We start from the raw sequence: 71,212 nt of genomic DNA on the forward strand, positions 1-71,212 counted from the left end.
CTATTAACAAAATAACAATAATAATAACACAATAACAATTAAAAAATTATTAACACAATAATAATAATAATAACACGCTGTCAAAAAAATAATAATAACACATTAATAATTAACATTTTAATAATAACACAAGAAAATAATAATAATAATAATGGACGTTGTAAAAAAACAAGTTGAAGAAACAGAAAAAAAAGAAGAGTTTTTTATTTTGATTTGCATATACAGTACTAAAAAAAAGCAATATGAATACGATATGAATACGAAATCTTGAAGCATATACAACACCCTTTTCTTTTGATTTGCGTAATATACATATAGTATGAACAATATTGACTATCGATTGCCATTAAAAAAATAGGTAAAATTGATTGAAAAGTTGTAAGAGAATGAACCTGGTAGTGGTTTGTGTCTTGTTCGGCAGGAGAAGAAAAAGTCTTTGGAAGATTATGAAAAGTTTCAAGGGTTTGGGTGAGATTGTTGGAGGAGTATTTTATGTGTATTTCTAACTTAAAAGTCTCTCAAAATCCATTCCACAAAAGAATCCATCAAAATCTATTTACTTTTGAATACCAAAAGACATTTTAAAAGTGGTAAGAAATCTCAATTGAATACCAACAGATTTTGTTGCCCTGAAAAAAAAAATCTTTATTGTCTTAATTGAATACCACAAGATTTGTTTATATTTTATAAAAGTCTTGATTGAATACCACAAAACTTTTTAATCATAAAAAAGTCTTTTAAAATCCTTTGAAATCTTAATCCAATACACCCCCTTAAATGTGTATTATATAGACATATTTATCCCTATTAATATTTTTACATAATTCAAAACAAAAAGATAAAGATATCATTTTAATTTTCTTGATGGGTCTTACAAAGTTTTTGCTCTTTTCTCTAAAAAATCTCGTCACTCTAGTGAAGATTTTTTATTGTGTGTAGGTTTCACCACACATTTCTCTCTTCTCTCACTTTTCTCCTTTTTCAAATAATATAAAACTTCATTCTCTCTCATACTTCTTATTCCCCTAATCTTTCTCTCTAAAATAATGATTTACAAATGTACGTACGGAAGAGATGTGATCGTCTTATATATATGAATCTTAATATTTTAAAAAATTAGTCTTTAGTTTTCTGTAAAAAATGTCTTGGGTTTTAAAAAAATTTATAAATACTTAAGAGAAATATTAATAATATTTTTAATAGATTATTTATATTAATTAGCATTAATTAAAATTTATTGAAAAAATCACAAATTTGTGAATTTCACTTCATATTCAATGAGTTAAAAAATATGTTGTTAACACTCATTTAATAAGAGAATAAGATAAGAAGATAAAATAAATTGTTTTTTTTTTCTCATAAATTAAATCTTAATTATATTAGTTAAAAATATATGTACGAGATTGTATTTTTTTTTTTCCATGGAAACAAATAATATGTATTATAAATTATGTCTGAAACTGAGTCACAAGAAGTGCAAGCAGTTCCAGTCTTGCAGACATGAGTAGAAAATAGAGCAGATTTTATACATCCATAAAATTAATTATTAGGACCTTTTTCTATGTACATAGTTCCAAAAAGCTACCCACCCTGAAGATCGTTTCCCTGGTCCTTCCATAATCTACACTTTAAACCGTCCCTTTATATATACCTTTTACCAGTTTTATTTACAGTAGCCCTCCCTGTTATTTGATTGTAGACCAACTTCACCTCCTTCCTGTTATATATATCAGTCATCTCCCACAAAACAGAATATTCCTTCGAAAGATGTATGAGATTGCACTTATATATAATATAGAATAGATATATTGGTTCAGTTTTATTCAATTTTGTATACTAAAAATGACTTTAGAGGATAGGATAGTGATATAATTATTATAATGAAGTGTGAACTACCGGCCACTGTCTCCCAATAAATCATCTTAATTTATTTGGTCAGCTAGTTTTCTCCTATTTTCTAACCGAAGGTGGCATCTGTTTACTTTCTACCATGCTTTTAAATTCTCTGTTTATCCCATATTTTCAATGTTCGCCAGAGCTAGAATAAAAAAATTGCAAGTGGCCAGCTGCCAATCATTTTTTAGACAAAGAAATAACCTAAGAAAGTGGAGGAATGGAAGGCTAAGTCCATATAGTATTTTTTCTGAAGTTAATTTGTTGTTATTGCATTTGAAATTCTTCTATTTTTTTACATTATTTTGAGCCTTCAAAGGGAAGATCGGAACAACATCTTTTATGGCAGAGGAGAGATCAATGTAATGATTTACTCCTACATGAGAAGAGTTCAAGCCAAAAAATTAAGAATTTTTTTTTATAGGATTCAAAAATAGAAAAATATTAAATGTTATAAGGGCAAACTTTAAAAGAGATTTATGTGATGTACTCAATCTATATATATATATATATATATATATATATATATATATATATATATATATATATATATATATATAATTATGTTCTTTTAGCTTGGATTAGTGTATTAAGTAGTACTCTATGGGTGTATGTAGTTTGTTAATATACATTTACTTATTTTTTTTAAAAAAAAATAGGTTAGTAAATTAAAATTATAATTAATTTTAAAATATATGTGGGTGTAATTTTTGCTAACGTACTCATTATAAAAATAAATAGTTATAAGTAGAGAGAGAATTTAATTATGTGTCTGCAAAAGAGAAAAACAAAATTAGTGGGGTGTAGTTGGTTGCGAGTCCCTCAAGAATCTGAATTGACCCAAATTAATCTAAATAGTTTAGGTTGGATAATCTTGTCTTGGGATTAGATCCAAACTGAACCAACTAAATTTGTTAAATTTTGAGTTGGATCATGGATTTTAATATCTAAACCCGCTAACCCATTAATTTGTATTAAATTATTATTTTTATTAATATATGTATTATATAATATGTTTTTTTAAAAAATTAAATATTATTGACTATTGATTATATAAACTTATCAACCTGAGTTGAATAAACATCAATGCATCTTTAATCTTCAGGATTAACGCGATAAGAATTTTATTGATTAAAACAACTTTAGATAGATTTCTAAAAATATTTTGAAACTATTTATAAAGAGTAGGCTTGGTAATGTCCATTAGTTTTGATAAAAAAAAAATTAAAATTCATTCCCATTATGCTTATTGAAATTCTTCTCTCAAATATGATATACTTAATTTTTCATCCTATATAAATAGATAAATAAATAGAAATTAGTGAAGTGGAGTAAGATGAAATAACATATAAAAAAATCTATAAAAAACAGTTATATTTGATTCATTTAATAAAAAAATTAGCTTATAAAAAATATTACGTTTAAAAAAAAGATAAAATTAAATATTTTAATCGTTGACCAATCTAATCCAAACTATTTACAAATAAATTAGTTTAAATTGAGTTCATTTTTCTTCTTACAAAATTAATCCATTCAAATTTAATTAGATTAAGATGATGGATTTAACTAAACTGATACGTTTACACCCCACTAAACAAAACTTGCGCACTTAACTCCTGTTCGTCGTCCTTTAGCATTTGGAATAAACAGCGCACTTAACTCCTGTTTCAAATCTTATATTCCAAATTAATATATAATTAATGTTATTTTTTTATTAGCACAGTCAAATTCAGAAATTTAAACTAGTAGGCATTTATTCAACCTACCAATTGAGTTAAAATTTTTGGTTAAAATTAATGTTATTTATAAATTAATTTTTCAAAAATTATATGTGATGAGGTAAGGAAGAGATAAAAATAAATAAATTAAAAACGTATTCCACAAATTATATTCTATATTTTATTTCACAAGTTGATATCAATAATTGTCTAGGGTAATACCAATATACTACTTAATATATACTTCTTTTAACATGTTAGTTAAAATTTATCAATAATTATAATATTTTAAATATGATTCGTTAAATAAAATGATACTTAAAATTATATAATTTTTAATAAATTTTAACAGTCTCGTTGGTCTAACTAAAGATGAGCTTAAATTTTTTAAGTGAGATTTTAAATTTGAGACTTATAAATATAAAAAAAATATTAGAAATAGAGATCCTATTAAAAATAGCAAGCTAAGTTTTTTAGCGAAATTTAACCAACAATAAAATCATTAGATATTTTGGGTCAATAACATCATATAATTTTTTTTAAAAAAAAAAAACATAATGCTCTCAATTTAATCAAAAGGATCGTTTCTAGACTTAACCAGGCACTCTAGTCTAAAGAGGATATTATGACTTGAATTGCAGGATGCTAAACTGCAGATTATTGAAAACCTGAAAAATGTAAGATTAACATAAATATTATGCACTAATAATAAAATTAAACCTTTGATAGATAGATAGATAAATCAATCAAAAGTGCATGGAAGACAGAAAACATGAAAAATTAAATTAATCAAAGAACACTCTCCAAATTGATGAGTTTTCTCATTGAAGTAGTATTATGTTATAAATTAATTGCTCATATTTTTCTCATCTTAATTAATTATACCAAAATAAAAATATATATGTAAACTCACACATATTGAGCAAAAAATAAATTCATAAACTAAAACTAACATCAATGTATAAAAGAGACGCTGTTACATTGTACATCAACTTTAATATCTCACAAAAATGAAAATAAAATCGCAGACAGATAAACACATACTGAACAAAAATTAAATTAATAAATTAAAACTAATATATATCAATGTGTAACAAAAGACACTTTTTTTGCAACCTATTAAATTTAACGTTTCACCTAGAATTTAACACAACATATATATGATTTATTACGTGGTCAACATTTAACACGTACGAGAGGATTAATAATTCTCAATCTTAATAATTAGAATACGGTAGATAAAGCACGCACGTTTAACCTATGTTCCCACTTCTCAGTTAATTAAGATGACTCGAAATTCAAAGAATGTCACTTTCAACCATTGGTTGCCAAGGGTTAGTAATTAAGTACTTAATAAATTATATTATGCATGAGCAATGCATTCCTAATTGTTTAATGAAAAGTGATCACGGTGGTTTTACTTCTAATGAAAGCTTCATCCACCTAATTAACTCGCCTTTCAGTATAAACATAACATCAAACATTTAAAACTGCAAAATCATATATTTTGCACTAAGCATTTCCAAAAACGTCATACATATGTCTTTTCTAAGATCCACCATGTCAAATGATCATTCTAAATTAACCTTTGATGAGCTCAGATGGGTGATTAACATCCGCAAAACTCTTGAAGAAGAGGTTGAGGAGGATGGTGAATTTGCTGTGTCCATCTTCAGCGTGCCAAAGCTCCTTATGGCAAGTGATCCAGACTCTTATGTCCCTCAACAGGTTGCAATTGGTCCCTACCATTATTGGCGTCCAGAGCTATATGAGATGCAAAGGTACAAGATTGCTGCAGCAAAAAGATTCCAGAAACACCAACAAAGCTGCAAGTTAGAGAATCTAGTTGACCAGTTGAACAAGTTGGAGCAAAGGGTTCGAGCATGCTACCACAAGTTCTTGGACTTCAACGGGGAAACGTTGGTGTGGATGATGACAGTTGATGCCGCATTCTTGCTTGAGTTCCTTCAAGTTTTTGCCATGCAAGAAGGAGCAAAGGTACAAAGGGTTTCCTCCAGCATGTCTCATTTGGTGGACTATGCTGGGAAGAAATCAGCTCATAATGCAATTTTGAGGGACATTGTAATGCTTGAGAATCAAATCCCATTGTTTGTGCTGAGAAAGATGCTGGACCTCAAATTCTCATCACTTGAAGCTGCAGATGACATGCTCAGCTTGATGTTCATAGGGCTGTTCAAAGAGATTTCTCCTTTCAAGATGATGGAGGAGTATCCAAACATTGATGTCTCGGAGAGTGTGCATTTGCTAGATTTCTTGTATGATCTGATAGTACCCAAATTAGAACAACAGCCAGACACAATTGAAGTTGAGCTTCAACAAGAAGAACAAAAGGAAGGAAATAATGAAGAAGCAACCTCAGACTCCAGCCATGTTAAGCAATTCTTATGTGAAGTATGGAAGCTGCTTTCAAAACTAAACAAAGGACCAGTGAAGATGGTCAAAAAGGTAATTGTGTCTAAACCTCTCAAAGTCTTTGTTCAGTTGCCTTGGAAAATCGTGTCCAACCTTCCAGGACTTAAGGTTCTGAAGCAACCTCTTGAACATTTCTTATTCTCTCAAGAAAAAGCAGATGAAAAGGGAGAAAGTGTGAATTCAAGCTCTAATACTCTCATGAAAAAACCACCCTCAGTGGAGGAAATCACTATTCCTTCTGTCACAGAACTCTTGAATTGTGGTATTCGTTTGGTACCTACTAAGGGAAGCATATCAAACATCAGTTTTGACGTGAAAACAAGCACGTTTTACCTTCCCACAATTGGTTTGGATGTTAACACTGAAGTTTTCCTGAGAAATTTGGTTGCATATGAAGCATCAGTTGCATCGGGGCCATTGGTTATAACCCGTTACACTGAGTTGATGAACGGGATTATAGACTCGGAGGAAGATGCAAAGGTTCTCAGAGAAAAAGGGATCATTCTGAACCACTTGAAGAGTGATAAAGAAGTGGCTAACCTGTGGAATGGGATGAGCAAGTCCTTGAGATTATCAAGGGTGCCATTATTGGATAAGGTCATTGAAGATGTTAACAAGTATTACAATGGTAGAACGAAGGTCAAAATTTGGAAATTCATGAAGGTTTATGTGTTCAGTTCTTGGCAGTTTTTGACATTCCTAGCTGCCATATGCCTCTTGCTCTTGATGGCTTTGCAAGCTTTCTGCTCTGTCTACACTTGTAGTCGCTTTTTCCGATCTGCACTAGATTCCCAGTGATTGATATGCATGATGTCAAGTATTCATAAATGGAGTCTATTTTGTATGTGATAACCCAAATTCACGATGCGGTGTTGGTTGCTACTGAAACGTATCTTTTGTGATGATGAAGCTGATTCGTCTTGTTTCAATATTTAAAGTTATCTCAAGTTTATGATTATGTTATCTTGTTTTTTAAATTCTGTATTTTGTATCTTTCTGATCTGCAGAATTTTTTATATGTATGTTCTTGTTGTAATTGACAACTTGATCTGTTTAATAAACTTGGCCAACCACTACCCAAGTTAGACTTCAGTTATTTACTTATGGCGTTTGCAATGAAGGAATATTCCTTTCATTACCTAAAAACCCCGAACCCAAATTAAAATTAATGTTAGATTGATAAGTTTATCATTTTTCTAAATTAAATTTCTACATCAAACAGTACTGATGCGTAAGCAAGCAACGATAATGACATAAGTTAATGGTTTTTTACCCACATGCATTAATGTGGGGAAGCATAATGAGTAATTAATATAGATTATTTCCAATGGTTAAGTGCTTGTGATCAATATGTGGCTGCCTATTTGTCGGATTTGAGAAATATTTTACTACAATCATTTTATATGCACAGACTAAAATAGAAACTATTTTGTATGCTTCTCTCTATCAAGTTAAGATAATCTAATTTAAGTGTAAATAAATTCTGAATAATAAATTAATCTTATAGTCAATTTAAATTAAAGTTTTACGTGAATATTTCAGAATTTTATCAGAAAGTTATACCATGATTAAGATGGTTTAATTAAAAAAAAAAAGATAATCCATTTTTCCTTCCTCATGATAATAAACCTTGTTTTGGTTGAGTAAAAAAAGTTATTACAGGCCACAAACTATTATGACGTTGTGTTAGCGACTTTTCTTATCAAATTGTAGAGATTTGAGGTGCAATTAATTAGTTTAATTTTCGAATCATACAATTTGTAAATTTATAACCTAATACTGAACTAATAAATTTATAACCTAATACTGAAGAATAGTTTATAACAGTTATTTGTAGTCACTTTAGTCTACAAATACCTGAACATGAATTAAATGGTCAATTGAATTAAAATAGTACTTGTAAATAGTTATCGATTAAATTTCACACAGGCATCAATAGCTAGAGCTAGAGCTGAACTGATCGCACTCAGTTTCTTTTCTTTTTTTTTTTGAAACAACACTTTTTGTGTTGTATACCTATAATCTATAATTTATAGCAATAATAAAAAGATATGATCCTTATTTGGTCTCTACTTTATTTAGACATTTTTATCCTTAATTTAATTGCTAGTATTACAAACCACTGCTATTTTATATCAACCTCTCGTAACGTACAGTAACATTAATAAAGAAACTCCACCAACTATATATGTAACATTGTGGAGAAGTTCTGGCTGCTGGATCAGTTTTGCTTTCCAATGGTTATGAACCGCGATTGTCAAAGGTCGGTCAACGCTTGGAAGAAAAAAGATAATGCTGGTAACAGTTACTTTGATGGTGTTATCTAGGTCTGCTCAAGAATTGTGAATCTCAGCTCCACCAACTCTCTAGCCTTTGCTCATAGATTAGCTAATAGAGCTGCACATTTTTTGTCTCATTTTGCTTTTGAGTGTAAAAACTAAATAGAGCTACAGATAGTGTAAGGCTTTTTGCCATTTCTTCGTGAACGAAATATCGCACTTCAAAAATATATGTAACAAACCCAATTCTAAAGAATAAAAAATTAAATGCGAACATATCTGTCTTTCCTCTAGTATATATATTCATGACAGCCATAAAGTTAATTATTTGACCCCACAATATATCGTTTACTCAAAATTAACTTGTATGAAAGAAAAGCTAAGAAAATAAAATCTCTTTATCGATTTGTTTGATAAGATTGCAAAATAAGTTTAATAATTAGTGATGATTGAATACCTGTAGATGTGCACATCAATTAATCATGTAAGCCGTTTTTCAAAAGAAAAATGGAATAAAGGTGAAGTTGTGACTATTTAATGAAAAAGCTATATCTTGATGCTTAGATGATTAACTAATTAAATAGTGAATACTTCACTCTAAGTTTCTCACCACATAATTCATTCACCGCACTAGTTAATTACTTTTTTAAGAAAATAAAAATTAATCTAGTTAGAATAAAACTCGTATTTTATAAGACTGTTTGTTATTTATGTGAGAAATTTATTAATAAATAATTGATAAATATTTCTTTAAATATTCTTTTGAATCTTAAAACTTGTTCTAATCTTAAAAAGTTCCAAAGATTTAACTCAACCAAACTTTCCTTGACCTAAAACAAAAAGTTTTTTGTTGGTGAGAAACTAAGATGCACATTTGTTGAAAAAAAAAGTTATGACACACATCAACCAAACCTAGTACTATTTTTTTCATTTTCTTAAAAAAATTCCATATATACTAATAAAAAAACAAACATTAAGTTTTGTCTTTATAGGTATTGACTTAATCTAACAAAAAATGTTAATTCTGTTGTTGCTATTGCACACAAAAAAATATTGTACATTGACACAAATAATAAGAACTATTAATTCCCTCTTTCTACTCTACTCTACTCTATCTATCTATATTCCCCATGCCATTTTATTTAAACTTTAACATTTTAGCTTTAAATAATACTATGATCAATCACTCATATTAATATAATCTTTTGTATCACTTAAAAAACATACCTTATCCCGTTCGATATGATCAAAGAATGAGAGATATTAGTGTTGATATCATCGCTCAAGTAGCAAACGCGCGGCATGATATATCAATCACAACATGTCTTCCAATAAAACATCCTTATTAATTTGCTCAGCCAATTATACAATTTTGCTCCTAGCCAAATGGTTGTGATCGTTGACATTTTAATTACCATTATTTAAAACTAAATATATATCTTGCCCTTATACAAAACGTAACCCAGACCAAGGGAAAAGCAGATATAGTTGAAATGTTCAATACTTTTTTAAAAGAAAGAAATAACATGAAAGTTGGAATGCTCATTATGGGTTATGTCATGAAATGGACCCATTAATTACGAGAATTATATATATCGACAACAAGCCAATACTTAAACTTTATCTAAAAGCAAGTGGCTGGTTACATATTTTACCAAAAAAATAAAAAGGCAAGTGGGAGGTTACATATTTCACCTTTTCTTCATGTCATCAAAGGAATCTTTCAATTAATAAAACTATTAAAACGAAAGTAAAGCTCAACGTGCAAACCAAACTTCACTTTTTCCCTTCATTCCACATACTGTTTCATTCCTGATGAAGTGATTGTACTTTGCTCGTTTTTCTCATTCATTGGCCATACTGTATATTATATATTGTACAAAAAGTAAGGTAAATTAAACCTACGTAACACTTAAGAGATCCACATTTCTAAGTTAAAGCGACTTAAAATTTCAAAGATCAATGCTAGTGCAACTTGCCGGTGAAGGGCAATGACTTTCAAGATTAAGCACGAGAAAAACAATTGTTTGAGGGGAATAAGTGAATCAAGTGATCAAATATAATTCGCATGGTTCTTGTATATAAATAACAATTTCATGTTATTATGCCAACAAAATATTAAAGCTTCATCTTCTTATGTCCTAAGTCCTCCCTCAGTACCTAAAGATAATTAATATTATCTAAAGATTAAACACTGCCATTATTTGCATTTAGGTTTTACATTGTTATCATACGTACATGTCTTCTCTGAAATCAGTTGTGTCTCTTGACTCTAAGTATAACTTTGATGAGCTCCAATGGGTCATCCAAATCCGTAGAACCCTTGAAGAAGAGCTTGGTGAAGATGATGAATTTCCCGTATCCATCTTCAGCGTCCCAAAGCTCCTTAGGGCTTGTGATCCAGCTTCTTATATTCCTCAACAAGTTGCACTTGGCCCTTACCATTATTGGCGTCCAGAACTGTATGAGATGCAGAGGTACAAGCTTGCAGCAGCAAAAAGATTCCAGAAACAATTACAAAGCCACAAGTTTGATAATATCATTGACCAATTGACCAAGTTGGAGCAAAGGATTCGAGCATGCCACCACAAGTTCTTGGATTTCAACGGGGAAACGTTGGTGTGGATGATGGCAGTTGATGCCTCATTCTTGCTTGAGTTCCTCCAAGTCTTTGATTGTGCCATTCAAGATGGAAAAAAAGAGCCTAAAGGGAAATCATATCATAATGCAATTTTGAGGGATATTGTAATGCTTGAGAATCAAATACCAATGTTTGTGTTGAGAAAGATGATGGAGTTCAAATTCTCATCACTAGAAGCTTCAGATCAGATGCTGAAATTGAAGTTTATAGGGCTGTTCAAAGAGATTTCTCCTTTCAAGATGATGGAGGAATATCCAAACATTCAAGTTTCAAAGAGTGCACATCTGCTAGATTTCCTATATCACATAATTGTCCCCAATATATTAGAACGCCAAGATACAATTGAAGTTGAGACTCAACAAGGAGATGAAGAAAAGGAAGGAAATGAAGAATCAAACGCTGACTCCAGCCAAGTTAAGCAACTCTTTAGTGAACTATGGAAGTTGCTTTCTAAATTAAACAAAGGACCAGTGAATATAATAAAAAAGTTACTTGTATCTAGACCTATGAAAGTCTTTGTTAAGCTGCCATGGAAAATCATAATCAACCTTCCAGGTATTAAAATTCTGAAACAACCTCTTGAGTACTTCTTTTGCTCTCAAAATGAAGGAGAAAATGAGAGTTCAATTAGATGGTCGAATACTCTCATGATCAACAAGCCACCCTCGGTGGAGGAAATCACTATTCCTTCCGTTACAGAACTCTTGAATGCTGGGGTTCGTTTCTTACCCACTATTGGAAGCATATCAAACATTAGTTTTAATGCGAAAACATGCACGTTTTACCTTCCCACAATAGGTTTGGATGTTAATACTAAAGTTTTCTTGAAAAATTTGGTTGCATATGAAGCATCAGTTGCATTAGGGCCCTTGGTTATAACCCGTTACACTGAGTTGATGAACGGGATTATAGACTCAGAGGAGGATGCAAAGGCTCTGAGAGAAAAAGGGATCATTCTGAACCACTTGAAGAGTGATAAAGAAGTGGCTAATCTGTGGAATGGGATGAGCAAGTCGTTGAGATTGTCAAGGGAACCATTGTTGGATAAAGTCATTGAAGATGTTAACAAATATTATAACGGTAGAATGAAGGTTAAAGTTGTCAAGTTCATGAAGGCTTACGTGTTTAGTTCATGGCAGATTTTCACATTCCTAGCTACCATCATGCTCTTACTCTTGACGACCTTGCAAGCCTTCTGCTCTGTTTATACCTGTAATCATACTTTTAGTGTTACTTCAGAGTGATTATGTCGATTTGCACATTATTTTTATTTGTCTCTTTTTTATAATAATGATATGCCAATATTTGTTATAGTATAAATATTTTATTGACCCTTTTTTTGTTTCTGTTTTAAATTTTTATCACACTATAAGTACATCTAGACTTAGAACTATATGTATATGAATCACAAAAATTTAAAACTTCTTATCATTTAGAAAAAGTCACATTACTCTGTGTGTTATTTTCTAATTAATCTTGACCATTTATAACTATATCTGAGGTTATTCAATATTTGTTTTTTTTTTTCAGTATCAACCTAAGAAATGCTTTCTAATTTCATACACTTCTTATAAATTAACCGGTCATGACTACGTTTTTTGTGTTATTGCATGGCTATCAATTTTGTATATATTTTATTCGTTGAAAGTGCAACATTAACTAACTTTAGAGGATTCCAATTCCGCAACCCGTAATACGTTTTCAGCTTTTCTAGATAAAATTTGAATATAAAATTAATTATTCCTGTGCATTCGACCAGGTTTAAAATGTTAAAACTTAAAAATGAAAATTTTAGATAAGATTCAATCTTTCCATAATTTTACTCATTTATGTTTTAGCAATGATTTTTATTTTACTTTTAGATATTGATTCCTATATAATCATTTGTATTTAAAACTGATCCTACATAGACACGACAAAATTGAAATCAGCCAAATCCCGTAGGTAAACGAATTAGAAAAAATATTTTTGTCCAATAAGAATGTATAAATTATTTTACAATAAGCATATTCTGATTTCAGTGAGCCTTTGGAATCTTACTCACCAAAAAAATTCCTCTAACAAAAAGAAAAATATTTTACAACAAACTAAAAAATAAAAGAAAAGAAAAGACATATATAATAAGATAATGGTATAATAAAAAAAATCATATATGAAAAGGATTATTAAAAAAATATTTTATAAATAGTGTGACTTGTCGACTTTTAAACTACAATTAGCACGGAAAATCCTATAGAAACGCATTCAAACAAATTGGCCGAAACCAGAATTTGAGTTTGGATTATATATGATACACTCCATGGATACTTGACTACTGAGAGAGATGCATAACAAGTGAAGAGAAATGACGTGATGTGTGATAAAAAGAAAAAAAAAATCAAATAAAATGGTGCTGGCTAGATTGATGCCGAAGAGAAACGATGTTGAAAGCACCGGTTACTACATCAGTGTGGGCTAGAAACGATGTTGAAAGCACAGGTTACTACATCGGTGCTGACTAGAAACGATGTTGAAAGCACATGCTATTACATCGTTACGGGAGAGAAACGATGTTGAAAGCACATGTTACTACATCGGTGCTGGCTTGAAACGATGTTCAAAGCACAGGCTATTACATCAGTACTGGAGAGAAACGATGTTGAAAGCACAGGTTACTACATCGGTGCTGGCAAGAAACGATGTTGAAAGTGCAGGTTACTATATCAGTACTAGCGTAGACACCTATAGAAATGAATGTAATTCTACAACGGTCAATTTTGGACCGTTGTTGAAAATTTGTAGTTCCAACAACGTTACATACAATAACGGTTAGCCACTCTTGTTGAATCTCATTTTTGACCGATGTTGAAAACCCGGTTTCTAGTAGTGGGAGCATATGAAACTAAACTCTCAAATTGAGAAGAAATGAATAAATTAAATAATATATAAGTGAAAAGTTGTATAAATCATGTTTCTTTCATCTAAAGACTCAAGACTAATGAATCTAGTTCTGCTTAATTCCAATAAAAAAAATGGGTTAAACGATCCCATCTTCAACAACCAATAGAATTTAGAAAATGGTTAAATTGGTTTTTTATCTCTTAATTTATTATTTTGATTTGATTTGGTTATCAAATTTTTTTGAACTCAATAGAGTCCTCTAATTTTTAAAAAGGATTCAATTTAATCCTTATTGTCACCTATTCCATCTAGCATCATCAAGTTTGTGCCCATATGTCCACTTAAGGGAGGGACACCATCTGCCATGTAAATTCCACCATTAACAATGTTGACAAAAATGAATGATAAAGACCAAATTGAATCATTTTTAAAAATTAGAAGATTAAATTAAAAAAAAAAGATTATATCAAACCAAAATAATAAATTAGGGGACAATTAATGCATTAACTATCATTTAATGCATCTTTCTTAATTTACAAGTATTTGAAAATATAAACATTTTTTGCATATAAATAGACACATGATTTTATTAAAAATGAGATTGTTTTATTACATTAAGAAGAGAATATGGTTTTAACAAATCTCAATAAGTAAAAAGATATATCACAACTTTCATTCAATTAACGCCACTCAAAAATTTACACACACACAAATATTTATATATAAGATCATATATAAAAGAATAATACAAATATATAAATTTTTTATGCAATTTTATTTCTTAAAATTTTTCTTCATTTTATTTTTCTTTCTCATTACATCACATTTTTGTCCTTTACTAATTGTTGACAGTGAATTATGCACTTGTTTCAGCAACCATAATCTTATAAATATTTGAGAAGGAAATTTTTTTTCTTTGAAGGTTCTCTATCCTTCCAATAGATTATTTACCATAGATCAATATGTTAAATTTTTAAGGTTAAATTTTATAATCTAAAATATATAATTATAAATATAATCGAACAAATTATAAGACATATTAAATAAGAAAAGATGTTATGAAAAGAAAAAGGGACACCGAAAGATGAAATGTGACTAAATTGTAAAAATAAAAAAATATTTGAAACTTTTTTCTTTAAATTTGTTTTACAACAAACTATCGTAAATAGAAAAAGAAATATATATATATATATATATATATATATATATATAATAAATGGTATAATAAAACAGAAAAAAATCATCTATGAAAAATATTATTAAAAAATATTTTTTAAATAGTATGACTTGTCACCTTTTAAACTATAAGCACGACAAATCCTATAAAAACACATTCAAGCAATCGGCCGATCCGATCGAAACCAGAATCTGAGTTTGGATTATATATAACACACTCCATGGATATATACTTGACAACAGAGAGACATATAACAAGTGCAGAGAAATAACTGACGTGATACGTGATATAAAGAAGAAGAAAAAGTCAAATAAAATGAAATAATGTACAAATCGACGTAATCATTCGGATGTATCACTAAAAGTATAATTACTAGTATAGACAGAGCAGAAGGCTTGCAAGGTCATCAAGAGCAAGAGCATGATGGTAGTAAGGAACGTTAAAATCTGCCATGAACCAAGCACATAAGCCTTGATGAACTTCACAACTTAAACCTTCATTCTACCGTTATAATACTTGTTAACATCTTCAATAACCTTATCCAGCAATGGTTCCCTTGACAATCTCAACAACTTGCTCATCCCACTCCACAGGTTAGCCACCTCTTTATCACTCTTCAAGTGGTTCAGAATAATCCCTTTTTCTCTGAGAATCTTTGCATCTTCATCCGAGTCTATAATCCCGTTCATCAACTCCGTGTAACGGGTTACAACCAAGGGACCTGATGCAACTGATGCTTCATATGCAACCAAATTTTTCAGGAAAACTTCAGTATTAGCATCCAAACCTATTGTGGGGAGGTAAAACGTGCATGTTTTCGCATCAAAAGTAATGTTTAATATGCTTCCGTTAGTAGGTAAAAAACGAACCCCCGAATTCAAGAGTTCTGTAACAGAAGGAACAGTGATTTCCTCCACCGAGGGTGGCTTGTTCTTGAGACTACTATTTGAGCTTGAATTCTCACTTTCTCCTCCATTTTGAGAGAAAAGGTACTCAAGAGGTTGCTTCAGAACCTTAAATCCTGGAAGGTTGGACACGGTTTTCCAAGGTAGCTTAGCAAATTAAGACTTTCATACGTCTAGATACAATTATTAACTTCACTGGCCCTTTGTTTAGTTTTGAAAGCCTCTTCCATAGTTCACTATAGAGTTGCTTAACTTGGCTGAAGTCAGCATTTGATTCTTCATTTCCTTCCTCTTCTTCTTCTCCTTGTTTAAACTCAACTTCAATTGTATCTTGGCCTTCTAATATATTGGGGACAATCATGTGATATAGGAAATCTAGCAGATGTGCACTCTTTGAGACTTGAATGGTTGGATATTCCTCCATCATCTTGAAAGGAGAAATCTCTTTGAACAGCCCTATAAACTTCAATTTCAGCATCTAATCTGAAGCTTCTAATGATGAGAATTTGAACTCCATCATCTTTCTCAACACAAACATTGGTATTTGATTCTCAAGCATTACAATATCCCTCAAAATTGCATTTTGATAAGATTTCCCTTCAGGTACTTTTGTTACATCTTGAATGGTACAAACTTCGAGAAACTCAAGCAAGAATGAGGCATCAATTGCCATCATCCACACCAACGTTTCCCCGTTGAAATCCAAGAACTTGTGGTAGCATGCTCGAACCCTTTGCTCCAACTTGGTCAATTGGTCAACGAGATTGTCTAACTTGAGGCTTTGCAACTGTTTCTGGAATCTTTTTGCTGCTGCAAGCTTGTACCTCTGCATCTCATACAGTTCTGGACGCCAATAATGGTAATTAAGGGCCAAGTGCAACTTGTTGAGGAATATAAGAAGCGGGATCACAAGCCCTAAGGAGCTTTGGGACGCTGAAGATGGATACGGGGAATTCACCATCTTCGTCAAGCTCTTCTTCAAGGGTTCTACGGATTTGGATGACCCATTGGAGCTCATCAAAGTTATACTTTGAGTCAAGAGACAACTGATTTCAGAGAAGACATGATATATGTATGATAATAATTAATGTAAAAACTAAACGCAAATAATGGCAGTGTTTAATCTTTAGATAATATTGATTATCTTTAGGTACTGAGGGAGGACTTAGGATTTAGGACATAAAAGAGGATGAAGCTTAATTTTGTTGGCATAATCCCATGAGCATTGTCATTTATATATAAGAACTATATGAATTATATTTTATATCACTTTCCCTCAATCGAATTAATAGTATGTTTGAATGGAGTAAATCAATAGGAAAATTTATTTTTTCAAGAAATTTAAAATGATTCATGATAAAATAGTTTGTTTGGATAGAGTATTTGAAAGAAGATTTAATTTTTGGTATTTTTATGAATCATTTTGATTGACTAAAATAGTGGAATTTCAAATTCTCTCAAAAAATATAGAATTTGAAATTCTTTTTTCGGAGATGCTCACTCTAACTCACGTTCTTGCTCACGACTTTTTCTCGCTCAACACTCACAATTACGGGTGACCAAAGTTTTTACCGCCGATATCGACATAAGTTGTTTTTCATTGATGTTGGTTGAGATTTTTTCGGTCAGAATTTTTTTATATGATGTCAACCAAAGCTATTTTTTGTCGATATCGGCTAAGATTTCTTTTAGATGATGTTGGTTAGGGTTATTTTCTAACTAACGTCAGTCATGAGAAATTTTTGCTAACGTCGGCCAAAGATTTTTTTTTTTGCCGTTATCCTCTAGGTTTTTTCAGTTCATGTTGACCAATGATTTTTTTTGTCGACGTTGACTAGATTTTTTTTACTAACATCGGTCATGACTAACTTTTGAGTAGACACCTGTTAGGGTTTTTTAGCCGACATCAGCTAGGTTTTTTTAGCCAACATCAGTCAAAGCTATTTTTTAGCCAATATCGGATAGGGTTATTTTTTAGCCGATGTTAGCTACGGTGTTTTGGCTGATGTCAACTAGACTTTTTTTGCCGACGTTAGTTAGAATTTTTTTGCTGACATCGGCTAGGGTTTTCTGGCTGACATCAGCCAAAGCTATTTCTTAACCACATTAGCTAAGTTTTTTAGTTGATGTTGGCTAGGGTTTTTTTTTGCTAACACCAACTAGGTATTTTTTCCTGACATCGGACATGACTATTTTTAGTCAACATCAACTAAGTTCTTAAAGTCGACATTTACTAGAGTTTTTTCAGTGGACATCAGTTAAAGTTATTTTTTAGCCAACATCAGCCAATGCTATTTTATAACCGATGTTGGGTAGGGTTTTTTGTCCGACATAGGTCAGGGCTATTTTTTAGCCAACTTTGACTAGGGATTTTTCAGCCGACATCGAGTAGGTTTTATTGGTCGGCATCGACCAAGCTATTTTTTAGTCGATATTGGGTAGATTTTTTTGTCAATGTCTACTAGGATTTTTTAGGCCGACGTTGGCTAAAAATAGCCTTGGTCAATGTCATTCGAAAAGACCTTAGCCGATGTCAGCCAAACAAATCCTAGCTGACGTTGGTAAAAAAATTTAGTCAACATAGGCTGAAAAATAGACTCAACCAACATTAGCCAAAACATATCCCCGACTGACGTCAACTGACAAATATTTCAGGCATACTTTTACAAAAAAATCCTATTTGATGTCAATCGAAGAATAGCTTTGGTTGATGTCGATTTTAAAATATCACTGATTGTGGCCAGGTAAAACAATCCTAGTTAAAATTATCAATATTTTGTATTTATAAATTATTAAAAATTGAAAATATTTTTTAATTAATATTTCAAAATTAGATTGTGTTTACTTTCTAAAAAGTTTAATATTAAAATTTCATCGATTTAAAATATAAAATTAAAATTTTGCATATGGAGGAAATTGAATTGCTCTATCCAAACAAAGAATTTACAATGAAAGAAATTTGAATTGATTTATCCAAACCAAGTATTTGAAAAATGAAAGAAATTAAAATCAAAACAATTCAAATTTTAGACATTTTAAATTCTTTGAAATTTCTGATTCCAACACAAGATAAATGTTTTTCTCGTGCTTGATTGTGATGGTCATTTCCCACCGGTAAGGTTGGAATAACAATATTTGTTGAAATTTTAAGTCGCTTTAACTTAGAAATGTGGTTCTAGCAAGTGTTAATTTACCTTCCTTTGACAATTCATATAATATTTAAGATTGCTAATGAATGAGAAACAAAGTACTTTCGTTTTGCATTTTTTTTTCACAAGAAGTCAAAGAACCTTTTTTTGGAAGGCAAAAAACTTGTATTAATAGAAAACAATTACAAGTTGTAAAAAAATTAATAGAAGTATTTGATAAATTTAGACTTTATTTGGTAGAGATAAAAAAAAAGTAAAAATAGGTAATAAAATAATAAGTAATAGAATTGTTTAACAGAAAAGAAATAGAAAATATAAGAGAAAAGATTGAGAGATCAAATATGAATGACAATTAATAAATAAAGTAATACAAAATGAATTTCATTATTTTTAAACTTATTTATTCCTCATTAGATGATGTTGGATTATTTTCCTCTATTTAACTTTAATTTTGTTCTTTAAAATACACAAGGCAAGGTGTAAATGAATATTTTCTTTCCTATAACGTGTTCGGAAGAAAAGATAGAAATAATATTAAAAAAATTGTACTTTTTTATGGAACCTACTCTTATTTTTAAGTTGTAATTTAATTAAAAAAATTCATTCACTAAATAAATAAATAAGTCATTCTGTGCGAAAAAGACAAACGAGTTGAAATTACTTTAGAATTAATTTTAATTTAATTCATTAACATTATAAGAATCTAAGTATGCGATGATATCTATCTATGCAGTGATAATTTTGGACAATTTTGCCTAGGTTTGGTTTCGGTAAGAGCAGTGTTAATCTCTGAACCTAAAGGTTAGAATTGGACAAGCAATCTCTAATAAAAATATAAATATTTAGATTCTGTGATTTGAGTGTATTTAGCGTGAAGATTGATTTCACAATTAGGCTGAGAAAACCTCACTACTCTGAAAGCTCCAATTTGGAGGAGGCGTCGCCTGAAGAGTCCTCTCTCCGCCTTCGTCCGTCGTCGTCGATCATCGCTTATGACTGTACCGTCTCTCTGTTTCTGTCTCTGGTTTATTCGATTCGATTCGATTCTGTGAATCCATTGAAATATAGAATTCTCTCTCTCTCTCTCTCTCTCTCTCTTTGATTATCGCTGATTTTGATTGACGGCCTCGCTCTGTGTAAGGTTTTTGCATCTCAAACTCGATTTTTTTTTGGACGCAAACGATAGTGTTTGTGAATGATAATGACGATGATGGAATTGAAATTTCTGACCAGTGTTGAATTGCCTGATGTATGTGTTTTTGAAAATAAACGGAGAATCTGCATGGAAATGATAGTTAAAGTGTAATAGATTATGAGGAAGAAGCTGAGGTTTGATGAATTGATTAAGGGAATTGGAGTAGAGTTAGTTACTTGAGATGATACAATAAGTGCAAATTGACCTAATGTATTTATATGATAAAATAAGTGCAAATGAGTTCTGTGGAAACTCTTCCAAATGTGCCCCATGTCTTTTGAATCTATAGCAGTTTTTATTGATTAACTTTAGAGGTTTTGGAAATTGGAAGGAGCAAGGATGCCAAAACTTTATGCTTGTAGTTCGTTTGTGTGCTCATAGTTGTTACTAGCAAGCCATAGCCACAATGGAGATATAATGTCTCTGGTATGTATATGTGCCCCCTTTACATCCTCTTAAAATCTGATTTGATTCAAACATTCTTGTACACGTGCTTCAGGTAATTTGAAATTGATGGATTCCAACAATTGGAGACCTAATCAAGGTACTAACCCCACTATGGATACAAGTGATTGGAGAGCTCAACTACCAATTGATTCACGCCAAAGAATTGTCAACAAAATGTAAGCTTCAATTTCAATACTGTATCCTTGAGGTTATTTGAATAGTTCTTTTACCAGTTGTTGCTTATCAAAAATAAAATTAATAAATGAATATTTAATCCCAGTTGTATGATTTCATCAACTTTTTACAGCTAATCATATTGTGTCTTTTAAGGATTGGCCAATATTATTAACACCTCCATCCTTGCATTATCTAATTATGAAACTGTTGATCTTCATTTTGTAGAATGAAGACATTAAAAAAACATCTTGCTGTTTCTGGTCCTGATGGATTGCATGAACTTCGGAAGATTGCTCAAAGGTTTGAAGACAAGATTTTTACTGCTGCAACAAGCCAGGTACTTTCATTGTTAAAATTGAGGAGCCTCCATTTCATTTATTGTTACCTTTTGCAAATATATACGATAAAAAAGATTGATGGTTTGACACAGCACTGGTGTTCTCTCTTTTCAGCCTGATTACCTACGGAAAATATCTTTGAAGATGCTTACAATGGAGACTAAATCCCAAAACACCTTGGCTAACAATATGCCACCAAATCAAGTTGGCCCTAGCAATAAACCTCCTGATCAAGATTAGCATTTAATAGCCTTTCGTTTGGTGATTATATTCTGATGTGGTACCAAAGTGTCTCAAATCCTAATTATTTATGTATAAATATTGGGAGCAGTGCATTCAGCTCTCCTAAAGTTTGGGATGACTTTAAATTTCATGGTGTCACTTTACAATGCCCCAAAGTTCAAGGGAGCCAAATACACTTTAGCCTTATACATTTGATTAAATTGTCATTCTGTTATTTTAGTAATTATTCTGATTTTCTGAACTGTTCATGTTTGTAAGCTGATTATATTGAGACTATATAATATCCTTTTGCTTGAAATATACTAAGTGAATCAAGTTTTGACTTTATTGGCCATTCATATTATCCTTGTCGTTTGTCTCCTTGTCCTTTGTCTTTTGAATTGTTGTGTTGACCTTTTCCGTTTATTAAAATCCTAACATATTGATGGTATATTGTAATCAATATTTTATTTACTTCTCACCCAGGCAAATAAATTTTTTCATAGGACTTGTTTTGCAGTCTCAAGTTCATAATCTTGGGCAACAACATTCTATTCCTTTGCCTGGTCAGCTCCAGCCACATCAGCAGCTTCTATCTCAAAATGTTCAAAATAATGTTGCGTCGCAACCTAACCTTCCACCTGTATCTAGTCTAGCCCAGACTCCCAGCCAAAATATTGTCCAGAACTCCAATATACAGAATATAACTGGGCCAAATTCAGTTGGGACCACTATTAGCCAAAATTCCAACTTACAGAATATGTTTCCTGGTTCTCAGAGACAAATGCCCGGAAGGCAGCAGATTGTTCCCCCACAGAATTCACAGCAATATCTTTACCAACAGCAGTTTAAGCAGAAGCTCCAGCTTCAATCTCAGATGCAGCAGCAACAACAAAACCTTCTGCAACCAAATCAGTTGCAATCATCTCAGCAATCTATTATGCAAACTTCATCTGTTATGCAGCCATCCATGATGCAAGCATCTTCTCTATCTAGCATTCCACAGAATCAGCAGTCTACTAATGTTCAGCAGCCAACGCAGTCCATGCCACAGCAGCAGTCACAAGTTATCAGGCATCAGCAACAACGGACTTCTATTGTACATCAGCAACAAACAGCAGTCACTCATCAGCCAAGCTTACCTTCACAACAGCAACAACAACTTATGGGGCATCAGCCAAATACAACAAACATGCAACATGCACAGATGCTTGGGCAACAGAACAATGTTGGTGATATACAGCAACGAAAGTAAGTCAATTTCCCTTCACCGGTAAGGTTGGAATAACAATATTTGTTGAAATTTTAAGTCGCTTTAACTTAGAAATGTGGTTCTCGCAAGTGTTGATTTACCTTCCTTTGACAATTAATATAATATTTAAGATTGCCAATGAATGAGAAACACGAGCAAAGTAAGTACAAATACTTCATCAGGAAGGCTACAGTACGTGGAATGAACAAAAAAAAGTGAAGTTTGTTTTGCATGTTGAGCCTTACTTTCGTTTTGATTGTTTTATTAATTGAAAGATTTCTTTGACCAGAAGAAAAGGTACAATATGTAACCTCTCCCACTTCTTTTTTGATTCATATGTAACCTCCCATTTGCTTTTAAATAATGTATAAGTATGCTTGTTGCCTATAATTCTCGTAATTAAAGGGCCCGTTATTTCATGTCATAACCCATGATTAGCATTCCCACTTTCATGTTATTTCTTTGTTTAAAGAAGTATTGAACATTTCAACTATATCTTCTTTTCCCTAGCTCTGGGCTAAAGTTTCATAAAGGGTGCGTAAGATAAAGTTTTAAAAATGGTAAAATGTCGACTAGTAACCAATTTGACTAGGAATGTAGTATAATTGGCTGCACAAATAAGGATGCTTTATTGAAAGACAGTGATTGATATCACGTCGTTTGCTTCTTGACGATGATATACCAACACTAATATTTTTTTTTTCAATAATTTTAATAAAATGTATTTCTTAAATTTTATTTTGGGAGGGGGGTCCTTTATTATTAGCTATTTAAACTCAAAGCATCATTCTTTAATCTTGTCGAACTCCAAGGTATGTTTTTAAAGTGATACATAAGATTATATTTCTTTCGTTTAAACTTTAACATTTCATTTTTTTTACATGTATTATTAATTTATTAGTTTTTATTTAAAAAAATTCAATTAAGAAAGTTATTATATTTATTAAGTGTGGTATTTTAATAAATGATTGAATATTATAAGTAATTTGATTTTTTTTCAATATGTTAATATGAAAATTGTATTTATATATAATATTTTTACATTTTCTTTTACAGTAAAGAGAGAATATATATATATATATATAAAGTAAGTTTATTGATTTAATACATAAAATGAAATTTTAAATTATTAGAAAATATTATATAAATACTACTAACTTTGTTGACATTGTTCTTTATTTTAATGGCGAAGTATAATAATTGGGATTTGCGAATGTGGATAGGTGCTTGTAATCGATCATTGCATAGCCGATTTGCTTTACTTGGATTCTTTTCCAACATTCACGCGGCTGCGAGGGCTGTAATCCTCAGGTGCCTAAATAATGTCATGTACGTGTAAAACTTAATTATGTGTATTTTATAGAGATTTTAGGTACAATTAATTTTTTAATCACAATACTATTTTGCAAACGACTATTGGTGTTAATTGATAACGCCCCCCATAAATTGTACCGAGTCAGAAAAGTAATAAAATAAAAGTAAAGGACTACTTTTTAAAGAGTGAATTTAATATATATTGTTTCACTAAGTCAAATTAATTGGATATAATTCAAATTGAAGAAGATTCTAAAATATAGGTTTGTTATCTTTGTCTTTAAACTTGTATGAATTTTTTTTAATTCTTAATCTAAATTTTGACCGATAAATTTCTTAAAATTTTTTCCATTATCACTTCTAGTTTCTCTTGTCAAGTAAGTTAAATTAATCAAAGACATAATTACAACGTATTAAGTGGAGTTTGTTAGGATAATCATGTTTAATTCTTTTCTATAAAATTTTTTTTAAAATTTTTCATTAATTAGTTTAACGTCTTCATTTTATTTTTCACTTGAACTTAAAATTATTAGCTATATATTATAAATGTGAAATCCCTTAGAGAAATATAAAGATAACTCAAATAAAATTTTACTTTCCCAAGAAAGTTTTCTCTTTACATAGAAAGTGGAATGATAATCCCTCCCATATTAATTTTAAAGTACTGATACGATTAGATTGCGGACTATATATGGTAACCAAAAACCGCGTCCTGTGGATTGGACTTCCGTTTACTGAACTTAAGACGTACGTTAGCAGATAATGTTGAGTTGTTCAGGAAATGGTATTTCTCTTGTTTTCTTTCTCCAGATTTCCTTGACACAATATCCTCTTCTCTCTATTGGAGAACATCTTTAACTTCATATGCATGAGACATGAATATATAGGCCCTCCTAAAGTTTTGCCATAAAAACACAACACACTTAACATTCATATATATATATATATATATATATATATATATATATATATATGCATCCCAATTACAATTGCACCACCAATGTTGTGATTGGGAAGCTACCATCACTATCACGCTAATTGGCCATAATTTTGAAATTAACACAACTCTCCGTCTCAATATTAACCTCATTCCATCGCTTATTTCAATTTTTGTTGTCGTTATTTCATAGACTTTGTTCTCTCCCTGCCATGCAGACAATTTTTGGTTCCCAAAAGGTTCGTTTTTTTTTTTTAGATTAAAATTACATCTATTTTTTATTTTGTCCTATAGAAAGGGTTTTGATTGCGTTGTTCCTATGTTTACGTAGAGTGTTTGAATTTTAACTTTCTCTTTCCTCTTATTACTTTCCTGTTCTTTTCTTAATCATGATTATGGTTAATATATATGGGAAAATGTTTTTGTTTATCGTAGGATTCTTCCCAGCTAAGGGATCACAAAATAATGCAAATAACTCAACCATATAATTAGCAGCCGAAAGAACGCGCAGGATTGACCCTAGTACTGATTTCAATTACTATGAGGGTGGATGGGATATTACCAATACACATTATTTCCTGGTGTGAACCTCTTTTAGTGAGTAAAGTGCAACTTGCATCGGATGTAGTTTCTCTAATATGCAACTTGCACTTTAGGGAGTAAAGTGCCAAAGTCTTAACTATTGGTAAGATTGAATGGTAAATTATGATATCTTATTTAAACTAGGATGTAGCTCCTCCAAAGGGGTATTTTATACTCGAGTGAAGTGTACTAATGTTAACAAGTATAATGGGTACGTTACTATTACAAAATATCATTTAATTAATTCACCTTAGATTTTAAAAAATACAGTTAGGAAATTAAAAAGAAAAAAACTGCCCACTCCCAAATGCATGTCCTCTTTCTCTCGTATGTGATTTGCTACATATGTCTCTTAGGTTTTTAGTAAGTATATTAAGTCACACAAATAATATAAAATAACAGTTTAAGTATTGTATCCACAGAAATTTATATAATTTACATAATATTCGATAAAATAATAATACTTACTAACTACGGTTATCGAAATGATGGTGATTTTATTTGGATTGGAAAAATGTAAATAACAATAGCATAAATAAACAAATTATTTTTAACATTTTTACAAATACATAGAGTGTGATAAAAAGATATAAAATAATAAGAAACAAAAGAGTTGAGCTTGATTTCACTAAACTAACTTCTCATGCAAACAAAGGTCATTCTTCTAATTCAAAGTCCAATTATTATTATTAACTCACAAAAATATCTTACTCTCAATCCATTGGATGAAAAGAGCCTAAATCCCTCAACTAAACTATCAATCCCTTGAATTAGATTAGTCAAGTAACTTGCTTTAGGAATAAGAGTTAAAAGATGACTAGCAAATCTTGTTTTATTCCTAGACACAAAACTCATTAGTTGTTTTATCCTATCTCTAAGTTTAAATGTATTTTTCAATGAATATTCAAACCACAAAATCAAACAACAAGTGATCAAGTCAATACAAACATTAAGCATAAAAGAAAACACATAATAATGAACAATAAACATAGATTCATAACTTGAATGTAAACATAAGAGTGAATTTAATTATATCAATTCCCACAAAGAGTAAACCTAATTACATAACTATAAGACGAAAAAAAATGCAAAAAATGAAAGAAAAATTATGCACAAAATGATAAAAGTTGGTAGGAAAGTCATAGAGAGCGATTGACAGCTTCTCAATCCCTCACAATGTCCTAGTAGTTCCCCAAACTAAAACTCTCAAAATCGTAGGATCTTTTATCCTTTGTTTCCGCCTCACTTAAGTCACATCAACACTCTCATGTCCGGCTTCATTTTTCTTACGTCTAGCCTTAGGTGGATAACAAGCAAATGTGTTTTTCTAACACTCTCAGGTCTAGCCTCAAATCATTCGAGCCTGGCCTCAGCTAGCAAAGAGAAAAATGATGGCTTTATTTTAAAATATGCTCCCAAAGATATGAGATTTGAACTCTCAAAGTTATTTTTTTCAAAATCTTCCATTCTTCTTCTTTTCCTACAATAAAACATCAAAAGCTAATAAAATTTCTTAAAAATTATGGACATTAAACTTTCTCTTAATTAATAGTTATATTAGCATAAAAGTGATTAAAACAAAATTCTAAGTAATGAAAAATATAAGATAAATACTAAAATATGTAAGCATATAAAGTATTTATCAACGCCCATCTTTGTTGCATACTCCAATCTCTCTACTTTAGAAACAGCACAAGTAATTTTTGAAGTTAAAAACAAAAGAGGACAATTTTGTGGTCGGAACTCAGAAAGTACATGGAAATTGGAATTATATTACAAAAAGGTTGAAAAATGCAAGATTGTGCAAAACAGAACCGAAGTTAGAATCCAAGCAGTAAAGACTGCCTTTTTATAATAAAAAGAAAACTAAGTTGAAAACCTGTCACAAAAAATAGCAGAAGTTACATTTTAATAGCTTAAACATTTAAATTAATAAGCATATGCAAGCCACTCACCCCAACGTATGGAAGAAAACACACCACTTGTACGATAAGTGTTATTATAATTCCTAAAAATAACCCTAATTATTGAAGAATCAAAATGGACTTATAGAAATATTTGTAAATTATTAAGGAAAGGTAAGAAAATATGAGGGATATAAACTGAAAGTATGGTTACGATTATATTTATAATTTAACGTGAAACTTAATTAAAAACTTAAAAGTATTGGGATCAAAATAACAATAAGTAATTAAGTTCAGAAATTAAAATGATAATAAGTTAAGTTTAGAGACTAAATGAAAAACTTTTAAACACATAAATGATACATGATAACTGTCAACTATTACGACATTATGAGATATTACATAGACATATATGTTAAGGTTAATGGAGATAAGTTAACGATAAAATCAATCTGTTATACTTTTTACACATTCAAAAATTAAATTTAAAATTTTTTATTTTTTAAAAATTAATTTATTAATAACATTCTCATTACTAAAAAAAATCATTCTACAACGAGGGATCTACTATAGTTATGCAAAAAAAATCTTTAAAAAAAATGGTGATATTTTTCTAATTAATAAGAGTTGTTAATGATGATTTTTGGAATAAAATAAAGAAAATTTAACATTGTAAATAAAAAAATAACAAATTTTTTAAATCAAATACAAAATCACACTAAGAAGGCAATGACTTTTGACACTTTTTCTTTCATACAATCTTACAATACTACACAAGATTACTAAGGCTCTTTACAGTATTTTTAAACTCTGAAAATCCTTGCCAATAAATTGTATCCTACTTAATTAACACGTATTAAAAATAAATATGGTGTAAAAAAAGTTTGGATCGCTGGATTCTTTTTGGATACGATATTAAACCAAGACTATTTATAATTAAATTGTTTTTGCATTAAATATATTACAAAATTGTGTAATAAAAGATTTAAAATGTAAGATTCCTTAACTCCAGTTGATCTAAGTCTTATTACCAAAGTTCAAACGCGAGGAATATATTATAATTATTGAATTCAGCAAAAAAAAATATAATTATTGGATAACCACTAAAAAATATTACAAGTCAACGGATCTAAATCAATTAATTAAATAGGATGTATAAAATTATACAAAAGGGACCACAAGAAGCATTATTGGTAAACGTACAAGAATAAAGTGTCCTTTGGTGTTAATGATTTGGCATCAAAATCTAGTACAGGTTCGTTTTGCTGACAACATATTACAATTATTCGGTTTGTAGTTAATGATTTTCCCGCTATCATGGATAGAATCTTCTAAAATTATGTAATACAGGAATAGTATTAAAATTTTCAATTATATTTACTTCCATTTTCTACGTAAATTTTTATATCAACAAACAAATCCTAAAGTAAAATATGAAAAAAAAAAGTATATGATGGATCATGGATGAAGTAAGAATTACGTATTAAATATCTATTTATTTTCTTTTTTTTACTGAAATCTATTTATTTTCTTTTTTTTAGGGAAATCTATTTATTTTCTTTTATTTTCTAATTAACTAAATAAATGAAGAGAAATATTCATAACTTTTATATTTTTTTAGTTTTTTATTTTTTTCACAGTCTAAATTATCAAAAAAATAATTTAATTTCGAGTCGTTTGCTCTTCTCTGATACTTTTTCTTTCTATGAATGTTTCCAAATATCTCTATTGAAAATCAAAGAATCATACCTATAACCTTTGTCAAAGCAAGGAGAGGTTAGCCATTCTTTGCCCTCCAAGCATCCTCCACAAGTTTATGGTATTGGTTATAGACAATCCAAACAACTTCAAATCTTTTGGGAACATCATTCCCCATTGAACATTTGCCAAAGGCCTTATTACGTTTTTTTTTTTAATATGATTTGATTCCCCCCATAGATCCTATGCCAAGTGAATTCCATTTAGTGATATGCAGATCCATTAGCCCACACTAGTAATCCAAAGTTTTAGCAAAAGCCTCTACTTTGGAAGAAGAAAAAAGACTACCTCTCTGCTCATTTGGAGGGATATATAGTCTTATTAAAAGATAGGGACGAGAAATGCTCTAATGTTGCAAAGATACTTCCGGAAAGAGAAACAAGCTAGTTGTTGGTGTAGGACTCATAAGACCCAGTATCAGACCCTTCTTGTTTCGAGTATAATCACAAAGGTGACAAAAAACTGATTAATATGCGATACTGAAAATTATTGTTGTTATCACTCCTTGTAATAAGCACCCAAAGGTCCTCTCATATGCCCAATTTGCTCCACAATAGGAACAAGAGTGTACCCCAACTACTTTCAGAAAATGTTTTTTTTTTTTCATATTGGGCATGGATTTCCATTATAAGCAGAAAAAGGTAGAATATTTTCTGACCAAATCTCACAAATGTCTTTTAGCTCTGTTAATATTAGCACCCCGCATGTTCCAAGAAAAAGCATTGTAATATCACATAATTCGTTCATCATGATGATATGGATAGAAAAAATCGATAGCAAATATTGTAATGCTATTTGGTGGATGTTTTCATTGCTACAGCCTAAGAACACAAAGCATCATTAACTCTTACTATAACTTCATGTCCATACAACAACGACAAACTTATATATATATATATATATATATATATATATATATTCCTTTATATCTACGGCGTTAATGTCATTAGTGAATCTATAACAAACATTAACATACATGATCTATATATTAACCCAAAGCAAATTATTCTTTATTTTTCTTTTAAAATTATTATTACTTAATAATATATTTTTTATTGGTAAAAATAGAAGACATGTATTAAAAGATTTACAATAACTCATAATGCTTAATCAACCAAGTTAGACCCTTTAGTATTATTTATAATATTATGGCATACATTTAATTATATATATCCATATATTAATGTAGCATTTGTGCTAAATTATCATTAAATTATGTAATATAATAAATTTATTAATTTTTATAATAATTATTTTTAAAAATATATCAAAGATGATTTTTAATTAATTGATAATATAAAAAAATTTAAACTTAGAGTGCATGTCTAGTAAATTAATAGAAGTATTTGATAAATTTAGGCTTTGTTTGGTAGAGATAAAAAAAAAAGAGTAAAAACAGGTGATAAAATAATAAGTAATAGAATTGTTTAGCAGAAAAGAAATAGAAAAGATAAGAAAAAAGATGGAGGGATCAGATATGAATGAAAATAAATAAATAAAGTAATACAAAATGAATTTCATTATTTTTAAACTTATTTCTTCCTCATTAGATGATGTTGGATTATTTTCCTCTATTTAACTTTAATTTTGTTTTTTAAAAGACACAAGGCAAGGTGTAAATGGATATTTTCTTTCCTATAACGTGTATGGAAGAAAACATAGAAATAATATTAAAAAAATTGTACTTTTTTATGGAACCTACTCTTATTTTTAAGTTGTAATTTAATTAAAAAAATTCATTCACTAAATAAATAAATAAGTCATTCTGTGCGAAAAAGTCAAACGAGTTGAAATTACTTTAGAATTTATTTTAATTTAATTCATTAACATTATAAGAATCTAAGTATGCGATGATATCTATCTATGGAGTGATAATTTTGGACAATTTTGCCTAGGTTTGGTTTCGGTAAGAGCAGTGTTAATCTCTGAACCTCAAGGTTAGAATTGGACAAGCCCTCTCTAATAAATATAAATATTTAGATTCTGTGATTTGAGTGTATTTAGCGTGAAGATTGATTTCACAATTAGGCCGCTGAAAGCTCCGACTTGGAGGAGGCGTCGCCGGACGAGTCCTCTCTCCGCCTTCGTCCGTCGTCGTCGATCATCGCTTATGACTGTACAGTCTCTCTGTTTCTGTCTCTGGTTTATTCGATTCGATTCTGTGAATCCATAGAAATATAGAATTCTCTCTCTTTGATTATCGCTGATTTTGATTGACGGCCTCGCTCTGTGTAAGGTTTTTGCATCTCAAACTCGATTTATTTTCGACGCAAACGATAGTGTTTGTGAATGATAATGACGATGATGGAATTGAAATTTCTGACCAGTGTTGAATTGCCTGATGTATGTGTTTTTTAAAATAAACGGAGAATCTGCATGGAAATGATAGTTAAAGTGTAATAGATTATGAGGAAGAAGCTGAGGTCTGATGAATTGATTAAGGGAATTGGAGTAGAGTTAGTTACTTGAGATGATACAATAAGTGCAAATTGACCTAATGTATTTATATGATAAAATAAGTGCAAATGAGTTCTGTGGAAACTCTTCCAAATGTGCCCCATGTCTTTTGAATCTATAGCATTTTTTATTGATTAACTTTAGAGGTTTTGGAAATTGGAAGGAGCAAGGATGCCAAAACTTTATGCTTGTAGTTCGTTTGTGTGCTCATAGTTGTTACTAGCAAGCCATAGCCACAATGGAGATATAATGTCTCTGGTATGTTTATGTGCCCCCTTTACATCCTCTTAAAATCTGATTTGATTCGAACATTCTTGTACATGTGCTTCAGGTAATTTGAAATTGATGGATTCCAACAATTGGAGACCTAATCAAGGTACTAACCCCACTATGGATACAAGTGATTGGAGAGCTCAACTACCAATTGATTCACGCCAAAGAATTGTCAACAAAATGTAAGCTTCAATTTCAATACTGTATCCTTGAGGTTATTTGAATAGTTCTTTTACCAGTTGTTGCTTATCAAAAATAAAATTAATAAATGAATATTTAATCCCAGTTGTATGATTTCATCAACTTTTTACAGCTAATCATATTGTGTCCTTTAAGGATTGGCCGATATTATTAACACCTCCATCCTTGCATTATCTAATTATGAAACTGTTGATCTTCATTTTGTAGAATGGAGACATTAAAAAAACATCTTCCTGTTTCTGGTCCTGATGGATTGCATGAACTTCGGAAGATTGCTCAAAGGTTTGAAGACAAGATTTTTACTGCTGCAACAAGCCAGGTACTTTCATTGTTAAAATTGAGGAGCCTCCATTTCATTTATTGTTACCTTTTGCAAATATATACGATGAAAAAGATTGATGGTTTGACACAGCACTGGTGTTCTCTCTTTTCAGCCTGATTACCTACGGAAAATATCTTTGAAGATGCTTACAATGGAGACTAAATCCCAAAACACCTTGGCTAACAATATGCCACCAAATCAAGTTGGCCCTAGCAATAAACCTCCTGATCAAGGTTAGCATTTAATAGCCTTTCGTTTGGTGATTATATTCTGATGTGGTACCAAAGTGTCTCAAATCCTAATTATTTATGTATAAATATTGGGAACAGTGCATTCAGCTCTCCTAAAGTTTGGGGCATTTGCAAAGTACTACTACAATCTTTAAAGATGTCTCAATCAATTATCCCCTAAACTTTAGTCATTGCTCTAACAAATTCTTCTGCTTAACCTTTATTAAATCCTTAACAGAGGTGCCATGTGGCAAATTTGAAGCCCTCCATTTCTATGTAATTTGTGCCCTTTATTAATGTATTTAAATTCTATTTTTCTAACGTACAAAATTACAACATACAAAGTTTGATAGCAAGATGTAGACCAATATGGTCAGCTCCTCAATTTGTATGACTTGCTGGAGGATCTCCATCTTCTTGTCAATGCTTCTCCACTTCACAATGAGAGTAAAATCCCCTTTCTCTTTCTATAACCGTACACCAGCTAGCAGGTTCATCCAATGCCACCTTGTGTCACTGAAGAATGTACCAGCAAACACAAATGATCACATAAGAAGCTAAAAAGCAAGTAATTATAACAAAATTTTGCTGCAACATGATGTTTTAGTTGTGACAAATTGTAGGGATTCAAGGCATGTAGATAAAACTTGATAAATCAGTTTTCGATGATGAGAAATGGGAAAGTTAACTTTAATTTGACAATTTGGATCAATCAGTGTGGAAGATGTTCTCATTATAGTTATTTATTTATTATTTATTTGTTTTCAAATTTTGTACTACTTTTAGTTATGGAAATTACTGAAATTAGATAAAATTGAACTTAAATAATAAATCACAGAGATAGAAGGTTGAGATTTTGCCACATGGAAATTTTGTTAAGTATCAAATGGAACTTACAAGTAGTTATCTATTGTTGTAGTAGTAGTTAAAGTTTAAGAACTAATTGGGATGACTTTAAATTTCATGGTGTCACTTTACAATGCCCCAAAGTTCAAGGGAGCCAAATACACTTTAGCCTTATACATTTGATTAAATTGTCATTCTGTTATTTTAGTAATTATTCTGATTTTCTGAACTGTTCATGTTTGTAAGCTGATGCTATTGAGACTATATAATATCCTTTTGCTTGAAATATATTAAGTGAATCAAGTTTTGACTTTATTGGCCATTCATATTATCCTTGTCGTTTGTCTCCTTGTCCTTTGTCTCCTTGTCCTTTGTCTTTTGAATTATTGTGTTGACCTTTTCCGTTTATTAAAATCCTAACATATTGATGGTATATTGTAATCATTATTTTATTTACTTCTCACCCAGGCAAATAAATTTTTTCATAGGACTTGTTTTGCAGTCTCAAGTTCATAATCTTGGGCAACAACATTCTATTCCTTTGCCTGGTCAGCTCCAGCCACATCAGCAGCTTCTATCTCAAAATGTTCAAAATAATGTTGCGTCGCAACCTAACCTTCCACCTGTATCTAGTCTAGCCCAGACTCCCAGCCAAAATATTGTCCAGAACTCCAATATACAGAATATAACTGGGCCAAATTCAGTTGGGACCACTATTAGCCAAAATTCCAACTTACAGAATATGTTTCCTGGTTCTCAGAGACAAATGCCAGGAAGGCAGCAGATTGTTCCCCCACAGAATTCACAGCAATATCTTTACCAACAGCAGTTTAAGCAGAAGCTCCAGCTTCAATCTCAGATGCAGCAGCAACAACAAAACCTTCTGCAACCAAATCAGTTGCAATCTTCTCAGCAATCTATTATGCAAACTTCATCTGTTATGCAGCCATCCATGATGCAAGCATCTTCTCTATCTAGCATACCACAGAATCAGCAGTCTACTAATGTTCAACAGCCAATGCAGTCCATGCCACAGCAGCATTCACAAGTTATCAGGCATCAGCAACAACAGACTTCTATTGTACATCAGCAACAAACAGCAGTCACTCATCAGCCAAGCTTACCTTCACAACAGCAACAACAACTTATGGGGCATCAGCCAAATACAACAAACATGCAACATGCACAGATGCTTGGGCAACAGAACAATGTTGGTGATATACAGCAACCACAGAGGATGCTCTCACAACAGAGTAATCTTACAAACCTGCAACAGAGACAGCAGTTAATAAATCAGCAAAACAACCCAGCAAATATACATCAACAACAATTTGGAAATAATGGCCCTGGGTTACAGCAGCAACATTTGCTCGGACATGAATCCGGCAATGCTGACATGCAAACAAGTCATCACTCTACACACATGTTGCAGCAACCAAAGGTTCCAATGCAGCAACAATCACAACAAAATACATCAAATTTGTTGCTACCTCATTCACAGCAACCACAGCCACTGGGTTCACAACAGCAATTAATGCCACAGATTCACACTCAGTCTGCACAGTTGCAACAGCAATTGGGTTTGCAGCAGCAGCCAAATCCCTCACAACGAGATATGCAGCAAAGAATTCAAGCATCAGGGTCCTTACTTCAACAACAAAATGTTCTTGATCAGAAAAAGCAGTTGTATCAGACTCAAAGAACTCTTCCAGAAACATCAGCAAGTATGTACCTGCGATTTAGTATTTCTGTCATTATATTTTTTTGGGAGTCAATAGTAGCTTTATTAGCAAATGCAATTACTCTTCCACATTTTTTTAGCATTGTATGTTCATGCATGTTTCATACTGTACCTATTGTAGCTTCTCTGGATTCTACAGCACAGACTGCACAACCAAGTGGGGCTGATTGGCAAGAAGAAGTATACCGGAAGGTACAATGCCATTTTTCTTATCACTTTTATTTCTTCACTGAATCTTTGCTAGGACAACAGAAATTAGTTAAGCAAACCATAATGTAAAATAAAAAAGTTATATCATGGCTTTTATTGTGAGAATTTTTAATTAATTGCAAAATCATGAACCCTTCACTAGTCTTAGTGGAAAAATCACTTTTTTTTAAAAAAATATCCATATTTCTGAAATCTTCTATTCATTTTGTGCAATGTATAAATGAATTATATGAAAAGATGTGAACTACAAGAATACAAACTCTTGCTGTTTGACAACCAAAAATAAATTCAGTGTTGTAGGTTTGCATAATTAGCATAGGGTTTTGATTCCGTTATTTCCTTTTATTTGCAGAGATATCTTTATGTAATTTCTTTAATTAGGATAGATTAGGACAGATTTGTTGTTGTTGTAGGATATATTAGGATAGATTTGTTTCCCTTTAAATCCTATCTATGTTAAATATATATATATATATATATATATATATATATATATATTTATATAATTAGTAGTTGTACTATAAGTCTATAATCAATTAATATTCAGATATTTTCTCTTTCAAATTTGTATAAGAGCTTCGAATCTTGGGACTGGGAGACACTATTTCCTCATCCCAGAACCCTAGAAAGCCTTCATTGCAGCTGCCTTCATAACTGCCACACCTTCGATAATTTTTTTGCTCTCACTGCCTTTTTTTCTCCCAATGATTCAATTGAACATAACTGCCACTTTTTGCTTCCAAAGTTGCTCTGATCAAATCAAAATCGCCACTAGAAGATCTACTAAGCATTTTTGGGCCAGATCTAGAAGCACCACTGCCCAACATACTCCGATGTGCCCTCACACACTTTCTCTGCGCAGGATTCATTTCCGTCTGCCATTAGTCCTATTCAACTTGTCTGGGCTCTCTACATGAATCTGACCTTACCTAGTCTAACCGGTTCTCATGGGTCCACCCTTCTTCCAAATAGATGTAATTTTTCAACTTGGAGTTAGTGTTTAGCCTTTTCTGTATGTAGAACTATCAAACTAATGCTATCATGTCTGACAAATCTCTCAAAAACTCTCAGTAATTTTTCAACTTGGAGTTAGTGTTTAGCCTTTTTTGATGACCTTAAAATATGAAACTCCTATAAATTTATTTAGCGATAACAAGTCAGCCATTAGTAATTTAGTATTGCACACAACTTAATCCAATATGATAGAATAAGGCACATAAAGATAGACTATTCATCAAGGAGAAGCTAGATAATGGCCTTACAATTATAGCATATGTGGGGTTACAATTGGCAAATACTGACCTATAGACTTCCTACAAAACAATTCCAATAACTCACTAGCAAATTAGGAATGATAGATATCCCATTCACTAGCTTGAGGGGAAGTGTTGTGTTGCATAATTAGCTCATTTATTGTTTCCTTGTAAACCATATTATCTTTATTAGGATCAGTCTATATATATTGTAAATAGCTGCTGTACTATAATCAATTCAGAAATAATACTTAGATATTTTCTCTTTCCAGTTTTAGTTTTATGTTGAATGAATTTTCTTTTGTCACTACCCTTTTTATCCTCTTTTAGTTTCTTCTGCCAGCCTGCCATTAAGAAAGACTCTTTGAAATTATTCATCTGATGCTATATTAATTTGAACGGTATTGTTATTGTTTAAAGATCTTGATTTAGGCACAAATGTGAAACTTGCGATTCATGAGGCCCTACAAAAGGGGGAAATGTAACTTCTAGTTATCATCTTCGTTGTTGTTAATGCAATAGTAATATTGATGTTTTTACACGAGAGATCTCAGAGTTACTGATATTTTAATTATTTGATTTGATTCTGGTTTCAACCTCGACATCCAGACCATTCAAAATCTCAAGGTTACTAATGTTTTGATTACTTGATTTGCTGATTTCACTCTACAGCTCCAAACCATGAAAGAAAGTTACTTACCAGAGATGAATGAAATGTATCAAAAAATTGCTAATAAACTTCAGCAGGTATATTTTCAATTATTTTTTTACTTGTCAATTTTCTGTCTGTTATGTGCAAAAAACATTTTCCCAGCTAAAAGAATTGAGTTCAATAGTAGGTTTTCTTGGTAGTTTTTCATGTTGAATAAAAGGAAGGTTGCAGTAGAGATAGTTGATGTTGATGATTCTATATGTGGGATCCATAAAATATATTTATATTTACATTTCAAAAGTTATTCTACTTTGCCGTCCTAATAAAATCAGTTCTTTTAAACTCAAATATTTTTTTGAATCCCAATTTTTCTGAAATCAATTTTACCAAAATCTAAAAGAAATATACCCTTTAACAGATGCTATTGATAAAGCATCTTTTTTCCATGGCAAGCATCATGGCAAATACTAGAATTTGCAGCCTGTGTGAAGCAGTAAATACTATATGTATTTGCTTATAATTTATTAGTGATGCATGAATTCGAATAAAAAATATCAACAACAATGCAAAAGTATTTAATATCATGGGAATCGAAAAATCATTTAATATTTATGTTCTGTAATCTGCCTGTAATGAATTCTTCTAAAATCTTAATCAGTGGCTTCGAGGGCACTTTAGCAAATGTCATAATTTAATTTACATGTTTGCTTTTCATCTATTTTATCCTACATCTGCTTTTCTTTATCAGCATGATTCTCTTCCCCAACAGCCGAAGTCAGATCAGATTGATAAATTGAGGGCATATAAAACAATGTTGGAGCGTATGATGGCACTCCTACAGATTCCCAAGAACAACATTTTGCCTAATTTCAAGGAAAAACTGGGATCATATGAGAAGCAAATTATAAATCTCATAAATTCAAATAGACCCAGGAAAGGCATGAATTCAGTACAGGCAGGACAGCTCCCCCCAACTCATATGTCCTCCATGCAACAGCCACAATCCCAAGTTACTCAAGTACATTCTCATGAAAACCAAATGAACCCTCAATTGCAGTCAACAAATTTACAGGGTTCTGTACCAACCATGCAGCAGAATAATATTGCAAGCTTGCAGCACAATGCTTTGGCTGGTGTATCAACAGGACAACAGAATATGATGAATTCAATGCAACCTGTAACTAATTTAGATTCTGGACATGGAAATTCTATGAACTCCCTTCAACAGGTTCCAATGAGCTCCCTCCAACAAAACCCTGTTAGTACTCCTCAACAGACTAACATTAATTCCTTACCATCACAAGGTGGGGCAAATATGATTCAACCAAATGCCCTTCAGTCAGGTTCCAGTGCACTTCAACACCAACTGAAACATCAGCAAGAACAGCAGATGCTGCAGAGTCAACAATTCAAACAACAATATCAGCAGCGACAACAATTGATGCAGAGGCAGCAGCTCCTGCAGCAGCAGCAACTACACCATCCAGCAAAGCCACAGCTATCTTCACAATTGCAGACACATCAAATGCCCCAACTTCACCAAATGAATGATATAAATGATATAAAAATGCGACAAGGAATGGGTGTTAAGTCAGGTGTCTTTCAGCAGCATCTTACATCAGGTCAACACTCAACATATTCCCATCAACAGCTGAAACAAGGGAGTGCATTTCCTGTTTCTTCACCCCAACTCCTTCAGGCTGCATCTCCTCAGATTCAGCAACACTCATCTCCCCAGGTTGACCAACAAAATCATCTCCCATCCAAAGCAAAAGTCACAACTCCTCTGCAATCTTCTAATTCACCCTTTGTGGGACCTACCCCTTCACCTCCCTTGGCTCCATCTCCTATGCCAGGAGAATCTGAGAAGCCTATTCCTTGTGTTTCATCAATATCAAATGCTGCAAATATTGGACATCAACAAACAGGGGGTGCAATAGCACCAGCACAATCCCTTGCCATTGGGACTCCTGGGATATCAGCCTCTCCTTTATTGGCAGAATTCAGTGCTCCTGATGGTGCACATGGTAATGCTTTAGCTGCCACTTCTGGGAAGTCAACTGTTACAGAGCAGCCTCTTGAACGCCTAATTAATGCGGTCAGTATAGAAGTTTATCTGATGCTAGCTTGATTAGTTGTTTACCTGCATTTTATCTGGATTTGACAAGTTAAAGAGTGAAAAGGTCCCCTTAATTATTCTATTGCTATATGCTTGGAATTATAGATGACAAATTTATGTCTAAATTATGATTCTAGGTGAAATCAATGTCAAGTAAAGCATTAAGTGCTGCAGTCATGGATATTGGTTCAGTTGTCAGCATGAATGATAGAATTGCAGGATCAGCTCCAGGTAATGGATCCAGAGCGGCTGTTGGTGAGGATTTGGTTTCCATGACTAATTGTCGTCTACAGGCTAGAAATTTCATTACTCAAGATGGTTCCAATGGAATTAAGAGGATGAAACGTTACACCAGTGCTATACCCTTGAATGTTGTACCATCTGCTGGTAGCATGAATGATAGTATCAAGCAGTTAACTGCTTCAGAGACTTCTGATCTGGAGTCAACTGCAACATCCAGTGTCAAGAAACCAAAGATTGAGGTAATAAATTATATGTTTTTAACTTTTATATTTTATTTCGTAATTGACATCTTTTACTATCAATTATCTTTGTTCCTTGACTGGACAGTGTGACTTAGAAATGGGTTTGTACACATGGATTATTGGTGAGTTTGTTTAAACTTAATAAAAGTAACTTTAGAATAAGCGCTTTTTATGTAAACACTTTTTAAGAAGCAAATAGGATTTGCTTCTTAAAATAAGCAGAAAATTGCTTTTTGTAAGCAGAAACAGTTTAGACAAACACATTAGAAAAACATAAAGCTACTTATATTATTAAAATAAGTGCTTATCTCAACAAATAAATTTAAACAAACTGGCCCTATAGATGCATTGACATGTTATCTACATTGCTTCTACACATTTTTTATTTAATATACTACCTTGCCCATCTGAAAGTTCCAAGTGCTTTTCCATTTTCTCACTATGAAAACCTGAAGTAAAAAAAAGTCAGTTGAATTTAGCAGAGTGTACAAAGTTAAATTTCATTTTTCGTTTTAGACAGTGGACACAGAACTTGGAATTCATTTAGAAGTTGGAAAAGTTTTCAATTACTTAGAATTGGTTATTTCTAATGGTTTCACTCAAATTTTTGTCTTTCAGTCTACCCATTCATTTGATCCATTTTTCTACTAGAGCCTTTATTGGTCTTTTACCCCATTACAGAACCATCTTAGGCTAATTTGTCATTTTCTCCTCAGTAGATGTTACTCCAACTTTCTCCAAAAAACATGCACTCCTAGTCCTAATCTTATCAAATGTTAGTAAATGATGTAGAAATTACTAATTAGTAAAATAATAATAACATCCATTCAAGATAAAGAAATATAGTAACTGTACTACACAAATAAGTTTATTGGTTAGCCCAATGCATGTATGACAATAGTTTGTCTCATGTTTACTTAGGTCTTTATCCACCTATTTGCCTATTGTTGGGGTGAGTAACTCATTTATGTATATTATTGAAAATGTTGATGTAGCACGTGGGCATTCCATTACATTCATCATATGATGATGATCTGGATACCTATTAAAATCTGTTTGTGTTTCATTAGAGCATGATGGTTAATCAGATAATAAGTTTTAAAAGACTTACAAAATTATTATTGTTAGGAAACTACATATAATTTCTGGATTTTCTCTAGAGGTAATGTGTAATTTATCTGCTGTATTGGTCTTATGATTTCTGATATGGAAGTTATTTGGTAGGTTAATCATGCCCTTTTGGAAGAAATAAGGGAGATTAACCACCAACTTATTGACACGGTAGTAGACATAAGCAATGAAGATGTTGATCCAACAGCTGCTGTTGCTGCTGCTGAAGGGGCAGAAGGGATCATTGTCAAATGCTCTTTCATTGCCGTGGCTCTCAGCCCTAGCTTAAAATCCCAATATGCTTCAGCACAGATGGTAGATTCCCACTTCTGAGATCTAGCAATTACTACAATTTTAAGTCTGTTTATTTTATTTTCTTTATTTATTTGCTATGTTAAGCCTTATTTGTGTTTTCTTACTGTACAGTCACCTATTCAGCCCCTGCGTTTGCTGGTTCCTGCAAATTATCCTAATTGTTCTCCCATACTCCTAGACAAATTTCCAGTTGAATCCAGGTGAGATTATGAGCAGCATTTAGGTATCTTGTTTTATAACTTTTTGAAGGCAATCATTTCGATGGTCACAAAAACTTAGGGACTATATGCAATTCAAAGATCAAATTAGAGTTGTTCATTTTACATTATTTAATGAATTAAATGTTTTATAATTTAAAATGGATAAGTATGGGCCGTCCTTGGTCCCTAAATTTTGGGAGCACTGTAAAAACCCTCAAACAAATTATGTGTTCTTCTCAAAGCAACAATGATAATGGTACATAGGTGTTTTGCTTTATCAACATAAAGGAGAAATATTCATATCCTGTAAAATACTTCCGAAATCACCATGACTCTAGTTATAGTTATTTTATGATGAAACAATTGTATGATTATATCAGACTGAGTAAAGTATTTAAAGCTGACCGAATGTTTGGTATGATATGAGGGTTAAAAATGGAGGTGAAAATTCATGGATTTTTTTTATAAAATTATTATATTAAAAACTCATCCATGAATATTTTTACTCCCAATTTTACCCCATTGCCAAATTGAGCCTGAAGATACCTCTTGATTAATATTGTTGAGTATCTGTATGCGTTTATTGATGTACACGATCATTTCTCTATTCTGCTTTTTAAGTTACTCAATCACCAACTCGTATGCGTTAATATTTATTCAACGAGCATTTTCTGCATATATATATAATATAGATATAGATATAGAAATCATGCTCATACTGAATCCCGAAATCTTATGGTGAAGACATTGTTGAAATTATTTGCTGGGCTCCTTTCCAGTTATTTAAGCCAGTAGTAGTCTTGAATATCATTAATTCAATTTTGTTAATGTAGTTTCCGTTCCTTTACCCTCCACCCTGAATTTATTTTGCTCTTATGGATTAAAATTCTTAAATTGATCATTGTAATAATGACAGTAAAACATATATAAAGACTAAAAGCCTGTTTGTGTTTTATTTATTATGGTTTGATATGTATCGGAAAGAAAAATTGATTAACTTTGAAAAGAACTCTGCCTCTAATATCATGTACTGCTGAAAACTTTGATTTTCCTCTTTAAAAACCATGTGTAATTATCGAGCATGGAAGATGGCAAGAGAAATTTACCCTTTAGTAAATATAGAGCTGACGAATGAAAGTCTAATGTGCTAGTGAGAATTGGTATTTTTAATCTTAAGTGCTCTCCGGAATGTCTGTTTTCCCTTCTAAATAGTTTATCTTATATTTCCCCTTCTCCGTGTTTTATCTTATGTTTGATGAGAAATCTGTTCTTAATGCATCTGTTATTCTATTCTTACAGTAAGGAGAATGATGATCTTTCAGTGAAAGCAAGGTCAAAGTTTAGCACATCTTTACGCAGTTTATCACAACCTATGTCACTTGGGGAGATAGCAAGGACTTGGGATGTTTGTGCTCGCCGTGTTATTTCTGAGCATGCACAACAGAGTGGGGGAGGAAGCTTCAGCTCTAAGTATGGAACTTGGGAGAATTGCTTGACCACCAACTAATGTTCCTTATTGTTCCATGCAGACCTTTTTGTTTCGGCCCAAACATACTGTTTCGGTTAATATAAGTAATTTATTGGATGTAGATAAAAGCCTAGTTATGAAGTAGCATACCATGGAGTTTGTCAATTTCTATATATTGTTTTTGCATTTTGCAAGGGAATAATCATTATTAGGCCGTAAGGGTGAAATTATATAAAGCATAACCACATATTAAGTGGAAAATTGTTTCAATAATTGTTTACCTTTTCTATTTCATTTTAGCTTTATAATGTATAAAATTTTGATGAGATTAATTTGATTTTTCTATAGGCAAAAGACCTTAATTTTTGTTTTAAATCACTTTCAATTATTGATCATTCCAGTATGCCGTATAGTATCTAATCCTATTGATTAGAAATGTGTTTGGTTATTAGTTGAAATTAATCAAACCTACGTTTAACGTGAATGACAAATGTATTTTTCCATTTCATGGATTGGAATGTGTGAATGTAGTTTATATAATTGGAAATGAATATTCAAACATGCTTTAGGTTATACAATCTCCTTTGTTCAGTGAAATTTTAGCTCTTAATTAAAAATAAAAGTGAAAACTTAAATAATGAAAAAAGGGGGGCATGGAGTTTTGATCGTATTCTCTTCTTAGGGAGCCTGGTGGGACAAAATATAAAAAGATGTGACATGACAAAAAGGTATACAACAAGTGGAGTGTCTAAAACATTTTTAGGAAGATATTATCTTTTCAATACTATTAAATTAGCTACTTTCACAGTACAAGTTTGCATGGGGCGCATTAGGCGAATCAAGGCTAAGATAGTGGATGCCAATCTCAACCTATAATAGGTCAAGCCTTGAGGGCTCTTATGACCTTAAGGCTCCTCGGACAAGATAGTAAGATTACCACATGTTCGGTCAATAACCTAGCAATTTCAAGAATTTAGTTTGTAGGACCTACCTAAAAATTCAATTCAATAGGGAGTTAGCATACAATTTTATTTTTTTTGTATTCTATTATTTTTTTAAACAATTTAATTCCAATTTAAGTTTCATTCATAACTTATTCAAGCAAGATTGTTTTAGCACAACCAAAAATCTATTTGACACTTAGAAAGAGACAGATGAAAGAAAAAAAGTATAAGTATAATAGGTTATATAATATAATAAGAAAAAAGATAAAAAGAAACGATAAGTGGTAAATGAAATGTTTAAAAAGTGGAGTATTTAAAGATCATTTCTCCTTACTCGATCCAGTGTAAGTGATAAAGAACTCTAATATATGTTAAAGTAATAGTTTGTCAAATATCATCAGACTTTGTTGATTGGAATGGCAAGAGCTTAATTCTTTTAACTAAATGTTGTTGAAGCAAAAAATATGCTCCGGAAGGCTTGTGATTAGTTGAATAAAATTTAGCAGTTACTTCTGTTTGCTTGAGCAGACATTCATTGTAATTGCTAAGCCCGTGAGATTGCCGAGTTGTTAAAAAAAAGAAAAATAAAAAAAATAACCATTATATGGAATACATGCTAGACTAATAATAATTACACGAACAAAAATGGGGTCCTCACGGTTCAGGTCATGGTGTTTCTAAACAGTGAAGAGCTTGGCTGTGTTACTGAATTAATGCCACCATTTCAGAAGTCAGAATATAAGGTCACCACTTTGAGTAAGAAATGAACATCATCTTGTTACACATGCGTAGGGTGTGGGGCACCTCCATCTTTTTCCCTTCTTCTGCATGTTGATGGGTTCAGACGAGAATGAAGTAAAATAATCATTTGCTCATTGGGAAAAAGGCTCAATTAATCAAGAAATAATTCAAAGACAAGAATGCCAAGGTAGCAAGTATGTATTATATATTAACTATTAAATATACTTTGTTAGTGTGTGTATTGTCAACAATGACATTACATTGCACAAACCCAAGTCAAGCCAAACTGTTTGGGGCTTCAAAGTTGCTAAAGTAACATAACTTGTTAAAACATCTACCTCAAATCATTCTCCTCCCATAAACACGCTAATCCTGATGCAAATTTTCCCCTATCAAAAAAGCTAAAGGGCAATGACACGAACATACAAAAGCAAAGTAGACAATCTCATTACTGAAGCAGACAGGTGCATGCTAAAGTTACCCATCCGCGTGACCCACACCACTAATAAATAAAAAAAGAAAAAGGCAAACAAAAAGTATGGTGGAAGAACCAAAAAAACCCATCTCTCACCAAGTAATTAAAAATAAGGGATAATAGAAATCAACCCCTAAAAAAGGTCCAAAATAAGAAAAAGGAAAAGTATTCATCAATTTGGCTTTAGATCCTGGAACATGGTATCCCACCTGATTTCTTCAGTAGCAGCTGAGGACCAGTATCCATCATCATCATATCCTTCCATTTTTTCATCCTTTTGGAAATGATAAACCATAGGACTAGTAAAAGCATCAAGACCATGCACCACAGTATTAGGGCTTCCATTTGTGAGCAAGAGCCTCTCTTGCTTAGCCACCACCATCTTTTTGTTCCTCTTCATCACATGACTCTTCCATCTTGTACCATAATAAGGCCTTGTCCTTGATGATGACGGCACCACAACAAGTGCTGATGACTCTTCTTCACAGCTGATGAACGTGCGAATGTAATTGGCTAAGCACCTCTTTGTCCTCTTGATAGCCACCATGAGCCTTGCCACAGGGCGTGCCGGTGCCCTCTTTCCCTTCACTTTCCTTGCAAGCTTGAGAATCTCTAGCCTATGTTTGGCTATGGAGAGGCCCATGCTCATGAGAAACTCATGGTTGAAGTAGATTATGTCTTCTTCTTCAAGCTCATTGTGAGCAAAAGTAAGGCCATACTCATACACTAGGGTTGGCTCAAGGCCTGTTTTGGAAAGCCAGGAGAACCAATCCATGTTTTGAAGGAATGTGTGACCTTCAACTTCAAGAGTGGTGTATTTATATAAAGAATGGTATAGAGAAACTGAAAAGAGGGTGGTTAAGTCTGAGGAGTGACTTGGTCTTATAGGGTGGCTAGCTATGTGCTTTTCTTTTTGGGGGAAGTTAGTTATGTATTAGTTGAGTCTTGAGAGTGACTAAAGAAAAAGTAAGCATAGGTGTGTGTGGGGTATGTAACCCACCCATGTTAAAATGTGTTCCCTCCAAATATAGTCCCTGTGAGATCAAACTTTAAGAGTGAGTGAGACCTCAGAATAAGAATTTCTTGTGCAAATTTAATTCCATCAATCACGGGTTAAGGAAAAGTATCACCTTGTGGAACCACCCACTGCTTGTTTGGTGTTTAAGTAGTTGAGAGTGAAAGTAGCAAATGCAACAGTTAAAACTTGGTGTACGGATTCCAATGAGTGTAATGGATCAATTTACAATACACGTTGACTTTATAAAAAAAAATTGAATTTGAATTCTTATAAAATAATATAATTTTGAAAAGGAACGGAAAATTTTAAATATAACTAAATTTTGATTATTATTAATGTTAAAGCCCATTCAATAGATTAAAATTTATAAAAATATCTTAAGGTTCAGAAAGAAAAAAAAAACTCTAATAACTGTGGTTAAAAAAATAAACAAACTTGTGTATGCCTGGCAAACCATTCAGGCGTTACGTACAACAATGACAATGGCTTTGATTAAACGAAAAGCAAGACCTTCCATTCTTTTGCTGTCAAATGAATTACATATGATTGAATAATATCTCCCATAACTCATGAAACTTGTCCCAAGAGTGACACTTGATTCCGGAGCTTCGTTTTCTTGTTGCACTTGCTTGTGGAATAAAGAGGATAACTCTCTAGTACTAGTACAATTTCCTCAACTTATTACTTGGATTAAGTCCCGTACTTCTCTCCTATTTGAGGCAAACAATAGAGCTTTCTTTGAAATGAAATAGAAAAAAAAAAGAGAAATAGGATTGAAAAATATAAAATTTAGAAATAAAAGAGAATTAAAATAAAAAGATATTAATGAATTAAAAAAAAGAAGTAAAAAAAACTATCACCTTATTTGGATCAATGAAGAGAAAAAGAAAAAAAAAATATATATATATATATATATAATATTCTTATATTAATTAAAAATAAATTTAACTTAAATAATAAACAGTTATTTTATTTTTTTCTTAACATAAAATTAATTACTATTTTTAAAATTTAATTTAATTTTTTAGAAACTTAAAAATGAAAAAAAATCCTCTTATTTCATATCAATTTAAGTAGAAAGGTTTTTCTTGTGAATTCCATAGAAAAAAATCCTTTGTCATATTTCTTCTCTCAAACAAATAATAAGTGGCATTTTTATTATAGCTCCATTCTTCTTATTTTGTTTCCTTTTTATTTTCCTTAAAACAAACTATACTTAAGGGATAGAGAGAGGACACTCAGGACAGGCAAGAGAGAGGTATAAGTTAGACTTTCATAAATTAAGGAAGCACTAACTGTAATGATTTCATTAATTAATCTTACCCAAACGGCTATCAGGGGGGGATGCTTTATTTTCTTTTGGTTGCATAAAATAAAATAAAAAAGTTTATTCAAGATCAGTATTGGAGTCTGTTTTGCTCGAGACGATACTTCAGGGAGAGAAATGGAGAGAAGAAAGTTTGGAAAATAGTATTTATCATTATCCGTGATGACTTTCTATGTAATGTTACATTGACTTTGGTTTTGCGTGCCATAACCACCCAATTAGCTTCTAATCTCTACGTATTTTCTAATTAGTTGGGCATAACATAATGACTGATTAGTTTGCACGTTTGAACTCTTGCAAGTGTCAAAGTTCTAAATTTGCAATAATGATGATGTTTTTCTCATCTGCAATATCATATTATCCTATGTCATCTATATCTATACGTTAAGTACAATTCTCATTTCTAATTTAATTCTTCTAAATATTACGCATTTTCCACTTAATATCTTTAATTACAAAAAACTTTCAGACATCAGTATTGGTATTGCCATGTGAAGTTCTTTTTCTTCTTGTCTATTTTTCTTTTTTTTTTTAATTATAGTCAACTCATCAACTTGTTAACGCTGCTTCCGCAAAAATAAAATAAAAGGGAAGTTGAAAATAAGAACAAAAAGTAATCCATAACTTGTTTTGGCTACATGTCAATTTCCTTTTTCCCCGAATCAGAAGAGCTTGTCGTATTCCCTCAAAAAAAAAAAAGAGCTTTTCACAACGCTTAATAAATGGCACAAACACTACCCATTGTATCCCAAGGCACCAAAAGATAGTTTCCCCCAGCTTGCCCTATGTTCACATGCTCCTATCCAATTATAATTAGAATTTGAATCTACACACGTTCACACACAAATTGAAACATGATTTTGTACTATATATTCCATTGTGAATTACATAATTTTTACATTGAAATTTTTTTCATTCTTACTTTTATCTCTTCTTCAAACATGAAAATGTATATTAAATTAATAAAATTAAGAAACATTTTAATAATATATTTGATAAATGGAAAAAAATCAAGTTATAATCCAAATTCGAGCTTCATATTTTTCTAATAATATAAATTTGGAACTTTAATTTGTCTCATTTAAATAAATGAATCAAATTTGAGCACCATATTTTTTTCACAAGTCAAACTCTTGACTTATTCATTTGCATCCTTACTCACACATTGAATTTAAATATTAAATTAATAAGATTAAGTAAGACTTCAAGAATATATTTGATAAATAAAAAATAATTGTTATAAATTAATAAGTTTGATATTTTTTAATAATCGTATTTCAAATATTTAACTTGGCTGATTTAAATAGATGAGTCAAATGATATCATTTTTTTCACAAGTCAAATTAACTCTTGACTTGATTCATTTATATCCTTAATTACCCATATATTTAATTAATTTTATACGCACACTAGTCATTTATGAATAATAATGAGATTTTATTTTAGTTTTTTACTCGACTTAATTTACTTGAATCACTTCTACTTCTCAAGTCAGGTTTGATTTGAGACAGTTAATATGCTTCCAATTATAACTAGGTCTATTTTTTTCCGCTAAATCATATCAGTTAGATTTGAAGTTGTTGATACAAACATGGCTGAAAAGGTGCATGAATTAATTTTAACCCGCTTAAACTATTCCAAAGTTTAGATTTCACAACACTCCATATGCTAGTTACGTGGTACTTGCTGCTCATGAAAGCAATCTTTTTTTTTGGCTTTTTATCTGTCTGGTTCAAAGGACCAGCCAATCCGATGTTTGCGTATCAACCTAATTAAGAGAAGGCAAAGATAATATACGTACGAATTTGAAGTTCATCTATAACCGTTTAATAATGAGAAATTAAACACAACTATGTGTAAGACATCATTTAAACACCATGCAAATTGCGTAAGCAAATGAATTTGTGGTTCCTCTGCCTTCAAACAGACACATAAAGCATAATTATATAAATTGAAATAATATGAGTATTAATAACGACGATTATCTAGTTATGTCAAAGTTATTTTGAAGATAAAATAGTAATAATTAGTTAATTGTATTTTGTTTGGTAACGGTGTGTTCGTTTGTGAACATCATAATTGAGTTTATGGGGTATCAACAAGCGTTAATCATCAGCTTGGCAAACCTAAAAGTTCACTTTTAATTATCACAAGAACAAGCAAAGATGTTTAAGAAATGACTATTTGGTGCCATGAAAATTTCATAGGAATATTATATTATCCCAAATTTCGATCTTGCAAAGAGGGAGCAAGAAATTTGCATAAAAGAACTATATAATTAAATGTTATTACTTAATTATTTCTTTTATTGATCTTTAAATTTGTACATATAAAAGGACATCTATTAAAAAAATATTAATCTTCATGTTTATGAGATTAATCTCTAAATTTTGCCTTGGTGATACTCTGGACAGCCAATAAAAAATTGAAAATGTAGAATAGTTTATCATTTTCTTGCAGAGCATATTCTATTTATCTCATACGCTGGATATGACAACATGGCTATAAATTACGGGCACGTGACTCGCGTGATGTGTGAGACCCACCTTTACTGTTGCATTATATAAATGGGCTAACCCATGTTACTTTATTTGTTTCTTCCTCCACATTTAAGATAGTGATTTTCTATACTAACACTGGAATACCAGATATGTCCTCCATATAATGTTCGAATAGCAGCCCAGCAAGAAATTGTTGACTTTATAAGAGGACAAAAACATAAAAATATAAAGCCAATTACCTAACTCCAAATTTCAATTGAATGTGTTTTCAATTTAGTAATGTTTTAGTACCATTAGCTATATAAGCCCATGAACCATTCATTTCCTTTCTAGTATAAAAGTGTTTTTTTCTTCTTGAAAATAATTTTGTTAAAAATTACTTTTAATTTTTTTTAATGGCTTTGTTTAAGTTTTTGAAAAAAAAATACGATTTCTAATTATTAAAAAACTATTTTAAGTAATTTCTTTTTTTTAAGAGGCAGAGAAAAAACTGTTTCCTTTACTTTGTATAAAATCTCTAGAAACTTATCACCTTTTTATACATTTTTAAAAATGTTTTTGGATTAAACAACTTTTAATCTCTACAATATATAAGAATGCTTTGGTTTTCATTTTTCTTTTATTTTATTTCCATTCCTACTATTTTTTTTTCACTATGGTCATTTAGCCTTTGGGGAAAAGAATGGTTGATAAGCCCCTAGAAATTAGAAAGGAAAAAAAAAGGTTTATTTATCATATTTAAACTAATACAATCTGGAGTTACTTCAAAAAAATTTAAATTGAAGTAATGAAGAAATACTAAGCTTAGTTAAACAATTGTTGTACGTCTGATTGGCCCTATGTTTAAGCATGAATACAAAGGAGATAAGCATATTTAATAGAATTGGATTCAACTATAATCTTCTTTAATCCTCGTTTCCAAGTCAAGTGGAGGCCATGATAAATCCTCCAAAGTTCCGCAATTGTGATAAAACAAATTTCAACTATCACCCAACCTAACAAATAGGAGTAGCTTTCATGGCTTTGTGATTAAGAGTCTGTCTGCATCTTTTTAATGGATTTGATGAGGTTATTGGATCGCTCAACATGTCATTCCAAACACCCACTAAGATTGAATTCAATTCCTCACTTAACTATTGATTTGCTACTTCACTAAACACATCCCTGCTCCCAAAATTATAAACATTTCTCAATCTCCAAATGACATTCACTGAAAAGCCAAACAATAAGTCTGAGTGTGAAATTTACACAAATTTACATAGAACCTAATTTAATCTTACTAAATCAATTTGTAAGATAAAAATTATTCTTTATTTATATACTTTGTTTTGGAAATATTTCTAACATGAGATTTTCATTTTTTTCATACATTCCTTCAGGCTCAAAACTAAGGGCTTAATGCATGAATAATATGATAAATGACTCATTAATAAATTTAATAATAAATTTTGATATTATTTTAAAATTTAAGTATGAATCTAACTAAGTTTCACAAAAATGACTTATTTGATAAGAATTATCCTCTATTTTTATATTATGTTTTGATCATACATTAGTTGGTGCAAAATTTCCAACAATACTAATCAGTTATCTTTTTAAGTATCATGGACGCAAACTACTGTTGTCTTATAAGTCCTTTATAAGTTCGATTAATTCAAACACTTTTTTAGGAACTTTCCTCATTAATAAAGTAGTTAGACATTTTTTTTAAGATATTAATATTACATTTGAAATACAACAAAAAGTTGATAGATCAAGTACTGTCAAACTAAATTTATCAATTAAAGTAAAATTGGAAGTTGGTGCAGTTTAAGTAAATATTTATGGCTCTTTTTTTCGAGACGAACACCCTTAGCTCAATGTATAGTTGCACACTAGTCAGAAAAAATCTCTTTTTTCTCTCTTGATTATATATGTAGAGAGAGAGAGAAAAGTGTTTAGTGAAATAAACTCATTAACTCTCCTTTGTCTGTGGTGAGAAATTAATCCGTAATTTCATTTTTACGTTCAGAAAAAAAAATTCTCGAACGTTTTGGGCTCTTTTTGTGGCATATCCTCAAACAAAAATGAAACCTAATTAAAAGCATTTGAATAAATATTAACATACATTTACTTTGTTTCCCTCTTATTTTTTTCTCTTTATTTTCTATTACATCAATTATTATATTTATAACTTTTTATTTTCTTTTCATCTCTCTTGTATCCATCTCATCTAGCTCAAAATGGGATGAATGTTACCCATTTTCCTTCAGGAAACTTTCAAGATGAGAGGTAGGTCATAATCCCTGTCCCTGAATACCATAATTGGTCAGATAAGATTCAACATAATTCCATGTTACCCAACCACTAATAGGCCCAATATCAATATGAATGCTAATTTCAAAATAATCGTTAACCACACGTGACTCGTCTTCATCAAAAACTCAATTTGATGGACATCGGAAGCAGCAAACTTTGACCCTTTTATAGACAACCAACAAAATAATCAATCAAATCTCCTCTTTTAATCATATTTTTTCATTTATAAGATTTTAATTTTAATGTATTGTTTTAGAAAATTGAACTCAAAATTACTTGAATCGATAAGTAAGATAAATGAGTAGACTAATTTGCTCTTTTCAACTTCAATTAATTCACTAGAGAGATTGTTATTTTATCGGTGCAAAAGGCTCGATCTTAATCCCAAGTCTTTTTCTTTTTTTTTTGGAAAACTCTTAATCCTAACTCCTAAGTCTTAACTTGACATAGTATTACCATCTTCGCTCGAGCATACAAAACTCATCCCACGTTCTTCGCATTTAAAAAAATTAAGGAGTTATTTTATTTGAAAAATATTTTTTTTTAATTTTTATGTGTATATATAAAAAAATATTTTATTACTTTTTATACTGAATTTTAAAATTAAAAGGAAAAATAAAAATAAAGTTCGTACAATTTTATTATAAAAAATAGTTCTTTAAATCAAGATAATTAACCGTCCTTTAATTTTCCATACCCATATTTTTCCCTGATCGGATAAAATATAATAGTTGGTACACTTGCTGTCGGCATACTTTCTTGCACTTTTTTCATCCACTTTCTCAACATGCCTATATTTAGTGCTTTAAACAAGTGTTGGTGAGCTTTCGAAAAACACACACGCACACAAGTGTTGGTGGGTGGTGTTAGTTGTTTGCTAGCCTAATAGTTAGATATTTTAATATAAAGAGAGAATTTACAAATAATTATGTTAATTATACAAATTTAAAATTAAGTAAAAAATATTAAGAGATTATGATAGTGTGAATTAGCGAATAAAAAATTAAGTATATTAAATCATCCATGTCCGTACATAAACCATGTTCATATATATATATATAAGAATATAATACGTCTTTTCATGAACAAGATGTAAATGTATAATTGGGTATAAAATGGGAATATTTGATTGATAGTGGATGAATATGATTAAACTTTTAATATTGTTTTGATTTAAAAACTAGTGCCAGGTTAAATTAGTTGCAATGTCTTCATCAAATGAAAATACATTTTCTTACCTTTTAGGTTAAATAGTCATTTTTTTTTTCTGAATATGTATTTTGTTGATAAATGTATTCCTAAAAGATAAAAAATATAAAATTTAGTCTTCGAAAGTATAAAAAGTACAACAAATATATCCAGTTGTTAATTTCCGTTTGTCACTATTGATAAAATAGTCTACGTAACACAAAGAGACAAATTTGTAACTGAAATAATTGATAATGTGATCATCTCTAATTGTCAGTATAAGGACATATTTGTCATATGATATTATTTTTTGACTTTTTCGTCTTTTCACTCTGTTGACAAATACGTCCGTGAAAGATAAAAATACAAAATTTAATCCTCAAAAGTGTAAAAAATACAATAAATATATTCAGACGTTAATAGTAGATTGTGACTAATTATTATAATTTGGAAAAACTTATAATGATTATGATAAAATTTTGGAAGACTTATATCATATTGGTAAGTGTTTGTTTTCGTTATATAATTTTTAAGTTTCTTCAACAATTGAGACATACATAAAATATTATTAATGGAAGTAAATTTTTATTACTTTGGCGAATGTTTCTTACTTCTCTTCAACTACAAAAAAAATAAAAAAAAAATAAAAAAAATCGATCCTTTAGTTGTTAACTTTTGAATAAATGTTATCATCATAGATGAAAAAATTATTATAAAACAATAAGAAAATCATTATTTATTTTTAATCAAATACTATTTATTTAATTGTTTTTTTTATAAATTTTTCATAACAAAATATGAATGTCTATTAGTATATACAATGACATCAAATTACAAATTATAATAAAAGTTTGTTGATAATATTTTACAAAATAAGCATTTTTTTTACTTAAACCTTTCATCAAACATGGGAGTATAAAAAAATTATTATAAAACGAGTATTTTTTGTTCTTTTAGACTCAATTTAATTTACGAGTTTGTTAAAAAAAATTGTCATAATCATTATAAATTTTTTAAAATTATAATAATTAGTCACAATCTACTATTAATCTCCGGATGTATTTGTCGCCCTTTTTACATTTTCAGGAATTAAATTTTGTATTTTTATCTTTCAGGGATGCATTTGTCAATAGAGGGAAAGAGTAAAAGTAAAAAAAAATATTATATGACAAATATGTTCTTATGTTAGCAATTAGAGATGTCTATGTTGACAATCATTTCAGTGACAAATTCGTCTCTCTATATCTCAGAAGTTATATTTTATTAATGGTGATGGCAAAAGTTAACGATCGGATATATTTTTTGTATTTTTTATATTTTTGAGGATTAAATTTTATATTTTCATCTTTTAGGAACATATTTATCAGCAAATTATATATTAAGGGACAAAAATAACTATTTAACCTAACTTTTAAAATACATGCTTGCACATCTATAGTAAAAGAAAAATAAGTATAGTAAATAAAAGAGTAAACTAGCCCTCAAGTTTTACCAAATGATATCCACTCAAATTTATAGCTACAATTACCCTCCACTCCATTCACCTCTTTTTATTAATAGAATATGATAAAAGTATATACATAAATCCATGCATTAATTATAGGTACTTTTAAAAAAATCTATTTTTTTATTTTAAAAATATTTAATCGTTTTAATATCAATCTGCAGCAAATATTTAATCATATTTCAGCAGTATAAAACTTCAATCTACACCAAATATTTAGTATATTTAATCATTTTGAGTAATATTTATTTTTTAATCAACACTAAGTAGAATAAAAAAATTGTGTTTTTATATATTAATGTTTACATATATCATTAAAATAACTAAATATTTAAAAAAAATAATTTTTTTGCGTTAATTAATAAATCGCACAATTTATAAAATAATTACTATTTATTGTCAAATACTGATAAATAATTCACTCAACCTTTTGCAGATAAACTAATAAAATTATGATTTATAAGTAGGATTACTTTCACAACACATTATACTCGGCAATGAAGAAAACATTCAAGAGGACTTATATACAAGTATATGCAGAGATGTAAATTAAGTGATAATTAGCCCAAATTAAATTCACAAATATTCCACTACTTAGCCTGAAATAGAAAATGATAATTCCACCCCAGATATTATATATCGGTAAACAGTTATTTCTAATTAAATTTTCGTAAATAAGATTTAATATTATTAAACAAGTGTAAAAAAAAAAAAGTAGATCATTTTCCGTTCAGAAGACGTCTCATTGAAAGAAAGTTGATTTCGTCATTGAATTGGTTTGTTGAGCGTGCTTGCTGACAAAGAAAAAACAGACCAACGCTAAACAAAATAATACTGACAGTAATGTACGTATTATATTCACAGGAGTAATACTGATAAGGATTATCTCAAATAGCATTATCAAAGATCACTCTCATCTGAAGAAAAACAATATATATATATATATATATATATATATATATATATATGTGTGTGTGAGGATGATGCTCTCTCATGTGATAATAAAAATAATTATTTTTATTCGTTAAATTAAAATGAAAGATCAATACAAAAGATCAAATTAAAGTTTCATCTAAGTATATATATATGAAAATCAAAGATCAAAATTAATATGTCAGTGATGATAGTCATGTTGGTCACAATAACGGTGATCAAAATAATGATCATGACAATGGTAATAACAGTAATAATGACGGTCATGTTGGTGACGACGATAGTGATGATGACAGTGATCATCATATTGATCGTTGTGAAAATGATCTTGACATAAATTAAATATTTAAAATATTTGATTTTTTATTTGATAAATCTTATAAAAAATTTATGGTTAAATGAGACTTTAATTCAAATTTAAAATATTTTAATCTTGATCATTCATTTTAATTTAACGGATGAGAATGATCATTCTCATTCTCACATAAGAAGATTTATAAATTGTAAAAAAATAAAAAAAATAAATATTGATTATTGATTATTTATTATAAAACAAATATATTATTTGATTTAAATAGTTAAGATTATAAAACAAATATATAATTTTTTTAAGTAATTATGTGATTTATTGAGGATTAACTTTTAATTTTCATTTCATGTAAGATTATATATATGATCATAATTTATTAGTATTTGCTAGTCTATATTGATGATATTATCATAGTAGGTCCACGTACTTCATTAATTTGCTAAGCATCAAGCCTTTTGCAACAACACATCATCAAGGTTTTTGGAGACTTTGAAGTATTTCCTTAATTTGGAAAAAGCTCAGTCCAAACAATCGAAGTAATCCAGTTTTGCCAACATAAGTATACTCTTCAAATCCTTGAAGATGTTGGTTTTTTCAAAGCCAATGTCCCTATGGATTCAAGTTCGAAGCTCAATGACAAAGTTGATGGGGAGCCCTTTAGCCGATGCATCTCAATGTTGAAGGCCTTTGGTAAGACTATATAATGTTCTTAATTAATCATTCTTAATTAGGTCAGACATTACTTATGCAATCAATAAGTTAAGTCGATTTATGTCTTAACCTCAAGCCACTCATCTCATTTCACCGCTCTTCATCAGATTTCATAGAGCAATGCATGCACTTGAAGTCAATGAATCATATTTCTTGTTGCATCAAATATAAAGCTTTTAGCTAGCCTTTGTTGATGCTGACTCGGGAGGGGTAGTTGTTCTTCTAATTGGTATGGCCCTAACCCTATCTATTCATAACTATCTTCACAATTTGGATATATAGTTAGGTATGATATTCAAGTGCCAACTCTCATTAGTTTTTTTTCTCTCAAATTTTATCTTATACTCCTATCCAACATAAATTGGTCACCTTACCTGATTAGTCCTTGGTAACTATAGCTAGCTAGCATTGGCGATGTTATATTACAGCCAATTCTCGGATAATTTAGCAAATGTCTAGCACGTTCCATCATTTCATATTAATTTGCCTTCTGTTAGTTTTTACTACAATTAACATCATCCCTATTCTATAATCCTTAACTCGAATTTTTTTGTCATTCAGGACACAGTGACACTGACTCATTTAGAATGATTGGTACGGATGATTTACACCAGGGCCTCTTAAGTGTTCACATAAGATAATAATGTGCAACCATCTACCACACGATCTAGTCCTAACTATTTATTTGCTCGATCATTTGAATAATTTTGCTGCCTATTATGTAGTAGATTCGAATGCTTGACAGACATTCTAGATTAGGTCATATTTGTAATAAAATTCTTAAAAATTTCCGTCATAGAATTGATCTTGCTCTTGATTCTGGTTACAATTCAATTTAATTGCAAATTAAAAATTCATTAGTTTAGTCTGACCTTTATGTGAATTGCGCGTCAAAGGGTATAACCTATTGGTCTATTTCTGAAAAAGATGAAATTTTAATCTCAAATTGTATTAGACATTAATTTTTTTGTCGTTGATGAACTAAATGTTTAAATTTAAGATTAAACATCCAAATTGTTGATTATTTTAAATTTTTGTTAAACTTAAACACAAATTAAGTCCAACTAAATTTAATAAGTTGAGAGTTAAACAAGTAAATAAGCAAATTTACAAGTGGATTTCCAACCCAAAACCCATTTCTATAACCCGTTAATAAAAGCTGCACAAAAATTGCTACATCTGCACTAAAATTTTATTGCTTCACTAAAAACCAACCATGAAGATTGATCTATTTCAAGTAATTTGAATATCAGATTAACTTTTTTTTTTCAAAGTTAATTTATGCTTTTAAAGAGCTAAACAGGCAATTTAGCAAAATTATTTTATTTTAACAGTCTTAATTATCTCAAAATAAAAAGTATCAATTGAATGTTTATAGATTCTGGATGGATGTTCAAAAATTAGAGTCTATGATTGAAATTCTTTATTGGGCTGGGTACACACACTCATGAGAGAAGTGGAGAAGGAAAACCTTTGAAAATTTATGGGTATCACACACAACAAGACTAAAAAAAATGTTGAATTATTCCATGAAACGATGTTCGTACACTTTTACTGGCATGCCAGCTGACATCGCATTCGATGTACGCCACGCAAAAGCAGAACACGATTTTCTCAATTCATTTCATTTCTCACGCACCCTGCTTCAAAATCCAGCCTTCAACCACCGCTTTATATTTATCGCGCTATTTTCATTTTTTGCATTTCTCTCTTCTCTTCTCCTAGCTACTACTTGATCTCGTTCATTTTCAAGACAAAGTGACAAACAACACTATTAAATACTACTAATTAGCATAGTACTTGGACGCATGGATGTTACTACAATCATAAATAACATACTTTTTTTACAGAATCACAAGTTTAGGATCCTCGAGCCCAAATAATTGTACATGCAATCATTTAAAATACACTAATAATTGAACATATATGCAAACTTAGTCATTTCACATTAATATATAAAGAGAAAAATGTATTTTTAATTTTTATACTTTTGGTCAGATGGGGTTAAGAAGACTAAATATATATATTTTTTAAGTTTAAGGATTAAATTCAACGATATAAAAGTATAGAAACCTTGGTCATGCTTGATAAAAAGTATAGATGTTCAAAACATGTTTTTTTTTCTTTCATTTAAATAAAAAGAATCTCAAGCAAAAACTTTACTTTAGTAAAAGTATATTTAGATGGAACAATTTTCTCTTGCCATTTTTTTAGATTTTAATTTATATTGTATGTGGATATCAAATTTAAAATTTTATTTCATTGTTTATACTATTGTATAAAACCATTAATTATCTTATTGATAATTTTTTTTTAGTACGGTTTGATTTTACATTAGATTCTTTAAAACCACATTAAGATAACAATTAATATAATTTTAAATGAATTTTACATATTTAATTACACTTGTAAAAATTAATTTTGGATTTATAACTGATTATAAATTAATATTATCTTAGACAGTTTTGTGTTAAATAAAAAAATATACTAAATTTTACTATTTATAATAAAAATATTCAAATAAAATATATTACTTTAAAATTAAATTTAATCAAAATCTATTTTATAAAATCATTTTTATTCAAAATAAATTTTATCAAACACTCGTTCAAATACATAATTCACATTAAATAATTCATATAAGCAAGAGTCAATAATTGATTTCTATGTCCACTGGAAAATAGGAAAGTAAAGTAGTATATAAAATTATTCCGATGTAATTGACTGGTTATAAATTCCTAATTTTTTTTAAGATATTATATGATAAAGTTGTGAGATGTAACCGAGACTTTTCTTTTCTTTCATTCTACGCAACTTTGCTACATAAACATGTAGAGAAAACACTGACAAAGTTTAGAATGACATTGACGGGCATACAAAGCAGGAAGCTCGACATCAATTGAAAAGATAATGGGTTGAATTCAATATTCATTATTCAATCAATCGGAAATGTTCCTTTTAACAACAAAAAGTGGAAAACCATTTGTTTGTTAATTTTACAATATACTCTTAAGATATATATCACATGCAATATTATTTTTTTATATTTAAATAAGGAAACTATTAAATCAATATTAATTACAGCCTGGACCAACGGCTTTAGTGAAAATGAAAATGTCAACGTACTCTATAATAGGAGAATATTTCAAGAAGAATGAATGTAAACTTGTCTAAATGGTTTGTTTGATATTGGGAAGAAAGTGAAACAAAAAAAAAAAGAGATGATTTTGTAGGTTATTTAATAAATAAATAAAATGAAAGAAAGAATAAGGATATTTTGGTGTTTTATCATAACAACACTTTCTCCTCTATATTCCGTCCACTTTTAGATGAATTCTGAAAATTACATATCTCACGTATTTTCAATATTTTATTATCCTTTCTTCTATTCTTTATTGTTACCAAACAAAGGAAGGAAACTACTCCTTTATTTAGGAAAATGCTCTATATTTTACTTCAATTACAAATTTTTCTTATGTCTTTTAAATTTCTAGACGCAACCTTATAAATGCTTTAAATATTTCTAACTATATTTTATGATATTTTTTTACTTATAATTTTATATTTTTTTACCAATACCAACCAAAATATAACAATTGTATGTTAATTTTTCTCTTATTATTTAAAAACATAATTTCTCTCTTATTATTTAATTTTTTATTATGTGTTAATTTTAGATTAATTTTGTTTGATATATTACAGTCATGCTGCATCTCGTGATTTTTAAAACTTTTCATATCTCTATTATGTCATTTACTTATTTTATATTCCTCCCACGTTATATTTAAACTAAGTCAAATTTTAGTTACTTTTATCCTTGACTCAAACATTTCTAAATCTACATGTTGTGGATATTTAAGCTGTTTTTTTGCACAAAAATGAGTTTAACATGCATGCATGGATCTTTCCCTAAAGAGGAAAAAGTATAAAAATTCCTTAATATTCTTTTTTTTTTGTATAATTCGTTCCAAATGAACTTTAAAATACAAGTATTATTCCGACATATCTTCTTAGTAAGGGTTAAGGTCATGTTTGAAACGACAATTTTTTTAACTATTCATAAGAGAAAAATGGTTAAAAAAATAAAATAAACTATTTTTTATTAGTTAAAATAAATTTATACACTTCAACTTATATAAATTTCCTCTCATCTAGCCTTTTTAAAAGTTGATATATATATATATATATATAAAAGATGGTCTTGTAGTCCATTCCATCTAAAACCAAGTCCAGCTGAAGCTAATTGAGGTTTTGAATTCTTAACATTTTTACTTTGTATTTGTGCTGCCCAGCCTTCCCCCAAACAGTTAGATCCTAGTTAACTGCTGCCTCCAACTTCTTTTCCTCAACCATTTACTGAAACTTCCACCTATATATTTTTCTCCTTCTATCAAAGAAGGCCACGCTAGCTTTCATCTTATATAATTTCTCCACCTTATAATTGATAAGCTATATATATATATATGTAATAATAATAATTTTTTGACTGAATATATAATAAGACCAAATAGAAATGAAAAGTCAGATGTATCCTTAATTAATAATTGCATCAACATCAAGAGCGTGAATTCACGCTTCATATGGTGACAGTGGTGATGAGTGTAGAAATTTGTTCATTGATGTGTCGCTTTCGTTATATATTAGCAATAATTTTAATCATTAAAAAAATAATTTTTTATGACCAATTGGAGTCAATCCTTTTGTTCCGTCACCACCGATCCGATATTTATTAACCATTTTTCTATACCGTGATAAACCACGACATATTGACCCGCGAGAAATTCCTTTATTGAGAAAGTGAGGTTCATAATTTGCTTTCCATTCTCTCTCTTGTTTGCTTTGTGTTTTGTGGATACAGCGAGACTGCGAGACACAGACAGAGAGGAGAGAAGTTGCCTAATCTGAATGCGAGTAAAATTCTTTAATGGAAAATAATAAACCTACACCTAAGAATGACATATACATAAAGGTGAAATGAATAGAGAAACAGAAAAAATAAATAACATGATGAAAAATTAAAAGAAAAATAATGTAAAAGTAAGTGTATTAAGTTTTTAGAAAAATATAGAAAATAATTATCATCATATAATATATAATATCTGATATTTCTATTTTTAAAAAAGAAAAACCAAAAATAAAATATAACAAATTATTACAAACTACTAAAATAAAACATTTTTTAAAGATTATGAATAAGGTCAAACTTTTTAAGTAGTAAAAAAGAATTGAAAATGTTTGTCAAACGTAAACTTAATTGGAAAAGGCATGATTAAATTATGAGTTACCATGGCATATGTAATTCTTTAAAATATGGTGTTGAATTAATTTTTGTTATTGTGGTTAGACAGTGTCTTAGAGAGAAGATCTAAAAACATTGTGTAAAGTGTCAAAACTTATATGAGTGTATATCGTATCCGAACGATTCCGATGTTCCCAGGAAAATTCCAAACTTATCCAATCTAGTTTTTGTCCCAAGATTCTTGAACATGTATCACAAACAATTATGGTTACTTGTATGCTAAAGGTCTTACGATGTGCCTAACGAGATAATGGTTGATCGGATGTCAAACAGGTGGTCAAGAAGGACACCATGTGAGTGGGTCATTAATTAAGTTTATGTCCAACCAAGGTGGTCGAAAGGGTATGTAGCCCTCAAAGTCTCGAGTGTATCAAGTAAAAAAGATTAAATTCAAAAACTTAGTTGTCCATTGGTAGAAAAAGTATACGGTTTTATAATCTCAAGTGCATCAACACGAAGAGATTGAAGGAAGGGGTACAATTTATATATATAAATGCTTAATATTTTTGAAAGGCAATACAAATACTTAATTAAATTTTCATTCTGATTCTATATTTATATATATTAGGCTTGTTTTTCTAATTTATTCATTTGTGCTGATAGATTGATCGAATATATTCACTTTAATTCTTATATTACGATTTTATTTAGATATTTTGTTCAAAACTAACATGTCAAATAATTTTTCACATTATAGAAAAAAATATTTATTTTGATCCTTAAAATAATTGTTTAATCGAATTTAATCATTGAAAAAATTAAATAAGATTACAATATAGTCACTCGAAATTGCTTTTATATGATGCGTGTTAGTCTTTCTGTCACGACAAAAAAAATCAAACTTAATTAAGAAGATTCTTCATGTTTCCTTTTATGTATCCAGCATCCCATACGATCATTAAACCTATTCGAATAGATGTTTGTGTTGTGAGAATATCAGTAGCATGGCCAACATTTACCATATAAAACCTCAAAGTCCCTCTACGTACTAACATGTGACCAACCACCACGAGTTAACTGATCAAGCAAGAGTTGTCCATTATCTTATTATATTTGGTTAATATATACAGTGACCAGCTTAGAAATTTTATGCTATGTAGACATCACACATATAAATATGTAACATAAAAAATAATATATTGTTGTGAGACACTTTGAATTGGAATTGAATCTCCTATCGTTCAATCAGCTCATGATTGAATTGCACACGGGGTTACAAGTCTTTTTTTTATTTGTGAAATCAAAGGTAAAATTAGGATAAACATTAATATATATATATATATATATATATAAGGGGGTAATAATAATAATAATAATAATGTTGTTGATGATGAAAGCATGAATAATATATATACCTCGTAACTATTCTTTAAAAGTTTTTATATGTTGTTTAAAAATTTATACACAATCAATAAAAAATTATTGTTGACATAATTATTAAAATAATAATTATAAAAATCAATAAATTTATTATTTATGATGGTTTGTGATTAATGCATAATTATTAGTGTATGATCTAATTTTTCTATATGTAATTATATAAGAATAAATATTTGTTCTCTGTGCCGTCCATATACTAAAATACTAGTAACGATAATAATGTTAAATAAAGGAAAGACGTTGTGATTTAGTGATGGTGGAAGGAAGAAAGTGTGGGAGATTGGGGTCAGACTTCATCTGCCTAAATATCTAGTCTAATTGAAAAATACTGAAGTTGCGAGTGTGATAGCTATTACCTTTTCAACGTTCTAGTCGCTCTTAGCCATACCTCTAGTTTAGTCGGAATGTGAACACGGGTTCAAAGAAAATCTTTATCAAGATAAGATATATTTAAACCAAGGGACAAGTCTCTTTACATTTCAATTTCTCAAATTCATATTCTTACATTTGATTTAATAAACTATTGAAATTTGATTTACAAGGATAAAAATAAATTGAATCTAGTTTGAAGTGACTAAGAGCGAAATATTTTGACTGGTTGTGAGAATAATATGTTACATGTATATTAAAAAAATAAAAAGATGAAATACTAAAAATATCTTATTAAGAGGGTAAGTTTATTTTTTAAAATTGTATATAAACGAAAGAAAAGTTTCATTCAGTTGGTCTCAGCTCCGAATTGGTATTAAGTTTGAACGGTTTGTAATTGTCAAATAGCCAAGAAAAAAAATAAAATAATAAAAAATAAGTGATTAATATATTAAAATTAAAGTTAAATCATTTACATTTTGATCTTAGTGAAATAATTTATAGTCTGATTTTATTTATTTTTTACTTGAATTTTAAGTTAATCAGAATTTTTTCTCCTCATAAATCAAAGGATTAAAATAAAAATATAACTTACTCGGAAAAAAACTAGCCAAGGAAAATTATATTTGGTGAAAAATTAAATAAAAAAGAGAAAAGTAATAGGAAAGGGTATCTTGTGCATTGTACTAGTGTTGTATGGCCAATGCGGGAAAAAGTAAAATGAATGGAAAAAATAAAAACATTGGAGGCAATTTAAACACATGCTACATGTATATCACATACTAGCATATATTAAAGACAAACCTTTTGCGGGCACTTGCCCCACTAGCCACTAAGTAGGTCCGTCATCGAAGAATATATAGAAAAATATTAAACGTACTTTTTATTTTTGGAGTGTATGGATAAAAGAAAAAGAGAAGGATAAAGATAATGATAAAAAAAAAAAAGAGGACGACAAAGATAAAGAAAAAATAAAAGAAGAGCGATAAATTGATATTGATGTGTAATAAATTATGTTAATGGAATAAAAATAAATTGTAAGAAAAGTTGAATGTATTAATAAAAGAAGATAGAAGATGATATTGATATATAAGATAAATGAATCACGGGTCCTCTTTCGATTGAGAAAAAAATGGAGATTGTGCAGTTTATAAATCTCACCATTTAATACATTTTTTCAATCTTTTATATACTCATAAAATCAATCAAAGGCTAAGATTGCATCCAGTTTTCTAAGAACTGAAGCCAATAGTATATTTCAGTGAAAAATGATGTGATAGAAGATAAAATGAAATAAGAAAGCAAAAATAAAGGAAAAGTGAGTTGTGAGAAATTGAATGTATTTTTTTATCAGTGAAAAAGGTTAGATGTATTAATTTAATAACTTTATACATAACGTTAAATTTTTTGTTCAATTTTGAATATCTTTTTACCGACGTTGTGAGTATTTACTTTTTTAAAAATCATGTTAAAAGAAATATATTCAAACTTATATAGAATCCTTACGGTCCATGCATTTATGGAGAGATTGATGAAAGAAAATAAAATAATAGTAGAAAACACAAATAATAAATTTGTAGGTGAGAAAATGAGGGTAAAACCAGGGCGATTCATTTATTACCTACGCGCAATTAAATTTTGCAGCGGAGACGGAAAGGAAATACAGTACTAGTAATAAGAGCGTATTTGACATAAGTAGAGTAGTTTGTAAAAAAGACAATCTCTAGAGTCTATAGTGCACCCATAAAGGCAATGCCTAAGGTGAATTCATAAATTCAAATATTAGTGCTGTTATTTAAAGTTTTATTTTTATTCAAACAATTGTTCTTTTAAATATATTAATTAGGGCTTGATTCATAACTATGGGCATGAAAAAACTTTATTTTCACTATTTTATGAGTAAATCTTTTAAAATAGATCAACAAAAGTTAGGTGTAGTAAAATAAATTAATACTTCTTCATTAACTGTTTTTCAAATCCTTATTAGAAGAGACATTAACATTTAATGCTAGTTATGCCTCAAATAAATTTGATGATATTTGTGGCAATAAAATAAAATATATTTTTGTATCTTTCAAAATATTTATCTAAAAAGAAATTTTAAAAAATAGTATTTCAACATATTGATTTTAACCCCTATAAAAAAATTTACATTCTTTTAGTCAATTATATGTTAACAAAATCATGTTTGTTTAGTGTTTGACAAAAAACTAAAGTCACGTCACTTTTGTTGGTGAATATTAGAACTAAACATATAAAATTTTATCCTAACTAAAATTAATATTTTGAAATTTGTATGACAAATAGTAAAAAAAAATCATTTTTATTTTTCATAAATAATTTTTTATTTTCAAAATTCATATACAAACTTTTTAAAATAGGAAATAAATTAAAATATAAAACGGTTTCTTAAATAAATCACGATGTTCATCTTATTATATTTGTTACCCTTTTGTCCCTTTTCAACTTCAATTAAGAACAATAATAAATTAGCATAAACGACGAGCAAATATTTTATTTATTTTCATAAACATTATAATTTTTTTAATTTAAACAACATTGTCCACCTTTTCATTTTTTTCAAAAACATCACCCTTGAACAGAGTAAAATACATCATCTTTTACCTTTAGTTGTGTATATATTCATATACTTTTGACCAAAAACAAATAAAATTAAAATGTTATTTATATAAACCTTTATTTATCTTTATATTTTATAAGATAAAATAAAATAAATGTGTTTCAATTTTCAACACAGTGATACACTTTCAACTCGAATACTTATTAAAAATATAAAATATAAAATAAAAACAATATAATTCGTGCTAAAGATGCACGTGGTCGGTTTGAGCTGACAACAGAAGTGTCCCTCCCTCGACCTCGAGTAGCTACCAAGTCCAACAACTGTCGCAATCAGAACGACTGTAAATCTGTAATTGTGATAACGTTTTGATGTTAAAAAACTAGTTATTATACGCGTTTTAGTATAAGTTTATAATTTAAATTAAAATAACTTTTTATTTTATCATAGTTAGTTGTATATTATAAGCCATTTTAGACATAATATATCAATAAAAATAATTAATGCCAGTTAATTTTATTGATTTTTTAAATGTAATTAATATTTCAATTTTATTCTTATCAATAATCATTCATTTATTCTTTAATAATGTGAAAATATTAAAACTATCTTTCACCACTATTAATAAAAAATATAAATGCTTAGAGTCTTTTATAAGGACAACTAGTAAGAAAAAAAAAACAAATGCTGCATATGAACTATAAAATGTCTTGTAAAAAATTTTCCTTTAAAAAAATGTCTTGTAAAAAAGGCCACCAATTTTTTTTAAACAATTTCTCATACATTATATTTAAAATTAATTAATTAGATGATTAAGTAATAATCACCAGCTAGGGAGTAGTTTAAAATTAAAATTTCAACTTTACCTTATTTTATTCAATCAAGAATCAGATTTTTCATAACATTGTATTTAATGAAATGTTTATTGGTTATCATTAACAAAATATTTTTATTAATTAATTAGTTTTTAAAGTTCTATGAAATTGATTTTTAAAAAATATTTTACACATTTTAAGTTGAATTTAATTCAAATTTACAAACAATATAAATTTTTATATTATTATCCAATTATAAATATCATATGATAAATTAGTTTTCTTTTATGAAAATTATTTTAATATATACAATAATTTTTAATTAGTTGAAAGTATAAAAAAAATATTTTAGATGTATATTCTTTTTTATAGATTATAGGTATTCTTTACTTGATGCAGTGTGTATTTGTTTTTTCGGTCAAATTGCGACGCCATAAAACTTGAGACCATTTCACAGCAAAAATAAACAGAAGTTAACACGTTCTCACCGGTAATCCAAAGGCAACTGTAATCTTTTTCAAATAGGATAAAATTATTATAAGTAATTTTTTTTTCTAATTATTTGACGTAATTACACTTTAAGACTTGAATAATTGAACAAGCTAAACAGTTACGTGTTAATTGAACAACTACTTAGTGGGTTGAATTTGATGTGTTTTAAAATCGAACTCTTTTAATTTATATTTATTATTGAAAATAATTTTTAATTAATGTTTTGAATGTATTTAATAATATTTGTACAAAATATTTAATAAATATAAGTATAAATAATCTTAATTTAAAAGTGGGGGCAAAAAACTGACTCAGGCGCCAGGAAGTGACTAGAAAGAAGAGGCAAGTAGAGAGAGACAGACACACAGTTTCTTATTTATTTAATTTAAATTCTGAGAAGAAAAGGTACCCCACAGCATGAAAGCAGATGCAATGTTGAAACTTTGAGAGAGAAGGTGGGACCCACCGTACCGTGTCAGCGTCAAACGTCAATAACCCATTCATTCTTCTTCTTTTCTTACCTTTTTTTCGATTACAATAAATTCTTTTCTTTATTTTAAATACTCTTCTTTTAGATTTTTATATTATTTTTAAAAGCTATAAATTAAAATGATTTATCAATGGATATAATCATCTAACATTTCTCTTAGGAAAGATAGCCTATTACCCTTTTCTTTCTATTGTTTTTCTTTTTGTCAATTTGAATCCTTTTCCGTAAAACAACTTTTCGACATCCGTTGTTGCCATGGAGAATTTTCAAGGACTGGCCCCACCTTATTTGTTTCGTAACGGGAACATGTTAATAAGTAAATAGTTTCTTTTAATCAGAAATTTATTTTCTTTTTTTACTTGGTCAGTTAAATTTTGAAGACTCATCAAAGTTTAGATATGTCTCCAACATTAATAAGTACTTTAAGAAGATATTTGTAGATTGTTCAGCAATAAGATATGAATCGATCCTTATAATATAATTCACTTTTGCTGACTCAAAAGTATATTTTATAGAAAGTAATATTGTTTGAGTTGTCCCAATATTATTATTAGTGATAAAGTTATTTAAAAATATATAATGTTTTATCTAAAATTTAAACTTGAAATATTTGTTAAACTAAAATAATTCAACATCGGTTGAATTACATAATTGATGATTAATAAGTAAATGTTTTTTTTTATTACTATGTTATACTGTGAAGTATCGTATATTTTTGTTTTCTTATTACTATCATTTTGTCAATTTGATTTCTTTTTTTTTAAACTTAACCTCATTATTTTAATTATGCAATTTTGATTTATTTGTTAACTTTATTTTTTTTAATTGTTTATAAGTGTGAACTACCTACCAACTTAATTAATGACTAATACTTCTCAAAGAATATGATCGTTAAAATTTTCTTTGAATCACATTTTTAAAGACTCAAAATTTAAAAATTTATTTTTAAAGAATCAAAATTTATTGTATCATGTTGTTTTTTTTTTTACTGCAACATAATATTGGTTTTGGTAACTTGATATTTATCATTTGATAAAAATATTGTAGTAATGTAATAGAATGTGAAATCAGGATGAATTAATTGCGTGTTCGGTACACGTTTAGATGATCAATAGGATGAAGACATTGGATGATAAACTTTTATGATTTAACATTTTTCTAGACAACGTAGGAAAGAAAATAAACGAAAATGTAGGCGTGTTTGGTAAGGAAGAAAAGAAAGAGAGTATTGTTAGGGAGGCATTTCCAATTTTTTATAGCATCTTCCCTTGTGCCATAATTGTTTTAAGCCCATACTTATTTTTAAACACTCTACCTATAGGGACGATTTTAGAAGGGCCATTCTTTAGATTTTTGTGTCCCTCAACGTGAAACATGTCATTTAGTGGCTATACTCTTTGCTCTTTCCTTCTCTCGTGCACAACTTTAGATATATATAACACATTCTTTTTAGTATGAATGGATTACTAAGTTAAATTATTAGTGTATTTTAAGACATTTTTTAATTATAATTTATTAACGTATTTATATTAAAAAGTAAGAAGTTCATATATATGTTAATAAATCCCGCAAGCATTTGATAATATACACTTTATTTTTTAATATAAATATGCTAATACGTTACATATTATCTATTTTAAAATACTATATAACTATAATTTATTGATGTACTCATACTTAAAAAAAATAAAGATACGTATGTTAACCAAACTAAGTGTGTGTCTATATATATAACCATTTTTTCAAAGTTTTAAATTTATTTTTCTATGACGAATATAGTATAACGTGTGATTTAGCTCTATTTCCATACTAGGAATTATAAAACCAAACCAAAATAACCGTGGAAATAATTATCGTGCCTAGGGATTGGGGTTATATTGTATATATTCATTGTAATTTTTCAAATCTAACGCTCGTGGCTGATTTTGTTCGTCTAAGAAATTAAAGTTTTTATATGAAAAAGAAAACTGTTAGAAGAGACAAAATCGCTTTAATAATTTCTAAAGATATTAGTTTTTTACTATTAGTTGGGATATTAGTGGGAAAAAAAATCCCAAAAAATTAGGGTTTGTAATCAGAAATAAAGAATTTATCTCCTAAAAATTGGAGATAAACTAAACTAAGGAATCTTTACAGGAAAGAGAGGAAGGAAATTAAATGTGAATTATGAAATGATTTTTAAATTATTTTTCAATGTTATATTCTTTTATTGATTTATGCCACAATCAAGTGCAACCCATTCCTATAATTTTAACTTTTTTTTTTATCGTCAAAATGATTATACTTTTTTATAAAAGTAGTAAGTTAAGTACAAGGAGATATACCCCTATAGTTTGTAGTGTCCTATGCTCGTTTTTAGGAGTTGACACTTGTATTTTCCGGGGTATTTCTTATGCCCCTCTATCTATATAATATATATTTTGGCCGTTCAAAAAAATAAGTACAAGGAGATACCCAACATGAATACAATGAGTCTGTATAAATATTAATGCTGATCTTTGAAATATAATAGAACATTAACCACGACTATCTTCAATCAACAAAGGCAAACCTACAAACAAACCAACAAAAGTTTTAACGCATGATGCAATAATTGACTTATATCATGACAATGACATAGTTTGAAGCAAAGATTATTCAAACAACATGACACAAATATATGTTTTTATAGAAAGCACTGGCATTACTTGAATGGGTGTTGATAATATCCCAATTATCTCATTTTACTTGATTTCACTCCCCCCTTTATATTT

The 71,212-nt window shown here is 29.8% G+C and overlaps 6 protein-coding genes across 12 annotated transcripts; 4 read left to right on the plus strand and 2 right to left on the minus strand.

The window, feature by feature from the left end:
* Window positions 1-5,171: 5,171 nt before the first annotated feature.
* On the plus strand, window positions 5,172-6,842 carry LOC114419256 (putative UPF0481 protein At3g02645). Its single transcript, XM_028384890.1, has one exon. The coding sequence runs from the start codon at window positions 5,172-5,174 to the stop codon at window positions 6,840-6,842; it is 1,671 nt and encodes a 556-aa protein (XP_028240691.1).
* Window positions 6,843-10,561: 3,719 nt separating this feature from the next.
* Window positions 10,562-12,208, plus strand: LOC114419257 (putative UPF0481 protein At3g02645). The gene has a single exon (XM_028384891.1). The coding sequence runs from the start codon at window positions 10,562-10,564 to the stop codon at window positions 12,206-12,208; it is 1,647 nt and encodes a 548-aa protein (XP_028240692.1).
* Window positions 12,209-15,509: 3,301 nt separating this feature from the next.
* On the minus strand, window positions 15,510-16,404 carry LOC114419261 (putative UPF0481 protein At3g02645). Its single transcript, XM_028384897.1, has 2 exons — window positions 16,180-16,404; window positions 15,510-16,073 (listed from the first exon to the last, which is right to left on the minus strand). The coding sequence occupies exons 1-2, from the start codon at window positions 16,402-16,404 to the stop codon at window positions 15,510-15,512; spliced, it is 789 nt and encodes a 262-aa protein (XP_028240698.1).
* A 3,460-nt stretch (window positions 16,405-19,864) lies between these two features.
* On the plus strand, window positions 19,865-23,133 carry LOC114418083 (mediator of RNA polymerase II transcription subunit 15a-like). 2 transcript variants are annotated; one of them, XM_028383242.1, is made up of 6 exons: window positions 19,865-20,073; window positions 20,770-20,893; window positions 21,120-21,231; window positions 21,347-21,467; window positions 21,961-22,530; window positions 22,558-23,133. In XM_028383242.1, the coding sequence occupies exons 2-6, from the start codon at window positions 20,784-20,786 to the stop codon at window positions 22,707-22,709; spliced, it is 1,065 nt and encodes a 354-aa protein (XP_028239043.1). In that variant the 5' UTR covers window positions 19,865-20,073; window positions 20,770-20,783; the 3' UTR covers window positions 22,710-23,133. The 2 variants fall into 2 exon arrangements, with proteins under 2 accessions (XP_028239043.1, XP_028239042.1); XM_028383241.1 differs by having other exon boundaries at window positions 21,961-23,133.
* Window positions 23,134-31,092: 7,959 nt separating this feature from the next.
* On the plus strand, window positions 31,093-43,420 carry LOC114418081 (mediator of RNA polymerase II transcription subunit 15a-like). Of its 6 annotated transcripts, XM_028383239.1 has the most exons (13): window positions 31,093-31,317; window positions 31,990-32,113; window positions 32,340-32,451; window positions 32,567-32,687; window positions 34,019-34,588; window positions 34,616-35,254; window positions 35,393-35,463; window positions 37,407-37,481; window positions 38,135-39,484; window positions 39,643-39,987; window positions 41,215-41,415; window positions 41,527-41,615; window positions 42,915-43,420. In XM_028383239.1, the coding sequence occupies exons 2-13, from the start codon at window positions 32,004-32,006 to the stop codon at window positions 43,120-43,122; spliced, it is 3,891 nt and encodes a 1,296-aa protein (XP_028239040.1). In that variant the 5' UTR covers window positions 31,093-31,317; window positions 31,990-32,003; the 3' UTR covers window positions 43,123-43,420. The 6 variants fall into 6 exon arrangements, with proteins under 6 accessions (XP_028239040.1, XP_028239036.1, XP_028239037.1 ...); XM_028383235.1 differs by having other exon boundaries at window positions 34,019-35,254; XM_028383236.1 differs by having other exon boundaries at window positions 31,312-31,437; window positions 34,019-35,254.
* A 1,075-nt stretch (window positions 43,421-44,495) lies between these two features.
* Window positions 44,496-46,123, minus strand: LOC114418727. Its single transcript, XM_028384208.1, has 2 exons — window positions 45,453-46,123; window positions 44,496-44,851 (listed from the first exon to the last, which is right to left on the minus strand). The coding sequence occupies exons 1-2, from the start codon at window positions 46,016-46,018 to the stop codon at window positions 44,806-44,808; spliced, it is 612 nt and encodes a 203-aa protein (XP_028240009.1). The 5' UTR covers window positions 46,019-46,123; the 3' UTR covers window positions 44,496-44,805.
* Between the last annotated feature and the right edge of the window lie 25,089 nt (window positions 46,124-71,212).

Source organism: Glycine soja, chromosome 7 (genome assembly GCF_004193775.1).
Source record: "Glycine soja cultivar W05 chromosome 7, ASM419377v2, whole genome shotgun sequence".
In the NCBI taxonomy this organism is placed as follows: domain Eukaryota; kingdom Viridiplantae; phylum Streptophyta; class Magnoliopsida; order Fabales; family Fabaceae; genus Glycine; species Glycine soja.

Coding starts and splice junctions, on each gene's coding strand:
- LOC114419256 (XM_028384890.1), top strand. CDS start 5,172: ATGTCAAATGATCATTCTAAATTAACCTTTGATGAGCTCAGATGGGTG.
- LOC114419257 (XM_028384891.1), top strand. CDS start 10,562: ATGTCTTCTCTGAAATCAGTTGTGTCTCTTGACTCTAAGTATAACTTT.
- LOC114419261 (XM_028384897.1), bottom strand. CDS start 16,404: ATGCTGAAATTGAAGTTTATAGGGCTGTTCAAAGAGATTTCTCCTTTC. Junction 16,074..16,179: donor CAAATGCTGACTTCAGCCAA/GTTAAGCAACTC, acceptor TAATTTGCTAAG/CTACCTTGGAAAACCGTGTC.
- LOC114418083 (XM_028383241.1), top strand. CDS start 20,784: ATGGATTCCAACAATTGGAGACCTAATCAAGGTACTAACCCCACTATG. Junction 21,232..21,346: donor TTACTGCTGCAACAAGCCAG/GTACTTTCATTG, acceptor CTCTCTTTTCAG/CCTGATTACCTACGGAAAAT. Junction 21,468..21,960: donor CAATAAACCTCCTGATCAAG/ATTAGCATTTAA, acceptor ATTTTTTCATAG/GACTTGTTTTGCAGTCTCAA.
- LOC114418081 (XM_028383235.1), top strand. CDS start 32,004: ATGGATTCCAACAATTGGAGACCTAATCAAGGTACTAACCCCACTATG. Junction 32,114..32,339: donor CAAAGAATTGTCAACAAAAT/GTAAGCTTCAAT, acceptor TTCATTTTGTAG/AATGGAGACATTAAAAAAAC. Junction 41,616..42,914: donor AAATTTCCAGTTGAATCCAG/GTGAGATTATGA, acceptor CTATTCTTACAG/TAAGGAGAATGATGATCTTT.
- LOC114418727 (XM_028384208.1), bottom strand. CDS start 46,018: ATGGATTGGTTCTCCTGGCTTTCCAAAACAGGCCTTGAGCCAACCCTA. Junction 44,852..45,452: donor GCTGCTACTGAAGAAATCAG/GTGGGATACCAT, acceptor ATCAACATGCAG/AAGAAGGGAAAAAGATGGAG.